Source organism: Cervus canadensis, chromosome X (assembly GCF_019320065.1).
Source record: "Cervus canadensis isolate Bull #8, Minnesota chromosome X, ASM1932006v1, whole genome shotgun sequence".
Classification (NCBI taxonomy): Eukaryota; Metazoa; Chordata; class Mammalia; order Artiodactyla; family Cervidae; genus Cervus; species Cervus canadensis.
The window spans coordinates 2,656,676-2,708,732 of NC_057419.1; the positions used below are offsets into that span (position 1 = coordinate 2,656,676).

At 40.9% G+C, this 52,057-nt stretch overlaps 3 protein-coding genes and 1 long non-coding RNA gene across 6 annotated transcripts; 2 read left to right on the top strand and 2 right to left on the bottom strand.

The window, feature by feature from the left end:
* Nucleotides 1–7,348: 7,348 nt before the first annotated feature.
* Nucleotides 7,349–15,836, bottom strand: LOC122436002. The gene is made up of 3 exons (XR_006267764.1): nt 15,725–15,836; nt 8,097–8,208; nt 7,349–7,360 (listed from the first exon to the last, which is right to left on the bottom strand). It is a non-coding gene; the product is annotated as an uncharacterized LOC122436002 (long non-coding RNA).
* TCEAL9 (transcription elongation factor A like 9) lies at nt 14,951–37,267 on the top strand. 2 transcript variants are annotated; one of them, XR_006267763.1, is made up of 4 exons: nt 14,951–15,093; nt 15,574–15,655; nt 17,791–18,035; nt 36,849–37,267. XR_006267763.1 is itself a non-coding variant. In XM_043460123.1 (3 exons), the coding sequence occupies exon 3, from the start codon at nt 15,962–15,964 to the stop codon at nt 16,256–16,258; it is 297 nt and encodes a 98-aa protein (XP_043316058.1). In that variant the 5' UTR covers nt 14,951–15,093; nt 15,574–15,655; nt 15,893–15,961; the 3' UTR covers nt 16,259–17,784. The 2 variants fall into 2 exon arrangements, 1 of the variants encoding a protein (XP_043316058.1); XM_043460123.1 differs by lacking the exons at nt 17,791–18,035; nt 36,849–37,267 and adding an exon at nt 15,893–17,784.
* A 4,346-nt stretch (nt 37,268–41,613) lies between these two features.
* Nucleotides 41,614–43,466, top strand: BEX3 (brain expressed X-linked 3). 2 transcript variants are annotated; one of them, XM_043460124.1, is made up of 3 exons: nt 41,614–42,027; nt 42,420–42,497; nt 42,850–43,466. In XM_043460124.1, exon 3 carries the CDS (start codon nt 42,878–42,880, stop codon nt 43,214–43,216), a length of 339 nt encoding a protein of 112 aa, XP_043316059.1. In that variant the 5' UTR covers nt 41,614–42,027; nt 42,420–42,497; nt 42,850–42,877; the 3' UTR covers nt 43,217–43,466. The 2 variants fall into 2 exon arrangements, with proteins under 2 accessions (XP_043316059.1, XP_043316060.1); XM_043460125.1 differs by having other exon boundaries at nt 41,685–42,027; nt 42,896–43,466.
* A 5,430-nt stretch (nt 43,467–48,896) lies between these two features.
* On the bottom strand, nt 48,897–49,374 carry LOC122434696 (histone H2B-like). The gene has a single exon (XM_043458330.1). It carries the CDS (start codon nt 49,372–49,374, stop codon nt 48,964–48,966), a length of 411 nt encoding a protein of 136 aa, XP_043314265.1. The 3' UTR covers nt 48,897–48,963.
* Nucleotides 49,375–52,057: the final 2,683 nt, after the last annotated feature.

Here is a 52,057-nt window from a genome sequence, read left to right on the forward strand (position 1 = left end):
ATTTTTATTATCATTATTCTAAATTCTTTTCAGGTAGATTCCCTATCTCCTCCTCTTTTGTTTGACTTGGTGGGCATTTTTCATGTTCCTTTACCTGTTGGGTATTTCTCTGCCTTTTCATCTTGTTTAGATTGCTGTGTCTGGAGTGGGCTTTCTGTATTCTGGAGGTCTGTGGTTCCTTTTTATTGTGGAAGATTTACCCAGTGGGTGGGGTTAGACGATTGGCTTGTCAAGGTTTCCTGGTTAGGGAAGCTTGCGTCAGTGTTCTGGTGCGTGGAACTTGATTTCTTCTCTTTGGAAAGCAATGGAGTGCCCAGTAATGAGTTTTGAGATGGGTCTATGTGTTAGGTGTGACCTTGGGCAGCCTGTATGTTGACGTTCAGGGCTATGTTCCTGCGTTGCTGGAGAATTTGCGTGGTATGTCTTGCTCTCTAACTTATTGGCTCTTGGGTGGTGGTTGGTTTCAGTGTAGGTATGGAGGCTTTTGGACGGTCACTTATTACTTAAAGTTCCATGTAGTCAGGAGTTTTCTGGTGTTCTCAGGATTTGGGCTAAAGTCTCCTGCCTCTGGATTTCAGTTTTATTCTTCCTGTAGTCTCAGGACTTCTCCAGCTATACAGCACTGATAAGAAAACTTCTAGGTTAATGGCGAAAAGATTCTCCCCTGTTAGGCATACCCAGAGAGGTTCACAGAGTTACATGAAGAAGAGGAGAGGGAGGAGGGAGATAGAGATGAGCAGGAGGAGAAAAAGGGGGACTCAAGAGGAGAGAGACAGATCTATGCAGCTGTCTGTTCCCAGAGTGTTCTCCGTAGCCCAGTCACCTACAAAGATTCACAGAATTGGATTGGGAAGAGAAGGGGAAAGGAGGAAATAGAGGTGTTCTGAGGTAGAAAACAGAGAGTCAAGATTGGGAGAGAATAATCTTCGGTTTAAAAATAGGGCTTCTCTTTTTTTTTTGTAAGGTTATAGTGTATTGAAAATGAAAATTAAGGAGTAGTAGAGGAGTACTAGAGGACTTTAAAAGAAATAAGAGGAAAAGAAAAATAGAAAATAGAAGAGAAAAAGGAAAGAAAAAGAAAAAAAAAAGAAGAAAAAAGAAAAAAAAATTTTTTTCCCCTAATTAAAAAAATCGTAAAAATCTATGTAAATGAAAGTTAAGGAGTAATGGGGGAGTAATAGGGATTTTAAAGGAAAATAAAAGAGAAAAAATAAAAAAGAAAAAAAAAAGAGAGAAAAGTAAAATTATATCTAGGAGTTTCTCTAGAGCTGTTGCGGTCAGTGTGAGTTCGGCTCAGTTTCAGATAGCTCCTCGTTCCAGCTTACACTTCTCGGTATCTACAGGCCCCTTACGGTGTAGTCGGTGTTTTCTAGAGGGATTTTAATCTGTTGCACCAGTCCCTTCTGAAGCGGTTCCCTTTGTTTATTTGACTTCTGTTTGCCAGTCTCTTCAGAGCCTCATTTCCGCCCTGACACAGGCGGGTGGAGGTGGACTCTTATTCAGGTAACTAGTTCCGTCGCTCTGCGGGGAGGGGCTGACGCTGCCGGGAGGGGCTGACGCCGCTTTCTCCGTCTGCGCTGCTCAGGCTCCCGGCTGTTCTATATGGAGCGTGCCCCGCTCTGCGCAAGGTTCCAGCCCTCGGGTGTTCCACAAAAGCGCGGAGCGAAAAGCTGCGCCTGCCCTCTGTGCCTTCCCCGTCAGAGCGGTCCAGGCAGCCAGGGGCTTGGTGGGCGCACTCTCCCCAGGTGTGGCGCGCCCACTCCCTTCCGCGGACCCAGTCTCAGTTTCCGCTGGCGCCAGTCGGGTGCGCGCGCCTTCCGCCCTCCGCGTCCCCAGCCCCAGTCCCCGCCCGCGCCGGTCGGGTGCCTGCGCCCTGTGTCTCGCCGCGACCTTCCCCTCCCCCCTGCCTCCTGCCTCCGGCGGGGCTGGGCCGGTCCGCAGCCTGCGAGCTCTTCTCTGGACTTTCTTGGTCTCTTTGTTCTGCGAACGGCCGGCAGTGTGTTCGGGCCGGTTAAATGTACTCTCTCTCTTTTGGTCTCCCACAGTTCAAGTTGGCACCTCACAGAAGCTCCCTCCGATTGTCCTCAGGGCACTCAGGCCCAGACCCTACCCCAAGCAATGCCGCCCAAGACTCCCTTCCCGGGACGAATCTCCGTCCTCAGCTCTTTTGTCTCACTTTTTATCTTTTATATTTTGTCCTACCTCCTTTCGAAGACAATGGGCTGCTTTTCTGGGCACCTGATGACCTCAGCTAGCGATCAGAAGTTGTTCTGTGAAGTTTGCTCTGCGTTCAGTTATTCTTTCGATGAATTTGTAGGAGAGAAAGTGGTCTCCCGGTCCTACTCCTCCGCCATCTTGGCTCCTCCTCCTGTTCTACAACTTTTATCTCTATATGAATAGAAAGTGTTAGACCTTTAAAGGTCAAGCCTGGGAGGCAGAGACTTGAGAAAGAACGGTAATGTATATTTCAGGCTACAGGCAACATTCCTTTACAAAGGTTCAGAGCAAGCATGACTAAGCACAGGCAACAGAGAACAAAAGTTAGAGGTAAAGGAACAGATCCAATATTGAGTCAGGTTTGTTCTTCTCTGTTAAAATAGGAAATTTTAAAGCATGTAGTCTGTGTGAGAAATTATTTGTGTTTTGATTTAGCATGTCATCTGGTCTCTACTGGGCTTCCTGGTGACTCAGTGGGTAAAGAATCTGCCTGCAATGCAGGCAGATGTGGGTTCGATCCCTGGGTTGGGAAGATCCCCTGGAGGAGGGCATGGCAAACCACTACAGTATTGTTACCTGAAGAATCCTATGGACAGAGAAGCCTAATGGGCTATAGCCCCACAGGGTTGCAAAGAGTCAGACACTGAGCATGCATCATGTTGGTCTCTACTAGGCTCCTTAAGAAATGCATGTCTTTGCCTCTAGAGAAATGAAATAACTTACTTGCTGTTCTTTAGTCAAGAACAGCAAGTTCTTTACCTTTAGGTAAAGGACTTGAGGATCCCCACAGAGTCAAAATGGCTATATTAAACATTTATTCAACATTTACAATATGGCAAACATTGTAATAGACATTCAGAATATGAGTGATAAAGAAACTGTATGTGCTAAGAGAATGGCACAGTCCTGCAGAGGAGTTATTGCTAACACTTTTAGGATTTTTTTTTTAATCTTACAAAATATTTTAAACTCTTTTCATGTAGTGATAATATCAGCTTTGGGGAATGTTACATAGTTTTGATCAAAAAGGTGAATATCTCTGTAATTTATATATCTGTTGCCCTAGTGAATGGGTCTGCTCAGACTTTTTTCTGAGAGACTGTAAAGCATCCTGAGAGAGGTCACCTCTGGAAATAATGTGGCAGGCAGAAAAAGTCAATGTTGTCACCATCTGGAGATTATTCTTACAAAATTTCACTAGTAGAAAATAAATACAGTCCTTATTATAATTAAGATAATAAGTGGCTGACTCTAGGTGTTCAATTCATCATTTTATTTCATTCATCATTTATGTTATTAATGAAATCTCATATTCATGTTTTAACCCAGAGCTCTCCACTCAAACAGAATCATGTCTGAGTCCATAGAGAGCAGAGGACCTATAAATAAAATAGGAAAGCCTGTTTTTACTAAAACCTCAGTTAAGATTTTATCTGCTGAGGCACTTTGTGTAGTATCCACCTTCATAAGTGTAACAATGATCTCCTGGAAATCAGGAAGGCTTTGTCATCTTGAGGACTCCAACACCTCAACCACTGTCAGCAGAAGGGAAAAAAAACAAAACAAAGAAGAAATGACAGTAGGGTCTAAAAGACATGGCAGTATCCAGAGGAGGGTGGAACCTACTTCTCAGTTGCCTTAAATTGTTCTTGGGCGTAGGTAAGATATCCCTCAGCCCTCCCTAAATATCACTGGAATCTGGGGTTTGGAAAGAGCAAGGGAGTTGGGTAGGGCCCAAACCAACAAAGATCACACATACAGTACCTCATCTGATCCACTCAGAGGCCTTGGGATGCAAAGAGTATTCCCTTTTCAAAGATGATACCCTTTAAGGGAATGTCAGGGTAATAAATACCTGGGTTTTATTGCTAAAAAAGAAATTCTAAAAAAAATACACCCTTGAAATGTATTTTATTTTGTTCTTTTAACAAGTTTAAGAAGCTAATTGACACATTACTTTAATTACTTTTATTACACTTAAGGGCACAAGTGATAAATACAAATTTGGGGAAAATACAGTTATCACAGAGAAAGAAATTAAATCATTCACAATTATGCCATCTAAAGATAAACACTCACATTTTAGTATATATATTTGCCTCATTGTTAATATATGTAATACATAAATATATAAGCATTAAAATGAAAGTGATAAATTTACTCACTGCTTTCTAACTTTTTTTCACTTTTGGAACACACAATGAACATATTTCTATTCAAATGAGTGAAAACACCTCTGCTGACAAAGAAAAGCTTGTTGATTTGGTTTGAATTCAAATAGAATTCAAATAGATGCTGATAGTATTCAAAGTTTTTTTTACCATCTATTCTTTTTTTTCCATTTATTTTTATTAGTTGGAGGCTAATTACTTTACAATATTGTAGTGGTTTTTGAAGCAACTGAATAAGTAAAATTACACCAAGAAAAGGCAAATAAACAGAAAACAAGATTGAAAAGTATTAACCTCAGAGAAAACCTCAGTATTCAAGGCATAAGGAAAAATTCATCATGATGATGAGGGTGGTCCTGCACCCATGCTAAGTAGCTTCAGTAGCATCCAACTCTTTATGACCCTATGGACCATAGCCCTCCAGGCTCCTCTGCTCATGGGATTCTCCAGGCAAGAATACTGGAGTGGGTTACCACTTTCTTCTCCAGGAGATCTTCCCAACTTAGGGATCGAACCTGCATCTCTTATCTCCCACATTGGCAGGTGGGTTCTTTACTACTAGCACCACCTGAGAAGCCCTCCAGGGTGGTCCTACTAAAGCTAGATGGACTGTACTTAAACATCAGGGCCCTGAGTTAAACTCTCTCATCTCTTCCGTGAACATTTCCGTATCATCTGCATCCCTATCACGTTATTTACAAGCCTAAAATCCTGGGAAAGCAGAGCCCAAGCCCCTCTAATATTGCCTTCAGGCTTCTGGCTTTCATTCCCTCCCAGAGCTTCCTCTCCATTCAGCACAGGGGCAGGATCCCTTCCTTTTGTGTCTTTTTCCCCCTAAGGGATCCTTTTCCGTGTTGAGATCCCACCCCACCCCACCCCCGCCCTTATTCCTCTTTGGACTCCATTACTTGTAGGAGACAAAAGGCAAAAGAAAGAACTGAATGCTTGAGACAAAGATCAGCACCGAGGACAGAGGTCCTACTATAGGCCTTTCAAGGTTTAGATTTCTGTGGTTTCTGAAATTCTGTTTTTCCCACATGAGAGGACTAGTGCGCCCTCCAGGAGGCCTCCAGATGGAGCTCCGTCTTCCCGCTCGTTTCTCTTCCCTACGCCCTTTTAAACTCACCAATTTTTTCCTTTACGTAGATCCTTCCTCAGGCTTCTGAAGGCACAAAAAGGGAAGCTCCGTAGGGGAGCCTCAGATTGGGCTCTGTTCCCGCACCTCCCCGCACTGTCCCCCGCATAGATTGAGCCTATCTTTGCTGTCTCTGCCGCCTCCGCATTCTCGCGGCCAGGCGCGCGAGGTGCTTGGTCCTGACCCGAGGACCCTCACACCTGATGGTTGGGGTCGGGGAAGCGGTAGGTGCCATAGCAAAAACTCAGTGCGGATCTGCCCCTGCCGGGCCCTTCCCGGCCTCTCCCAGCACTGTATTTCCCAACTTTGTCCCTCCTTATCCATAGCCATCCTCAAATTTTGGTACACCTCCTCTTAAATACCCCCAATGGTGGAAGAGGGGTGACTATTTAAAATAAAACTCACTCTCCGTGTGTCTTTGTTTCCTCCTCCTGTGACTCATTTCCGCACTCCAAAATGGGCATGGGACACGGGGAGCAGGGGTTGAGTGGAACCCTTTCCAGCATATTCCCATACTTATGTACTCATAAGAAGAAAAGCTATGACCAACTTAGCATACAAAAAGCAGAGACATTACTTTGCCAACAAAGGTCCATCTAGTCAAAGCTATGGTTTTTCCAGTAGTCATGTATGGATGTGAGAGTTGGACTATAAAGAAACCTGAGCATGGAAGAATTATGCTTTTGAACTGCTGTGTTGGAGAAGATTCTTGAGAGTCCCTTGGACTGCAAGGAGATCCAACCAGTCCAACCGAAAGGAGATCAGTCCTGAGTGTTCACTGGAAGGACTGATGCTGAAGCTGAAACTCCAATACTTTGGCCACCTGATGCAAAGAACTGACTCCTCGGGAAAAAACCCTGATGCTGGGAAAGATTGAAGGCTGGAGGAGAAGGGGATGACAGAGGATGAGTTGGTTGGATGGCATCACCGACTCAATGGGCATGAGTTTGAGGAAGTTCTGGAGTTGGTGATGGACAGGGAGGCCTGGCGTGCTGCAGTCCATGGGGTCGCAAAGAGTCAGACACAACTGAGTTACTGAACTGAACTGAACTGAAACTACTTGCCCCCAGTATCACCCAAAATAGACTTTGGGTAAGGAAGCTGTGACCAGAAAGCAGACTCTGATCCATTTAAGGATTTGTCCCTCAGTCCCCAGCCATCCTGGTGCCAGGGTTACCCCAGGCAGCTTCAGTCGGAACACAAACTTACAGTGTTCCTGGACCATTGCTTCCCCATGCCCTCGTCCCTCCCCTTCCCTGCCCCGCATTCCTTGACCAGAAGCTTTTCCTCCTCTGCCAAGAGGAATCTCGACTCAGAGAATACAAGAGACAGGAAAAAAGAGATTTGGGCCCAGGTAGACTCCCTCTAGTGACACTGTTGCAGGAAAGGGCACTCCTTCCAGGGCCTGAAAGTGGGCTCTGGTCTAACACTTGTAAATGAATTGAGCACTCCTTCCAGGGCCTGAAAGTGGGCTCTGGTTCTAACACTCAGAAATGAGTTGTCCGAGGAGACACACTTGCTGACAAAGCAAGAGGTTTTATTGGAAAGGGCGCTGGGGTGGAGAGCAGTAGGGTAAGGGAACCCAGGAGAACTGCTCTGTCAGTTCTGGCTGGCAGTCTCAGGTTTTACGGTGATGGGATTAGTTTCCGGGTTGTCTTTAACCAATCATTCTGACTGAGAGTCCTTCCTGGTGGTGCAAGCCTTGTTCAGCCAAGATGGATGCCAGAGAGGATTCTGGGAGGTGGTTGGACATGTGGTGTCTCCTTTTGATCTTTCCCAAACTCTTTCAGTTGTTGGTGGCTTATTAGTTCCATGTTCCTTACCAGGACCTCCTGTCCTAAAACAACATGCAAATGGTTACTATGGTGCCTGGCCAGGATGGGCGGTTTCAGTCAGTGTCCTTCCCCTAAAACACCAAAAGAGTTCAGGTTCCTGATCCTCCTTCCCATTCAAACTGGGCAGCAGGAACCCTCATCCCCTGATCCTCCTGTCACCATGGATCTGGAATGTCTGTTTTTCCACCTCAGCATTTCAAGAAGCCAGATGTACTATTTGGCTTTCTCCAATAATGGGCGAGGGGGCACTTCCCAGGTGGCACTAGCAGTAAAGAACCCACCTACCAATGTAAGCTGACATGGGTGGCTTAAGAGAAGAGGGTTCGATCCCTCAGTAGGGAAGATCCCCTGCGTGAAGGCATGGCAACCCACTCCCGTATTCTTGACTAGAGAATCCCAGAGGAGCTTGGCGAACTATAGTCTATAGGGACGCAAAGAATCAGACATGACTGAAGTAACTTAGCATACAATCATAAGGGAGAGGCCACTTAAAATTCCTGTCAGATTAGCCCTTTCCTTGTTCTAACCTCTCCTCAACCTGCTCCTTCTCAGAACCTCCTCTCCTGGTATTCTTTTCCCCTGAAGCCCTTTCCTGCACCTAAATGGCCAGAAAGCTAGGTATCAGGAAAGAGTGCTGGAAGTTGAAAATGGAACATTATCTTTCTTCTGTGTATGTTCACATTACAATTTTTTAATTTTAAATGCTTTGTTTTTACATTTCAGAAATACAGTACTTACATTTGTAGGGGAGGAAGAATATGGGTATTTATCCTCAGATTTCTCTTTTCATTGTAGTGCTTTATTATTTGGCTAAATTAACATGTATCAAATAGAAAATATTTTCCATCAGCTACAAAAGAAAGAGCAGTTTTTAAAAACATGTTAATTATTCACAATCTTTAAGACATACTCTTTGGAGAGTAAAGTAACACAATAAAAATAAGATTTTCTACTAAATAGGAAATTCTTCATAACTTGGTCATGTTTATCATTTAAAGAATGATTCTAGTGATACTTCTCAAATAGTTTTTAAAAATCAGGTGAATTAGTTTGAAATTTTTAAACCTAAATTTTTCTAAAAGAAATCCACATTTTAGAGGTTCAGCAAATTAACCCATGTAGAGCCTAGTAAATGTCTTATTTTTGTTTGTTTTAGAAAAATGATCTCTCTCTTCCACTTTGAGGAGTTTTAATCTTTATAAATGTGAGTTAGTTCAGTTGTGTCCTGTCAGAGGGATGCAGCCTGCTAGGCCTCTCACCTCTGGCCTCTTTACCTCCAGGAAACCCAGAAGAAGTCTAGCCTTGCAGAAGGGTTGCTGCCTGCCAGTCCATCCCCACCTAGGTGGCTCTTCAGCCAGACTTCCAAAGAACTCTCACCCGCTAACCATATTAATTAACTTAGATCAGGTGCTCTCAACAAGGGAAGTCTGTGGACTACCTGAAATTCTATGCAAATTTGTACAAGTTTGGGCTAGTGGGGTACATGCACTTTTGTGGGAAGATGGTTTGTACCTTAGGAACCTGAGAAAGCCTATACATTAGCAGGGCAACATGATGCGGAAACTGAAGCTATGAAGTAGAGACAAGACAAAGGAGGAGAAGGAGATATGAGGGGAAGGGAGAAGAGACTGAGTCCAAAGCTGAGCCAAGTTAATAGTAAAACACTATAGTGCTCAGGTCCTGGCTCCCAGAGTTCCATTCAAAACTGGCTGTCAATTCTCAGATCCCCTTAGGATCCTAGTCTTCTCTCACTTCAGTTCAGTCGCTCAATCATGTCCAATTCTTTGTGACCCCATGGAACTGCAGCACGCCAGGCTTCCCTGTCCATCACCAACTCCCAGAGCTTCCTCAAACTCATGTCCATCAAGTCGGTGATGCCACCCAACCATCTTATCCTCTGTTGTCCCCTTCTCTTCCTGCCTTCAATCTTTCCCAGCATCAGGGTCTTTGCCAATGAGTCAGTTCTTCGCATCAGGTGGCCAAAGTATTGGAGTTTCAGCTTCAGCACCAGTCCTTCCAGTGAACATTCAGGGTTGATTTCCTTTAGGATTGATTGGTTTGATCTTGCAAGTCCAAGGGGCTCCCAAGAGTCTTCTCCAACACCAGAGTTCAAAAGCATCAATTTTTCAGCACTCAGCTTTCTTTACAGTCCAACTCTCACATCCATACATGACTACTGGAAAAAAAAAAAAAAAAACATAGCCTTGACTAGATGGATCTTTGTTGGCAGAGTAATGCCTCTACTTTTTGTAATCTGTCTAGGTTGGTCATAGTTTATCTTCCAAGGAGCATCTTTTAATTTCATGGCTGCAGTCACCATCTGCAGTCATTCTGGAGCCCAAGAAAATAAAGTCTGTCAGTGTTTCCATTGTTTTCCCATATATTTGCCATGAAGTGATGGGACCGGATGCCATGATGTTTATTTTTTGAATGTTGAGTTTTAAGACAACTTTTTCACTCTCGTCTTTCACTTTCATCAAGAGGCTCTTTAGTTCCTCTTTACTTTCTGCCATGAGGGTGGTGTCATCTGCATATTTAAGGTTATTGATATTTCTCCTGGAAATCTTGATTCCAGCTTGTCCTTCATCCAGCCCAGCATTTTGTATGATGTACCCTGCATATAAGTTAAATAATCAGGATGACAATATACAACCTTGATGTACTCCTTTCCCAATTTGGAACCAGTATGTTGTTCCATGCCCAGTTCTAACTGTTGCTTCTTGACCTCCGTACTTCTCAGGAGGCAGATCAGGTGGTCTGGTATTCCCATCTCTTTAAGAATGTTCCACAGTTTGTTGTGATCCACATAGTCAAAGGTTTTGGCAGAGTCAATAAAGCAGAAGTAGATGTTTTTCTGGAACTCTCTTGCTTTTTCAGTAATCCAGTTCAGTTCAGTTCAGTCACTCAGTCATGTCTGACTCTTTGCAACCCCATGAACCACAGCACGCCAGGCCTCCCTGTCCATCACCAACTCCCGGAGTCCACCCAAACCCATGTCCATCAAGTCAGTGATACCATGTCATCTTTTGTCATCCCCTTCTCCTTCTGCCCTCTATCTTTCCCAGCATCAGGGTCTTCTCAAATGAGTCAGCTCTTCACATCAGGTGGCCAAAGTATTGGAGTTTCAGCTTCAACATCAAGTCCTTCCAATGAACACCCAGGACTGATCTTTCAGATGGACTGGTTGGATCTCCTTGCAGTCCAAGGGACTCAAGAATCTTCTCCAACACCACAGTTCAAAAGCATCAATTCTTCAGTGCTCAGCTTTCTTTATAGTCCAACTCTCACATCCATACATGACCACTGGAAAAAACATAGCCTTGACTAGATGGACCTTTGTTGGCAAAGTAATGTCTCTGCTTTTTAATATGTTGCCTAGGTTGGTAATAACTTTCCTTCCAAGCCTTAAGTATCTTTTAATTTCGTGGCTGCAATCACCATCTGGAGTGATTTTGGAGCCCAGAAAAATAAAGTCAGCCACTGTTTCCATGTTTCCCCATCTATTTGCCATGAAGTGATGGGACGAGATGCCATGATCTTAATTTTCTGAATGTTGAGCTTTAAGTTAACTTTTTCCACTCTCTTCTTTCACTTTCATCTGAATATCACATTCACGATAATCCAGTGGATGTTGGCAATTTGATCTCTGGTTCCTCTGCCTTTATAAATCCAGCTTGAACATCTGGAAGTTCATAGTTCACATACTTTTGAAGACTGGCTTGGAGAATTTTGAGCATTACTTTGCTAGCATGTAAGATGAGTGCAATTGTGTGGTATTTTGAGCATTCTTTGGCATTGCCTTTCTTTGGGATTGGAATGAAAACTGACCTTTTCCAGTCCTGTGGCCACTGCTGAGTTTTCCAAATTTGCTGGAATATTGAGTGAAGCACTTTCACAGCATCATCTTTTAGGATTGCAAGCAGCTGTACAAGACTGAAGCAACTGAGCACAACTGAGCACATAAATGACATATAACACTGTATTAGTTTCAGGTGTAAAACATGGTGATTCAATATTTGTATATATGGCAAACTGATCACCATGATAAATCTAGTTCACATTCATACACTATTCTATAGTTTCAAAAACACTTGTGAATAGATGATATGGCTGGAAAAGCAGAATCCCTATCATATGAGACCTTTCAGAGAAAGGGCTTATGGAAAGGGTTGACTGCCGGGTCAATAGGAGCTCAGAGAAGGCAAAGGCCAGTTAGCCCAAAATAGTCAGAGGAAGCCTCACGGAAGTAAAAGACCTTGACCTAGGCCTCACAGGGTTGGCAGGACCTAGACAGAGGGTGGGAAGGAAAGAGATCAGTCTGATTGTATCCTGACCCCATGTCCTTACTGTTACCCTGGCCTGTTTTAAGCTTCCTTGCTGGGTCAGGTTCATTGTTCATAAATACTCTTTCTGGGTATTTATGTCTATTGACAGTCGCTATTGTCTGAAAGCAGGTTCAGTGAAAGCACTTTTTGACAAGCTCTGCACTACCCCGAAGGACTTTTTTCACTTATTTCCAGGTTATAGAATCTGAATTGGTCAACCTTTCTGGATAGTTCTTGAAAGTGAAAGTGTTAGTTGCTCGGTCGTGTCCAACTCTTTGTGATCCCATGAACAGTAGTCTACCAGGCTCTTCTGTCCATGGAATCCTCCAGGCAAGAATACTGAAATGTGTAGTCATTTCATTCTCCAGGGAACCTTCCCAGCCCAGGAATCAACCCAGGTCTCAAGCACTGCAGACAGATTCTTTATGGTCTGAGCCTCCAGGGAAGCCCTTTAGTTCCTAGGCAATTGCTAAGTACTTAAATATGCATTCCCTTTGAGCCTGTAAATCCATTCTTGGGTATTCACCCTAGGGTGAACCCACAGGGGATAGGGCTCACTCTCAAGAAGATAGACCTGAAGAAGAGGCATAAGCAAGTCTTGCGTTTCTGCTCCAGGTCCTTTGGGCAGGATACTCTAGGGTCCTAGGTATCTAGAACATAGTCTAGAAGGATAAAAGTGAAGGTTCCAGGTTGGTATATCTTCTTTCTCATTGGCTCTTCACTACCTGGGGAAGACAGCATCCAGAGGACCAAACTGATTACTTCCTGGCAAATATCACCACCAAGACTCTGGAGTCAAACATGATTTTTTTTTTCATTTTGAATCCTTTTCCCCAAATGAAATCCTAATATTATTATTTTTAAAAATATAAATATAATAATAGTTTGCACTTCTAAAGCACTTATCATATGCCAGGCACTATTCTCAGGACTGTACACATACTAACTCGTTTAATTGAAGTAATTCTGTCTTTGCTTGTTCCAACTATAAAAAGACATGAATTTGTTAAAAAACAAAACAAAACCACAGACCCCAAACTTCATCTCTTGTGCTAAAGCCAATGATACCAAACCTAGACTTAATATCTCACCTAATTGCAGTTTCAGCCTCTTCCCAGAAATGCAATCTTAAATCAACCAGCCTGGAATTTTCTGGTCAAGCAACAGTAAGGTAATGTCACATATGCCCTCTCCATCACCCTAATAAAGAAGTAATCTGCTTCATAAAACCTTCGCTGCTCCCTTCCTCTGCTCATGCCATACTCTATACAAATCCATGGACTGTAGCCCACCAGGGTCCTCTGTCCATGGGATTTTCTAGGCAAGAATACTATAGTGGGTTGTCATTTCCAACTGAGGGATCGAACCCACCTCTCTTGCATCTCCTGCATTGGCAGGAAGATTCTTTTTTATTTTATTTTATTATTGAAGGATAATTGTTGGTCCTTTAATGGACTGGAACCTGATGGTCCGGAGTCGACGATAAGAAAGTAAGAGAGAGAAAGAGGCTGATATCCCCTGATTTATGCAGAAAGCCCTATTCTTAGGGCTCGCGCTGCTGCACGTAGGCACCCGGCGCCCTCTCGAGTGGGTGGAGGCGCAGTGCCCCTTCTCGAGAGGGTCTTAGAAGCCCGGGCAAGAAAGTGAGCTCAGCGGGCCTCTGCGCTCCAAGGAATTAGCCTGAAAGAGAGAGAGAAGGAAAGAAAGAAAGAATAGAAAGACAGACACGGGGACCCAAGCTCTGATGGAGCAAAGGTGTTTTAATCAACATGGTGTGTACATATTTACTGTTTTACAAGGTGATAATTCTCAGCAAAGATAAAGATTAAAATTCCAGACTTAGAAAACGCAAGACATCCCTGTCAAAGAGAGAGTTGCAAACAATCACCTTTTACCGTATGACTCATAAAAAGGAAGAGGGTACTTACCACCGTAATGAGAAATGCCTGGCTTCCTCAGCCCCGGGAAAGGCGTGCCTCTATCTTAATTAGGAATTAATAAGGGCCAGAGGGTTCCTGACAGATCCAAAACAGCACACAGGAAGCCTCTTGTTAAATGCTTCCTGACAGATAATTGCTGTACAGAATTTTGTTATTTTCTGTCAAACCTCAACATGAATCAGCCTAGGGTATGCATATGATCCCTCCTTCTTGAAGCTCCCTCCCATCTCCCTCCCCATCCCATCTCTTTAGGTTGATACAGAGCCCATTTGAGTTTCCTGAACCATACAGCAAATTCACATTGGCTATCTATTTTACGTATGGTAATGTAAGTTTCCATGTTACTCCTTCCATACATCTCACCCTCTCCTCCCCTCTCCCCATGTCCATAAGTCTATTCTCTATGTCTGTTTCTCCATTGTTGCCCTATAAATAAATTCTTCAGTACCATTTTTCTAGATTCCATATATATAGCAGGCAAATTCTTGACCACTGGGCCACCTGGGAAGCTCATCCCTTCCTCTCCCTTCCCAAAAAATTATCCTTATCTAAAAATAATCCTTTTATTTATTTATTTAAAAATTTATCTTTACTTTTTTAACACCAAAACCTTTTAGCAATATTTTAATGTAGTTTTTCACTTTACTTAATACTGTTCTATATTTTTTAAAAAGTAACTGGAAAAACAAAATTCAGCTGAATAAATGTGAGGAACTAATTGGCTTTATACAACAATTCATGAATAGGGCAGCAACCCATCTAGCAGCTACCCGGGCACTGTCAGGGATTGTATAAAATGGAAGGTTTCTATAGGCTGTCAAGTAGGGCAAGGGAGCTATTAGCATAATAAAAGAAAGGATTTGAGGCTATACCCCAACAGAAAAGTACTAAAAGTAAAGTTTAAAACTACATTAAAAATAATACTTCTGTCCCAGGCCTCCCCCACTCAGCTCTTTTTTTTTTTTTTTTTTAAGAAACAACCCACTGCCAAACCAAGCCTATTCCACAACAGCCAAGGACCAGATTGCAGATGAAATGGAGACTGGGGCGGGGGCAATGGATGTAGGTTAGTGTTCTTAATCCTGGGAGCAGAAGGCAAGAAAAAAGAATTCTTGGAAAAGTAGAAAAGTTTAGTAGCTCCAGAAAAAAATGCAGCCCCTCCCTAGTAATCAGAGAAAGGCAAATAACATTTTCCCCCTCTGGGATAGGCAAAAAAGATGGACAGGGCCAAATGTACAAGCGGGAGGGAGCAGAGGAGTGGCCCACATCTGCCCCGCTTTTGGTGGGAGTGGAAATTGAGGGCCAGAGATCACTGGTGACGTAGACCTCATGTGACCACGAGTCGACGTGTGCAGAAGTCCTGCTAGTCTGGTCCTTGTTCCCGTTTGGGTACCAGCTTCCTTCAGCAGCGGTAGCCGGTGGGGCCAACGGTGGGGAAGGAGAAGGAGTCTACTGGCTGAAATTTTTCAGGTTGGTGGCAAAATAGATGCTGCCTGGGGATTTCGAGGGTGGGGATGGCCTAGAAGCAGAGATTTAAGGAAGCCCTGGAAAAGTCCATCTCTCCACCTCCCACCTCCAGGTCTGCAGGAAATGATGACCCTTGGGAAAGGGACTAGGGGTCCCCGGAGAAGGACAAGGAGACCTGTGATAGTTTAAAAATAATCATCCTCTGCCACCTAAGACGGCTTTCCCAACACCTCCCCTCCTCCCACCCCCAACCCCCATTTTTAACGATAGTTTGGAAATCTGCTTTTCCGACTCCCTGTCTGATGGAAAATTCGAGCTAACTGGCACTATGGAGACGGAGAGAAATGAGGGAAACAGAGGATGGAAAAGTTTCCATAACCGAGAACCTTAACAGGAAAAGTGCGCGGTGTTGATCAGTCCGCGGAGCGCTTGCCCCACCCCCACTCTTATCCCCTCCCCCTCCCGTTTCCCGTTGGTCTGCAGGTCTGCTGTTCTGAAAAGGCCGGGAAGAAAAGTGATCGGATGAGAAGATGAGGGAAATATTATGAAGACCCCTGGAGTGGAGGTGGGCAAAGGAGGGACTGAGGTCGCGGGCCCCTATGTTCTTCCCCCACACCCCTTTCTCCCAGCTTACTGTGTTCTAGGAAGGTCTTGCGTTCTGCCTTGTGTGGAAGAAATGGTTGAGAAGAACCTTGGAAAAGGCTGGAGGGAGGGACAAGGGAGGTGAAGAGGTAGAAAATGGAGGTGAGAATGGCAGGCTCAGGGAAACCCTGATGGCTGACGTATCCTTCTTGCTTCCTAGAAGTAGTTGTTTTCAAATAAGAATAAGTAGAAGAAAAGAAAGGAAGAGGGAAAGAAAGGGAGACACAAGATGAAACCCTGTCAAAAAATTGAAGAAAAAACAGAAAATGAGAATGAACCAAAAGTTGAAGAAGTACCAAAGCCTGAGGAAAAGCAAGAGGAGGAGGAAAAAACAGAAGAAACTTTTAGAGAAAGACTGATTCAGTCTCTCCAGGAATTTAAAGAAGATATACACAACAGGCATTTAAGCAAGGAAGATGTGTTTAGAAATGTGAATGAAACTGATGAGATAAGGAGAGTCAGAAACAAACTTACAGTGATGCGTTGGAAGGTTAATCGAAACCATCCTTACCCCTATTTAATGTAGTTTACCTTGATTTCTATTTTTTCTGATGTTGACGTTACTTTCTTTTTTTGTTGTCCTGTATATCTCTGTCCATCTTTCTGCTTTTAACTTGTTGCTGTTAGTGGTTTTAGATGCATCTCATTGTTTATTTCAAACCAATCTACAAGTCTTTGCCTTTTAATAGGAGAGCTTTACTCATTTGTACAAAAAGAGATTCCTAACAGGATATAAAATGTAAAAAAGTTACTAAGTAATATGTGAATATCATATTTTTGAAAGGGAAAGGTACATTTGTATATTCCATATATACACAGAAGAATATGTAAAGGATGAAAGACAAAAAATATAGTCAGTGTAGGATTATGAGTGATTTTTTAAATTCAGCTTATTTGTATTTTTCCTTATTCCTAGAATGTACACACGTTATTGTTAAAAATAATAAAATTTTATAACAAAAAAAGGAGTAACCAACAGTAGTTAGTATATTTCTAAAGGCATTGAGACATAATATTTATTAGCAGAATTTTAGAAGTAAATGTGAACTCCAAATTACCACCAGACCTCTTAGCTAGAAAAATAAATTTTATATCTTTTCTCATTTGCAGTATAGAGATAATAATGATCTTTCTGGGATCTCATAAGGACCAAATAAGGTACTGACTGTGAGCTGTATTTGACAAGCTTTTATTCCCATATGCCCATGTAGGATGCCAAATCCTAAGAGATTTGTTTTAGGTATTTTGGAGGGAGAAGGTTAGTCCTCACCTGTGCTTAAGAAAAAATCCAGACAGCTGTTAGGTGGGTACCACCTTTGTATTTCTCTCCTCCTGTGCCTGCCCAACCTTCTATGCCCCTCCCCTTGATACTACCACGTGTACTGGATATTTCTGCCCCTTCATTCAGATTCTGTACCTCTCAGCCCCCTAACACTGCTAATGTGCTAGAAATCTCAAATAGTGAAGCCCAACATATTTCTTTGGAACCCGCTTGATTCTCCAGTCTGAGCTCTACAGAAGTGGGGAGAATGCCCATCTCTTCAGTTTAGATGTTTATGCAAGGCCACTTGGGCTGTGATATCTTACTGATACCTTGGCAACTTTGGGATTTGAATCAAAGAACCCCTCTTCCCTATAGGACTCAGACACAATGGGTCTGTTTAGGGGTGGGACCAGAAAATAAGTCTGAATAAGAGACATTATGCTTTAGTCAGGGTTGCTTCTGAGTCTAAAGATTGGTTTATCTTCCTGAGTTTCATTTCCTTAGGGTGAGTGATCTCTCCCAAAAACTGGTGGCAGGCCTCCTCACCAACTCAAAAGATACCCTTAGACTTGTGTAAGTTTTAAAGGGAGGCTCAAGTCAGATTTTGCAATATTCCCATTCTTTATTGGAAATGTATGAAAGTGCTGGGTAAGACTTACTGTGTATTTATATCTGCATCCAGATTTTCATAACTATATGTGTATCTGTGGATCACAGTTGTACCAACAGTGTATTATTTTTCCTCTGTGATGCTCATTTTGGGGGCAGTTAATCACTTCAGACCATTCTTCAAGGTTACGGCAGCTTGATGGATGAAGGTGAAGGTCCAGGAACTCACTTGCCAGCATTATAAGACTGGTTGAATCCAGCCCCTTGGCACTGAGGAGTGGCACTGTGGCAGGACATGGAAGGACTCCCCCAAGGCACACCCCTCTCCAAGATGATCTGACATTGGTTTCTCTGCTCCAGCCTGCAGCAGGCACCAACTCTCCAGGCTGTCCTGGACATGCATACCTGGAGGACAACTGTCCCATTGCAGGTCAGAGCACTAGACTTCCTTTATTCCTTTTTTTTTCCCTCACAAAAGGGCTTGATGGGAACTTTTTAAAGGAAAAATGTAAAATTTCAAAAGTCACTAACTACATTGGTTGTGATAGTCTTTGTCCCAGCAATGACTACTCTGGAGGTAATCAGATAACTTGGGATTAAGGTAGAAGGGCCTACTGGAGATGATTTCAGATAATAACACAATTATTTTAAGTTGTAATATCCATGTATTTGGGGCTTCCCAGGTGGCATTAGTGATAAAGAACCTGCTTGCCAATGCAGGAGACATAAGAGATGAGGGTTCAATTCCTGGGTTGGGAAGATCCTGGAGGAGAGAATGGCAACCCAGTCCAGTATTCTTGCCCGGAGAATGCCATGGGCAGAGGAGCCTGGTGGGCTGGAGTCCATGGGGTCACAAAGAGTCAGACACTACTGAAGCAACTTAGCATGCACACACATATTCATGTATTTATTTGAGTGTATATTAATAAATCTTTAAGGCAAATGATGATAGTTTAGATTAAGGCAGTGCTATAAAGTTTCCTTTTCAAAAAAGTACCCAAATTTCCTTTGCAAAAAATATTCAAATTCAATAAGTGAGTCAGTTTGAAGACAAACATGAAGTAGAATACTATGTTAATAGCAAAGATGGTACATAGATATGGCAAAAGTTATCCTAGTGGGTAATGCTGTTGTCACTCTCTTGCAACCCCATGGAATGTAGCCTGCCAGGTTCCTCTGTCCATGGAATTCTCCAGGCAAGAATACTGGAGTGGATAGCCATTCCCTTCTCCAGGAGATCTTCCCAACCCAGGGATTGAACCCAGGTCTCCTGCATTGGCAGGTGGATTCTTTACCACTGAGCCACCTGAGAAGACTGGAAATATTGCCCCAGTATAATTGATTTAGAGAATAATATCTGGAAACACCTGTCAAGAGGGGTGCAATCTGAGATTTTACCTTATCTACAAATTAACAAGTTAATATTAACCTGCTGCTGTTTAACCTGCTTTTGCTATGGCAAATGACACTAGAATCCCAGTCCTAAGGACATTATTACCCATGGTAAAAGCAGTAGCCTTGGCTTCATTTTGGTTTGTATTAGTTCCCCATGATCCTCAAGTCCCACGAGCTGACACAGCCCATCATGGATGATGGCACATGCAATGCACCGTGTTCTAGGAAAGATGCCCACAGTTTGGAGAATTCACTGCTTTCATAGTAAGCAAAAGCAAGCCTGCTGTGTCCACAGAAAGGGAAACACATTACTTCATGCCTCAAATTGCTTGCTGCAACTAAACTCTGAGAAATGGTCTGCCTGCATAAAGGGTGGTCAGGGCCTTAAGAACGTACAAGGATGCTCAGGACTCAAGGCAGATTGCCTCTCCCAGTAACACTTTTCTCTGTGCAACAAATCTTAATGTGAATGGTAAGCCTTTCTTAACATCACAAATTTTGATTTATAATTCCAAGTTAAAGCAGATAATGCATTATAATACTATATACTATAAACAGGAAATTTGTAATTCTAATTTTTACTTAAATACATAGGACTTTGAATGAATCCTAATTAACTGAATGAAAAGAACATCACCTAAGAAACCACAAGTAAATAATCTATGAGGAACTTTAAAGTTACAGTAAGACATAGCTACTGTGACACACAAAATTAAATAAATAGAGGAGCAAAAACCATGGATTTATCAAGATGCTAATGACAGGAAAAATATTCTGCAAAATTTTTCACTGAGAAATTGACAGGAGTGTGTGTGTGTGTTTGTAAGTCAGCCCCAGATCCTTTACATATATAATCGTTACTGTCTCTATAAAAGGAAAAGCCAAAAGCTAGGAGAAAAGCTGGTCTGTTCCCTCTATAGGGAAAGTTTTGAGGGAGAAGGAAACTTTTGCACATAATGGTATCCCAAATCAATCATTTGATATTTTGACACCAGTGTTTTGCAAGAGCTTCAGAAAAAAACAGCTGCATCATTTGCTAGATAATTTACTTGAGTATGGAACATCTTTTCATGTACTATTGGTCATTTAAACATCTTACTTTGAGAAATGTCCATTCAAATATTTTGCTTAAACACCCCCTTAATATTTTCAGTACACTATAGGTAAAGAATCCATTTGCAAGGGTGAGGTAGCTCCATATGTACTACATGTTCACCATGCATCATTAAAAGAAAAATGAAGGACAGGAGGTTAAGTATAATATATACAGGTGGCGCTAGTGGCAAAGAACCTGCCTGCCAGTGCAGGAGACGTAAGAGACGCAGGTTCGATCCCTGGGTCAGGAAGATCCCCTGGAGAAGGAAATGGCAGCCCATTCCAGTATTCTTGCCTGGAGAATCCCTTGGACAGAGGAGCCTGATAGGCTACAGCCGATGGTATCGCAGAGTCAGACACAACTGAAGCAACTTAGCGCAGCACACACATACATACACATACTCACAAATGCCAACATAAAGCCCTTCAGCTCACTAAAGGGAGGGATTGTGTCTTTCAAAGTGATATCTTGATATCTCATCAGGCCTCTTGCTACCTCATTGTTTAAGGAACTTTTTAAAAATTTCTCCTAATAGACCATTCTATTATCCTTGCATTGTAACATGTATCCTTGCATGTATCCTTGCATGTCAAAATAGTTTCTTGTACTTACACAAAGTCCTTCCCTTCCATGAATTCTGAGTCCTTTTCTAGATGTTATGCTATTAACCTACTATTTAACAGAAAAGGAAGCAAGGCTTAGAGAGATTATGTGTCTCGGCCAAGGTCACCCAGCTATTAAATGGAACACCTGCCTAAGGTCAAAGCCCTCACTCCTAATCTCTACTCTGCAACAGTTGGTATTTAATAAATACTAACAACAACAACAGCAACACTGCTAAATGGATTCCCATCATTTCCTTAAAGCTCCTACTCGTTATCCCAGAATAGATGTTACTTCTTTTAAAACAGTTTTTATTGAGATATAATTCACACACCATACAATTAAGTGTACAAGTCAATAGTTTTTAGTGTACGTTTTCATATCAAAGAGAAATACCATACCTTAGCAATGATCCTGCCCCCACGCCTCTATCCCTTCAGCCCTAAGTGAAAGTAAGTGAAAGTGAAAGTCACTCAGTTGTGTCCAACTCTTTGTGACACCATGGACTATACAATCCATGGAATTCTCCAGACCGGAATACTGGAGTGGGTAGTCATTCCCTTCTCCAGGGGATCTTCCCAACCCAGGGATCGAACCCAGGTCTCCCAAATTGCAGGCAAATTCTTTACTAGCTGAGCCACAAGGGAAGTAAACATCAACCTATTCTCTGTCTCTATAGATTTCCTTTTCCTGGACATTTCATAAGAATGGGCTCATAAAATGTGGTCTTTTATTATTGGCTTTTCTCACTTAGCATATGTTTTCAAGGTTAGTCCATTGTGCACCATGTATTAATTTCTTTTTATGGCTGAACAATATTCTGTTGTATGGATATGAACATTTTGTTTATCCATTAGTCCATTGATGGATATTTGGGCTGTTTTCATCTTTTGCTTGTTATGGATAATGTTGCTATATAGATTTATGTACAAGTTTTGTGCGGACATAATGTACTTATTTCTCTAGGGTAGATATCTAGCAATTGAATTGCTGTGTCATACAGTAACTCTATGCTTAATTGTTTCAGGAACTGCCATATTGTTTTCTAAACTGGCTGACCATTTTACCTTTATTGTGTATACCGCTGTATACTTACCAGCAGTGTGTAAGGGTTCCAATTTGCCCATATCCTTGACAACACTTTATTTTCTGACTTTTTGACTGTAGCCATTTTAGCAGAGGTGAGTGATATCTTATTGTGGTTTGGATTTACATTTCTCTGATGGTTGATGATATTGAGCATCTCTCCATGTGCTTATTGGCAACTAGTATATATTACTAGGAGAAATGTCTATTCAAATCCTTTGCCCATTTTTAATTGGGATATTTGCCTTTTTATTATTGAGTTGTAAGAGTTTTATTTGTTTTTTTTTACCAATTGATTTTTTAAATTAATTAATTAATTTATTTTACTTTACAATATTATATTGGTTTTGCCATACACTGACTTGAATCTGCCATGAGTGTACATGTATTCCCCATCCTGAACGCCCCTCCCACCTCCTTCCCCATCCCATCCCTCTGGGTCATCCCATTGCACCAGCCCTGAGCACCCTGTATCATGCATCAAACCTAGAATTGTGATTCGTTTCACATATGATATTTTACATGTTTCAGTGCCATTCTCCCATATCATCCCATCCTCGCCCTCTCCCACAGAGTCCAAAAGACTGTTCAATACATCTGTGTCTCTCTTGCTGTCTCGCATACAGGGTTATCGTTACCATACTTCTAAATTCCATATATATGTGTTAATACACTGTATTGGTGTTTTTCTTTCTGGCTTACTTCACTCTGTATAATGGGCTCCAGTTTCATCCACCTCATTAGAACTGATTCAAATGTATTCTTTTTAATGGTTGAGTAATAGTCCATTGTGTATATGTACCACAACTTTCTTATCCATTCGTCTGCTGATGGGCATCTAGGTTGCTTCCATGTCCTGGCTATTATAAACAGTGCTGCGATGAACATTGGGGTACACGTGTCTCTTTTGATTCTGGTTTCCTCAGTGTGTATGCCCAGCAGCAGGATTGGGTCATATGGCAGTTCTATGTCCAGTTTTTTAAGGAATCTCCACACTGTTCTCCACAGTGGCTGTACTAGTTTGCATTCCCACCAGCAGTGTAAGAGGGTTCCCTTTTCTCCACACCCTCTCCAGCATTTATTGCTTGTAGACTTTTGGATAACAGCCATTCTGACTGGCATGTAATGGTACCTCATTGAGGTTTTGATTTGCATTTCTCTGATAATGAGTGATGTTGAGCATTTTTTCATGTGTTTGTTAGCCATCTGTATGTCTTCTTTAGAGAAATGTCTGTTTAGTTCTTTGGCCCGCTTTTTGAGTGGGTCTTTTATTTTTCTGGAATTGAGCTGCGGGAGTTGCTTGTATATTTTTGAGATTAATTCTTTGTCCATTGCTTCATTTGCTATTATTTTCTCCCATTGTGAAGGCTGTCTTTTCACCTTGCCTATAGTTTCCTTTGTTGTGCAAAAGCTTTTAATTTTATTTATTTATTTATTTATTTTTAAGCTTTTAATTTTAATTAGGTCCCATTTGTTTATTTTTGCTTTTATTTCCAATATTCCAGGAGGTGGGTCATAGAGGATCCTGCTGTGGTTTATGTAGGAGAGTGTTTTGCCTATGTTCTCCTCTAGGAGTTTTATAGTTTCTGGTCTTGCATTTAGATCTTTAATCCATTTTGAGTTTATTTTTGTGTATGGTGTTAGAAAGTGTTCTAGTTTCATTCTTTTACAAGTGGTTGACCAGTTTTCCCAGCACCACTTGTTAAAGAGATTGTCTTTTCTCCATTGTATAGTCTTGCCTCCTTTGTCAAAGACAAGTTGTTCATAGGTGTGTGGATTTATCTCTGGGGTTTCTATTTTGTTCCATTGATCTATATTTCTGTCTTTGTGCCAGTAGCACACTGTCTTGATGACTGTGGCTTTGTAGTAGAGACTGAAGTCAGGCAGGTTGATTCCTCCAGTTCCATTCTTCTTTCTCAAGATTGCTTTGGCTATTCGAGGTTTTTTGTATTTCCATACAAATTGTGAAATTATTTGTTCTAGTTCTGTGAAAAATACAATTGGTAGCTTGATAGGGATTGCATTGAATCTATAGATTGCTTTGGGTCATATACTCATTTTCACTCTATTGATTCTTCTGGTCCATGAACATGGTATATTTCTCCATCTATTTGTGTCCTCTTTGATTTCTTTCATGAGTGTTTTATAGTTTTCTATATGTAGGTCTTTTGTTTCTTTAGGTAGATGTACTCCTAAGTATTTTATTCTTTTTGTTGCAATGGTGAATGGAATTGTTTCCTTAATTTCTCTGTTTTCTCATTGTTAGTGCATAGGAATGCAAGGGTTTTCTGTGTGTTAATTTTATATCCTGCAACTTTACTATATTCATTGATTAGCTCTAATAATTTTCTGGTGGAGTCTTTAGGATTTTCTATGTTGAGGATCATGTCATCTGCAAACAGTGAGAGTTTTACTTCTTCTTTTCCAATCTGGATTCCTTTTATTTCTTTTTCTGCTCTGATTGCTGTGGCCAAAACTTCCAAAACTATTTTGAATAGTAGTGGTGAGAGTGGTCACCCTTGCCTTGTTCCTGACTTTAGGGGAAATGCTTTCAATTTTTCACTATTGAGGATAATGTTTGCTGAGGGTTTGTCATATATAGCTTTTATTATGTTGAGGTATGTTCCTTCTATTCCTGCTTTCTGGAGGGTTTTTATCATAAATGGATGTTGAATTTTGTCAAAGGCTTTCTCTGCATCTATTGAGATAATCATATGGTTTTTATATTTCAACTTGTTAATGTGGTGTATTACATTGATTGATTTGCAGATATTGAAGAATCCTTGCATTCCTGGGATAAAGCCCACTTGGTCATGATGTATGATCTTTTAAATATGTTGTTGGATTCTGTTTGCTAGAAATTTGTTATGGGTATTTGCATCTATGTTCATCAGTGATATTGGCCTGTGGTTTTCTTTTTTTGTGGCATCTTTGTCAGGTTTTGGTATTAGGGTGATGGTGGCCTCATAGAATGAGTTTGGAAGTTTACATTCCTCTGCAATTTTCTGGAAGAGTTTGAGTAGGATAGGTGTTAGTTCTCTAAATTTTTGGTAGAATTCAGCTGTGAAGCCATCTTGTCCTGGGCTTTTGTTTGTTCGAAGGTTTCTGATTACAGTTTCAATTTCCGTGCTTGTGATGGGTCTGTTAAGGTTTTCTATTTCTTCCTGGTTCATTTTTGGAAAGTTGTACTTATCTAAGAATTTATCCATTTCTTCCAATTTGTCCATTTTATTTGCATATAGTGCTGATATATATATATATGATATAGTTTCTTATGATCCTTTGTATTTCTGTGTTGTCTGTTGTGATCTCTCCATTTTCATTTCTAATTTTGTTGATTTGATTTTTCTCCCTTTGTTTCTTGATGAGTCTGGCTGTAAGAGTTTTTATATACTCTGAATATAAATCCCATGGATACATGATTTGTACATATTTTTTCCCATTCTGTGGGTTATCTTTTTACTTCCCTGATGGTATACTTTTAGAAAATTATTTATTTTATGTATTTAGTTTTGGCTGAGCTGGGTCTTTGTTGCTTTGGGTGGACTTTATCTAGTTGTAGTGAGTGGGGGCCACTCTCGGTTGCAGTGCACAGGCTTCTCACTGCAGTGGTTTCTTTTATTGTGGAGCACAGGCTCTATGTGCACAGGCTTAAGTAGTTGCAGGAAGCAGGCTCAGAAGGTGTAGCTTGCAGGCTCTAGAGCATGGGCTCAGTAGTCCTGGCGCCAGGCCTAGTTGCTCTGCGGCATGTAGAATCTTCCCAGAGGAGGGATTGAACCTGTGTCCCCTGATTGGCAGGCAGATTCTTATCCACTGTGCCACCAGGGAAGTCCTGTGGTATACTTTGATGCCCTCCAAATTTTAGTTTAGATGAAGTTTAATATATATTTTTTATTTTTCTGCTCATTCTTTTGGTGTCAAGATTGTGAAGATTTGTACCTATATATTTTTCCCCTAAGAGTTGTATCATTTTAAATCTTACATTTAGGTCTCTAATCTATTTCTAGTTAATTTTTTGTATATGGTATGAGATAAGGGTCTCATTTCATTAGTTTGCAAATGGCTGTCTAGTTGGTCCAGGACTATTTGTGAAAGGACTATTTTTTCCCATTGAATGGTCTTGGCATCCTTGTCAAAAATCAGCTGAAACATAATTTTATTTCTGGACTCTCAATTCAGTCCTATTGACCTATATGTCTATCATGTGACAGGATGACACTGCTTTGATTACCATTGCTTTGAAGCAATTCTGCAACCAGGAAACATGAGTCCTCCTATTTTATTCATTTCCAAGGTTGTTTTGGCTATTTAGGGTCCCTTGCAATGCATATGAATTTTAGAATAAGCTTGTCAATTTCTACAAAGAAATCAGCTGGGATTATGAAAGGGACTGCATTGAATCTATAGATCAATTTGGGAAGCATTACCATTTTAACACTATTAAAATTTTCAATTCATGAACATGGGATTTTTTTCCCATTTAATTGCATCTTCTTTAATTTCTTAATGGCATCATTTAATTTTCTTCTTTAATTTCAATAGTAGTTTGCAGTTTTCAGAGTATCGATTTTGTGCTTCCCTTATTAAATGTATTTCTAAATATCTCAGTCTTTTTGATACTTTTATAAGTAGAATTGTTTTCTTAATTATCTTGTTCTGATTGTTCATTATAAGTGTATAGAAATATGGTTGTATTGAAATATCTTTGTATATTCATCTTACATCTTGCAACCTTGCTGAATTGTTTGTTTTGTTAGTTTATCAGTGGATTCCATAAGACTTTCTATACATCAGATTATGTCCTCTGGAAATATAGTTCTAATTCTTATTTTTCGATCTGGATGCCTTTTATTTCTTTTTCTTGCCTAACTCTCTTGGCTAGAACCTCCAGTTGTAATGTTGGATAGAAATGGTGACAGCACATATCTTTGTTTTTGCTCCTAATAATAGGGAAAAGATATTCATTGTTTTAGCATTAAGTGTAATGTCAGTGGGGGGCTTCCCTGGTAGCTCAGCTGGTAAAGAATCCACCTGCAATGCAGGAGACCCTCGTTCGATACCTGGGTCAGAAAGATCCCCTGGAGAAGGGATAGGCTGCCCACTTCAGTATTCTTGGACTTCCCTGGTGGCTCAGATGGTAAAGAATCTGCCTGCAGTGTGGGAGACCTGAGTTTGATCCCTGGGTTAGGAAGATACCCTGGAGGAAGGCATGGCAACCTACTCCAGTATTCTTGCCTGGAGAATCCCCATGGACAGAGGAGCCTGGCAGGCTACATACACTCCATGCAGTTACAAAGAGTCAGACATGACTGAGAGGCTAAGCACAGCACAGCACATAATGTCCATGGAGGGTTTTTGTAATAACTTTCATTATGCTTAGGGAATTCCTGGTTTGGGGATGCTAAATCATGCTTGCATTTTGGGATAAATCTTTTGGTCATAATGTATAATTGTTTTTATATGTTTCTAGATTTGTTTTCCTAGTATCTTGTAGGGGGATTTTTGCATCCATATTCATAAGCAATACTGGTTTGTAGTTTTTTCTTGTCATATGTTTGTCTGGATTTTGTATCAGGGTAATACTGGTCTCACAAAAAAAGAGGATAAAGGTTTCCTTTTCTGTTTTGTTTGTTTGTTTGTTTTTGTTTGTTTTGAAGAATTTGTGAAGGATTCTTCCTTAAATATTTGATAGAATTCAGCAGTGAAGCCATGTGGCCTAAAATTTTATTAGTGGGTAGTTTTAAAAAATGTATTACTAATTCAATCTCTTCATTTGTTATAGGTGTATTCAGATGGTTTATTTATTCTTGAGATAGTTTTGGTAGTTTGTGTTTTTCTAGGAATTTGTCCATTTCTTCTGTTATCTAATATAAGGGCATGTAATATTTCATATTATTCATTTATAATCTTTTTTCATATCTATAAGGTCAGTAATACCAACCCCTCTTTCATTTCCAATTCTAGTAACTTGACACACATTTCTCTCTTTCCCTCTCACCCTCTGTCTCATCAGTCTAGCTGAAGATTTGTCAACATTGTTGATCTTTTCAAAGAATCTGCTTTGGTTTCATTAGTTTTCTCTATTCTCTATTTTCCATTACATTAATTTCTGCTCTAATTATTATTATTTCCTTCCTTCTGCTTGCTTTATGCTTAGTTTGCTCTTCTTTCCCAGTATCTTAAGGTGGAAAGTTAGGATGTTGATTTGAGATCTTTCTTCTTTTTTAAATACAGGCATTTAAAGCTATATATTTCCCTTTATACAAGTTTAGCTTTATCCCATCATTTTGAGTACATTGTGTTTCTAAATACCAAAGTTCCACACCATAAGTTCTGGTATGCTGTATTCTATGTTTCATTTTTCTTTAATTTCAAAGCATTTTCTGATATCCAAAGAACAAATGTTCTTTGATGCATTGGCTATTTAGGAGTGTTTTGCTTAATTTCCAGATATTTGTGAATTTCCTAAATTTTTTTCTGTTGTTGATATGAAATTTTATTTCAGTGTGGTCAGAGAACATATCTTCTATAACTAACTTCTAATCATTTAAATTTATTGAGGGTTGTTTTATGGCCTATTACATGGTCTACCATGGAGAATGTTCAATGTGCACTTGAGAAAAATATGTATTTTGCTGTTGTTGGGTGGCATATTCTATATGTCTATTAGGTCTAGTTGGTGCATGGTGTTCTAACATCTTCTATTTCCTGGTTGATCTTCTGCCAAATTGATCTATTTATTATGAAAAGTGGGTTATTAAATTCTCCAACTATTACTATTGAATTATCTATTTCTCCCTTTTTTATTGTCAGTTTCTGCTTCATACATTTTGGTCCTCTGTTATTAGGGGCATATATATTTATAATTGTCATATATTACTTATATGTTAACTCTTTTATCATTAAATTCCCTCTTGCTTCCAGTTTTTTGTTTGGCATGGAAAAAACTTAGAAGTAGTTACTCTATTGTAACAATAAGTAAAGAGTTGAATAAACTGAGAATCAAGAACTCCTCTTAGATCCATTAAATGATTGAAGTCACAAAGCAAATCCCTGCTCCAGACAGGTGACAGACAGGCAGATACACAGAATCACAATTTGCTAGAGTAAAATCTATAAACAGAAACTTCCCCAGGAACCAGTACTGATATAAACTATATACTATAGTTATATACTATAGTTTATATACTATAAACTATAGTTTACGAATTGCTAGAAGCTCAATGTGGACAAGTCTGAGATTTAAAACTCCAGAGAGGCCCAATTTAAGGGGTGCACTCACACTTTTAGAGACCTATGAGGTTTTCACAGTGAATATTAGAGAAAACCTCTTTGTCCTTCTGGAAGGGGAAGGGGAAAGTAGGCATTTTTAAGTGTACCCAGAGTGTTCTATTCTTCTTAATAGTCAAGAAGAACTATTTTTTACCAGAGCCTAATTAGAATTTTCTCCTTCGCCTTTCACTTCTTTTCTTTTCACAGCTATTTGTAAGGCCTCCTCAGACAACCATTTTGCCTTTTTGCATTTCTTTTCCATGGGGATGGTCTTGATCCCTGTCTCCTGTACAATGTCACGAACCTCCGTTCATAGTTCATCAGGCACTCTGCCTATCATATCTAGTCCCTTATATCTATTTCTCACTTCCACTGTATAGTCATAAGGGATTTGATTTAGGTCATACCTGAATGGTCTAGTGGTTTTCCCTACTTTCTTCAATTTAAGTCTGAATTTGGCAATAAGGAGTTCATGATCTGAGCCACAGTCAGCTCCCGGTCAAAATTCTCCAAGCCAGGCTTCAGCAATACATGAACTGTGAACTTCCAGATGTTCAAGGTGGTTTTAGAAAAGGCAGAGGAACCAGAGATCAAATTGCCAACATCTGCTGGATCATCGAAAAAGCAAGAGAGTTCCAGAAAAACATCTATTTCTGCTTTATTGACTATATCAAAGTCTTTGTGTGGATCACAATAAGCTGTGGAAAATTCTGAAAGAGATGGGAATACCAGACCACCTGACCTGCCTCTTGAGGAACCTATATGCAGGTCAGGAAGCAACAGTTAGAACGGACATGGAACAACAGACTGGTTCCAAATAGAAAAAGGAGTATGTCAAGGCTGTATATTGTCACCCTGCTTCTTTAACTTCTATGCAGAGTACATCATGAGAAACGCTGGGCTGGAAGAAGCACAAGCTGGAATCAAGATTGTGGGGAGAAATATCAATAACCTCAGATATGCAGATGACACAACCCTTATGGCAGAAAGTGAAGAGGAACTAAAAAGCCTCTTGATGAAAGTGAAAGAGGAGAGTGAAAAAGTTGGCTTAAAGTTCAACATTCAGAAAACTAAGATCATGGCATCTGGTCTCATCACTTCATGGCAAATAGATGGGGAAACAGTGGAAACAGTGTCAGACTTTATTTTTGGGGGCTCCAGAATCACTGCAGATGGTGATTGCAGCCATGAAATTAAAAGACGCTTACTCCTTGGAAGGAAAGTTATGACCAACCTAGATAGCATATTAAAAAGCAGAGACATTACTTTGCCAACAAAGGTCCATCTAGTCAAGGCTATGGTTTTTCCAGTGGTCATGTATGGATGTGAGAGTTGGACTGTGAAGAAAGCTGAGTGCTGAAAAATTGATGTTTTTGAACTGTGGTGTTGGAGAAGACTCTTGAGAGTCCCTTGGACTGCAAGGAGGTCCAACCAGTCCATCCTAGGGGAGATCAGTCCCTGGGTGTTCATTGGAAGGACTGATGCTGAAGCTGAAACTCCAATACTTTGGCCACCTCATGCGAAGAGTTGACTCATTGGAAAAGACCCTGATGCTGGGAGGGATTGGGGGCAGGAGGAGAAGGGGCTGACAGAGGATGAGATGGCTGGATGGCATCACCGACTCGTTGGACATGAGTTTGAATAAACTCCAGGAGGTGGTGATGGACAGGGAGGCCTGGCGTGCTGCAATTCATGGGGTCGCAAAGAGTCAGACACGACTGAGTGACTGAACTGAACTGAATTAGAGTTTTATCAGAGCCTAGCTGACCTGGGGGAAGGACAATATCCAATCCCAACACCTCTCTCATCATCCTGTCCCAACTAAATGAGAACGAGGTGAGGCACTGAAAAGCACTTGTCCTGTCCATATGCAGTTGTTAGGTTCCTATTATTGCCAGTTGATTAATCTACTATTTTTTAACTGTGTTCTTGGGCATCAATTGCTCTGCAACCTAATTAAATCAAATTTGGGCTCCCTTGCAGGAAAAGTTCCAAAGGTCAGTGTTTAATATTTGTTCCAAACAAAGAAGGAGAACTCCCCACAGCCATCTTCTTACCTGACTTTTTAAAACATATATTTATTTATTTATTTATTTGTCTGTGTCAGGTCTTAGTTGCGGCACTTGGGATCTTCATTGTGTCATGTGAGATCTTTCATTGAGATACATGGACTCTCTAGTTGCAGCACACTGGCTTAGTTCCTCCAAGGCATGTGGAATCTTAGTTCCCCAACCAGAAATCAAACCCATGTTCCCCGTATTGCAAGGGGGATTCTTAATCCCTGGACCACCAGGGAAGTCCCCTTACCAGACTTTTTTTTTTTTCAAAAAAAATCTTTTATTAATAATAATAGCACATTTGAATTGAATGTTGATTGGGCATCAATGTCAAAAATACTATATTTTCATTAATCTTCAAACCAATAACAACTCTTAGAAGTAGAGATAAAGAGACTTCATGTATAAAAATACTTCATGGTATTTATTTGCCTAAGCCTGGAAGTGGAAAAGACAGGCTTTGAGCCCTCACTCTCCAAATGCAAACTATTACCCAGTGAAATGAACAACTGCAAACTTTTTAATTTGCCTTCTGCTAGGGAAGATGTTTTTCCTCCTAGTTCTCTGAAGGGTACTGTCTTTCCCTTTAAAAGAACGTTACCTGACTTTTTAAAACAATCTAGCCAGCTTATGGCTACCTGGTATCTTCACCAAACCCCTGAATCACTTCCCAATTGCCTCCACAACAACCATTCTGTTTTTAGAGCAACTTTGGCTTGAATGCCTCCATGCTTTGTTGCAAATAAAGTAAGTTCCATTGGGGAAATTTTAGCACCTATATGATTCATGACTTTCTTCTCTCCCCAGGCAAAATCTCTGAGCCAGGGCTCTGGATCTGGGGGTGGAGACAACAGCACTTTTATCTTTGAATGACACTTGTGCTTTAGTACCTGATGTGTTAAAGTAGGCAGAAAGAAACAACAGCCTGATGTTCTCTCACCTTGCTTCTCATAGTGTGGAACCACACCTTACAGCCAAACCAAGAGTGATAAGGACCCCAGTATTCTCAGTGGTACCATACCCACAGGACAATTTCCATTCTATTAGTGAGGGCTGGTTCCTCTCAATTGCACTCACCTGGAGCCTAACCTTGCAACCTCAGTAGTTGAAACAGGATAAGAAATACTGATATACTCCTCTTCTGAGAAAGAAATCACCATGGCAGTGAGCTGCAGGAAGAGGATATCCTGTGTTCTTGGCTGATAGTTAGGAGTGCAATTTTGCTTCCTTTATTTACATTTACATTACATTACAAATGTAATGTAAAGGAAAAAGGGAGAGGTCTAGGTTCAAATACCACAGACTCATATTTCTTGTGAAGTTTTTATAGATTTTCTTGAATAGATAGTTTTCCACTTAATGGTTTCCCTTAAAACCTTTCTAAAGCCTTTAACTTGTTTTGCTTGTTTTTTTTTTTTTTATGAATTTCACTAGTTTCACAGGAAAGCAGATCCACAGAGATCCTCACATTGTCATAGCAGAAATTGACCTCCTAGACATTCCTTCTTCCTGGAAGACTTCACTGGCAACTGAGTTAGGTCCTCTTACTCAGTGCTGTAATCTCCCCTTCAGTACTTATCGCACTCTCCTTGTTTCCTCTCACTAAACTATGTGCTACATAGCAATATGAAGGTTATATCTGTCTTATTGCTTTTTATATCTCCAGGGCCTGGAGCATAGTAGATGCTTAATAAATTATGATTGAATGAAAAGTATATTTCTGATATTTTAATTAAATGGAAAGAACTGTGTCCTAGAAATCAGAAATGTAAATACAGTACTGAGATTGAGATGTGAAATGGGCAGGCAGTGCCTGCCACAGAAAAGGCCTCAAATAATAGATGGATAAAAGAAAGAATGAGAAATAGATTTGGGACTTTTAAAAATTATTTATTTATTTAATTTATTATGTTTTGGCTGCATTGGGTCTTTGTTGCTGCACGTGGGCTTTCTCTAGCTACAGAGAGCAGGGGCTACTCTTCATTGTGGTGCTTGGGCTTCTCATTACAGTGGCTTCTCTTACTGCAGAGCATAAGCTCTAGGTGCATGAGCCTCAGTAGTTGCAGCATGCAGGTTCAGTAGTTGTGGTACATGGGCTTAACTGCTTCATGGTGTGTGAGATCTTCCTGGATCAGGGATCAAACCTCTGTCCCTGGCACTGGCTGGCAGATTCTCAACTACTAGACCACCAGGGAAGTCTGGGACTTATTAATAAATGAAACTGAGTAGAGGGCAAGAACATGGACTCTAAGAACTAAACTGTATGTGTTTGAATTCCTGTTCTACCACTTCTTATCTGTTGCATAGCCTTGCTGTCCTACAATACTATTATTTGTAAAATAGGGGATGATATTAACACCTACCTCATAGAATTTGGAGGAGAATAAAATGCAATAATGAATATACATATACAACACTTTTTGATATATACCAGCATTTATGTAAGTGCTGTTTTATTTCATTTTCATCACTATGTATTTTTAAGGAAACTAGGATAATTCTGTATATACTATTTCATAGCCTGAATCTAAAAGAAAAATAATTAATGATTTTTCCCTTCTACTTACAAAAAGAATACCTTGTCCTCTGAGATAATTTAGAAGATAGAGGTAATCACCACTTGATGTCCAGCATTAGAAAAACATTTTTAATCTCAAATATGAGGACAAGTACAATAAACGGAAAGGGATGAGGGAGGAGTGGGAGTGCAGGAAGGGGTCATCAAGTCACCAGACGTAAGTCTCTAAGTGTAAAATATGGCTCAAGATACTGTCATGCTACAATGCCTAAGTCTTAGATTCATGGTGGGAAAAGTAGCCCCTGACTCAGGAACTGGGGCAGGGGTGTAACATGGAGAGGAGGAACGGAGGAAGGGAAGAATGTGTGAGTGTGTGTGTGTGTGAGAGAGACAGAGTATGTGTTAGCTTACTGTTTAGTTATAGATAAACTTGGGGTTTCCCTCATGGCTCAGTGGTAAAGAAACCACCTGCCAAGCAGGAGATGTGGGTTTGATCCCTGGATCAGGGAGATGCCCTAGAGAAGGAAACAGCAACCCACTCTAGTATTCTTGCCTGGGAAATCCCATGGATCTCTAATAGATAGTGAGGTCCTGAATATTTGTTGATTTCACACTCAGATGTCTTAGCCTTATGGCTTTGTACTTATATAATACAAGATCTCTTGAATGAAATATTGAATACATTATCTTTCAAATGTTCCAAATTCTTAAAGTAACATCTTTAAAATTTTATCACGTCTGTTCTCAGTTCTTCAAAGTTCTTGGCATCAAAATTATAATGGCCATAGCTTATTGGGAAGCTAAAATAGGCATAATTTCCTAGATTTTTAATATCTGGCTTCAATTTGTTAATATGTGCTTACATTTAGGAAAAAAGAGAGAAGCACAATAAGACTGAAGCACTGAAGCATTGGAATGACCCATAGAGAACCATTCTAGGCAGGAACAGAGATATCCACACCCACAGAGCCCACCATGTGCCAGACTATCTGCTTTCAATCCTTGCACTCACCCATGAGAGTATAATGAGAGGAAAACAGGACAATAACTACAATCCAACTGGGTACCTTTCCAGCCAAATACGTGTGAGCTATATATCATGGCAATATGCAAAAAGATCTCAGCAAAAATGAGTTGCCTCTGATAGAATATTAACCTGATATCACCACAGTTTGATTGAAGTGTAGCTAGTTGAGGCAAAATCACAAAAGAGTCTTATTTTTCCAATAGCTCCTCAACAGTGCTCTATTATCCCCACCCTCCACTTTCTACTGGATAATAAGCTTCTTTAATTGTATCTCAGTCCTGTTCCCCAACTTTTCAGTTACTTTTGCTTATTAAAATATTTCAGTTAAACTGTTAAAGGTTTGGTTCTGTGTCTTTTTAAAGTTTATTTTTTCTTGAAATATAGTTGAATTACAATGTTGTGTTAATTACTGATGTGAAACAAAGTGGCTCAGTTATACATATATATTACATGCATTCTTTTTCATATTCTTTTCCATTTTGGTTTATCACAAGGTATTGAATATAGTTCCCTGTGCTGTACAGCAAGGCCTTATTGCTTATCCATTCTATATATACCAATTTGCATCTTGGTTCTATGTATTTTAAAACACTGATATCACTTTTGATTCAGAATTCTCCTCATCCCTCTAGGAGATCTAATTTTCTATCTAGAGTCTATCTATCTATCAGTTACCAATTATAAGGTCTATAGACTGACTGTAAGTCTATAAGCTTACATGATTATGTAGCCTGGGAAGTTCCATGATGTGCTGTCTACAAGCTGGAGAGCCAAGAAAGCCAGTGGTGTACTTTAAAAGCCTGAGTGTTGGAGAGCTAACATGTAGATGCCAGTCTGAATTATAAGTCCTGAGAACCAGGAACACCAAAGGCAGGAGAAGATCAAAGTACCGGCTCAAGCAATCAGACAGAGAGTGAATTCCACCTTCTGCTTTTCTGTTTTATTTAGGCCCTCAGTGGTATTAGATGATGTCTACCTGCATTGGGGAAGGCCATCTGCTTTACTCAGTTTACCAATTCAAATGCTAAACTTTTCTAGAAACATCCTCACAGACACACTCAGAAATATTATTCAGTCAGATATATGGGCATCCAATGGCCTTTTGGATTCATAAAATTAACAATCACACCCTTTTCCCTGGTTTACGCAAATGACTTGACAGTTTGAAGAAGAGGGATATAAAGACAACTCTTTATGTGAATACTGAGGGTAAGATTGCTATCCCACATGATTAATCATCACTGAAGCTCAAGCTTGATTTCTAGAGAACCTGCTGCTAAGGACTCACATCCAAGCATCTCCCTTTCAAGTGTTTCCTTGGAAGACTGGGCCATATCTTGTATGTGACTCTTACCTCATAACCCTCACATGGAATTCCTATAATTCATAGGTCTCTTTGTCCTAGTCTGTATCAGTTTCTGGTAAATCTGTATCTCAATAACTCCCCTCTTCCCAACTCTAGAACTTGTAAGCATGGTAGGATTTATTTTTCATGCTTATCCAGAATTGGGAAATTTGGTAGGGGATTAATCTTAGCCCTTTCTCTACCTGGCCACACCACAACATCATCTTTCAAAAATGTTCTTTCCAGGCTCCCATAGCATCTAGGTAGCTCAAAATCCCAATGGTAATGCAGATATCCAGCAGAGGAATAAGTGAACCTTAACAAGTGATGGGAAGAATTGACTCATTGGAAAAGACCCTGATGCTAGGAAAGATTGAAGGCAGGAGAAGGGGACAACAGAAGATGAGATGGTTGGATGGCATCATTGACTCCATGGACATGAGTTTGAGCAACCTCTGGGAATTGGTGATGGACAGGGAAGCCTGGTGTGCCACAGTCCATGGAGTTGCAAAGAGTTGGGCATGACTGAGGGACTGAACTGAACTGAACATCTTGTAGATATCCCTAAACTTTATGTACTATTCTTTTGGGGTCCCATCTCTTTGGCTTTGGTGAAGGAAACCGATCAAGTGGCTGGTTCCACTATAATTATAGGAGATAAGGAAAGGAAATAGGTTCTTTTCACAAATACTGCACTTCCCCAAACATGAACACAGGTTCCTCCTTCCCAGTACTACACTACTCTTCACCCTCTCTGTCTTTCAGGGCACATGAGTCCCAAACTAAGACTCTTATATCCTTCCAACTCAGCCTTAGAAATTTAAAAAAATTTTGTTCTCAACAGGTTGTTATCTACTTTCAACTCCTCAGAAAACACCAAGGACAAGAAAAGATCTCAATCAACACCTCAACGCTTTAGTGAAGACAACATCATTACAAGGACAAATTTCACCTATCTTTATTATTTTTAACTAATTTATTTTTAATTGAAGGACAATTGTTTTACAGAATTTTGTTTTCTTTCTGTCAAACATCAACATGAATCAGCCATAGTTCACCTATCTGTAAAACATCACTTCATTACAACCAACGTCCCATGTAGCATAAACTCTAATCTTGGAAAAATACACAAAAGCATGTTTTCATCCAAGAAAATTTGGTGGTTTCAAGCAAAAGACTAATCCAAGATGGATCAAAAAGATAATAGCAAAGAATTGAGCCACTGAGAGAACCAAAAATCTACTTTTCAAATTTTGTATTCAATGGTTGCATGTGTGCTCAGTCTCTCAGTCATGTCTGACTCTTTGTGACCCCATAAACTGCAGCCCACCAGGATCCTCTGTCCATGGGATTCTTCAGGCAAGGATACTGGATTGGGTTGCCATGCCCTCCTCCAGGGATCTTCACAACCCGGGGATTGAACCTGCATCTCTTACATCTCCTGCATTGGCAGGCGGGTTCTTTACCACAAGCATCATCTGGGGAGGCCATTCAATGGTTATGTCATAGCAATTTGCCTACTTTCAGGGGATTCTTTCTAGGTAATTTCTAATTTTCATAAAAGTTTTTCTATATTGCTGTAAATATAGTCCCCTGAATGAAAAGCAACCTATTAGCCTCAGTATGCATGCTGCATGCTAAGTCGTTTCAGTTGTGTTGGACTCCTTGTGACCCTATGGACTGTAACCCGCCAAGCTCCTCTGTCCATGGGATTCCTCTGTCCATGGGAGTGGGTTGCCATTTCCTTCTCCAGGGGATCTTCCTGACCCAGGGATTGTCTCATGTTTCCTGCACTGGCTGGCGGATTCTTTACCACTAGTGCCACCTGGGAAGCCCCATTAACTCAATAGTGGATATATCAGTCAACAAATATTCACCTACCGGGGTCCAGCCCCAGCAGGATCCAGGGGAACCCTCAGGATGAACGGCATCGGTGAGAGAGAGACACGTAGGACTGGCCTTGATAGGGCTAAGTCTGTGAGGGGGAGAGAGAGAGAGAGAAAGAAAGAGACCAAACCAGGAATATGCAGCAGAGTCTGGCAGTTGTTTTATTTTTCACCGTAGCCTTTATACCCTAAGTTGGTACATTTCTAAGGGGCAGATAAGCATACAGACTTAGTTTAACATTACATCAGCTTGTCCTTCATGAAACCAGGTGTTCTCTGTATATTTTTTATTTACAAAAGTCTTTTCCCATAGATTTTTTGTACCTTATCTTCTGGCCTTGAGGTTAGCAGAAAACAGAAAAGTGGCAGTCTCATGGTACAGCAGGTTGCAACATAATAGAAATACAATCTTGTTAATATAAAAGTCAGTCTTTTTGCAGAAATTCTTAGCTAAATTTATCTAAAAAGTTTAGCACACAAAGACTCTGCGGCTCTGGTGAGGCAGCCCCTGTTTAGCACTCCTGGTTAAAATTAACAATTATCTTATTGTTTTTACACTAGGGCTAAACTCTTATTTTACTATATCTTTAACTATATTAACAATAGTTTCCACTGCACAACCTCAGCACATTAACATCAATCAAACGTTGATCTAATAACCACTTTTAAAACAATATTTTTTGTATTTTCTAATAGGGCTTCCTCACCCCCCAAAGGGCTCTGTGCCTATTAGGGCCTTTTTTAAGGTATATGTATATGTATAATATCTTTTGGCTTTCAGGCCTGTTAACAATTTATGGTTTGCACCTGGTGCAACTTTAAGCAACTTCAGTAGCCGACCCTGTCTTTTTTGTGGTTAATCTATTTTCTTTCTATTAGGTGTCATCTCCAAGGGAACTAGATAGGATTACATTTTCATGGAACAGAAATGCAAAGGATTGCAAAAACAGCAGATATGGCACAAAACAGGCTCTTAGTCTAAAAGTTAATTACCTGCAAGAAGTCACCAGCTGATCTCTATCTAAACTATTTTCTATTAGGCGTATATGTGGCTATAATATTTGTGGGGCTTTTTTCACCCCGCAGAGGGACCTATACTTAATAGTTTCTTTTGTTAGCGTACTGTGCTTAGGTTGTTTAGAACAATCATGAACATTTTCTGCAATGAGAGCACACATTTATCAAATAAGCCAGAATGCCAGCAAAAGGGTTTGAATTGAAGCATTTCCTTCATCCCTGGCTCCTTCATAGGGTACCAGCGTCCAGGAGATTTATTAATTAGGGTTTTAAGTTGGTCTTCATTCAGTGAAAGAGGAGCAGGAGAGCTCTCGGCAGGCAACACAAGAATCTGCAGCAGGGCAAACAAGAACAACAGCAGAAAAGGGGGGAGGATATAGGGTAGGGTAGAGGCCAAGGCCAACCTGGAGGGTCCCTTATCCTAGACGGCCTTGCCTGTCAGGTATTTTCCTCGTGACCTCATCATGGATGGGGTCCCGGACGGCCTTGCCTGCCAGGTATTTTCTTCATGACCTCGTCATGGGCGGGACCTCCCATAATGGCTCCCGACATTCACCAATCACCTACTTGGTACAAAGAATTCTGTAAGTCACTGACTTTGCAAAGTAGAAGACAGCAGATGAGTTTGGGACCCTCACAGATTTTAAAGACAAGTGTATCTAGCTAAGAACAGAACTATGCTTTGCCCACTCTTTAAACCTTGTTAGAAACCATCTAATAATAGTAAAAAAAAAAAAAAAAAGTAATGAATCAACTTTCACTGATGATTCTTTAGGCTCTATGGTACTTACTTGAAATATGTGATTTATTTCTAATAATCCCTGTTTCACAGAGGAAGCACAGAGACCCTGATAAGTAACTGACCCAAAGTCATACATCAGTACAAGTAGCAGAAACATGATTTAAACCCAGACATGTCTGATACCACAACTCATGCCTCTAATCGGCATGATTCCAATGGGTATCATTAATAGAGCTACCTATATGAAGAGTTGTTAATTGTGAGAGAGAATTCAGGAATCACTAGCATTCCTTTAAAAGACAATTACTTTTAATTTGAGCTTTTGGAGCAATATATCAATGTTTCTTTATCTCTCTAAAATTAGTATATATGTGAAATATATATGTGTGTATGTATATATATATATATAACACACATATATGTCAGATAGATAGATACATGGGCTTCCCCAGTGGCTCAGCAGTAAAGAATCCACCTGTAATGCAGGAGATATGGGTTCTATCCCTGGGTCAAGAAGATCCCCTGGAGGAAGGAGGGCAAGGCAACCCACTCCAGTATTCTTGCCTGGAAAACCCCATGGACTGAGGAGCCTGGCAGGCTCCATGAGGAGTCCATGAGGTTGTCATTGTTTCGACATGTCCATGAGATCACAAAGAGTCAGACATGACTGAGCATGCATGCATATATACATAATTTTATATATTTCAAACTACATATGCAGTAGGCATATACTCTTCCTTTATTCAGTGTCCCAGCTAGTTTAGCAGGGTGGGAGATTACATAGGCTTTTGGAGCCAAAGGGCTTCCCAGATGGCATAGTGGTAAAGAATCCACTTGCCAATGTAGGTGATACAAGAGAGACAGGTTCAGTCCCTGGGTTGAGAAGATTCCCTGGAGGAGGAAATAGCAACACACTCCAGTATTCTTGCCTGGATAATCCCATGGACAGAGAAGCCTGGCAGGCCACAGTTCAGGAGGTCTCGAAGAGTCAGACACAACTGAAGCCCCTGAGCAAAACTAGAGGCAGTTAGCATTTGCCTGGCCCATCTGGTCTCAGTACATATAACTCTTTTGGTTCCTTGGACACAACCAACACTTACTATTTTTAAATAATAATGCCATTTTCCTAAAGGCATCTCTATTTTGTAACCATGATTTTTAAAAATAGTTTTCAGTTATTTCAAGTCGAAAAAATGAACAGTTATACTCAAAGTGAGTTTCAAGTTTAATTGCTTCACATACCCCATGCCTATTTCTAATATTTTTTGGAAACATTCACATTACAAAAAACATGTCTTTGGAACTTTTACCAGTTGTATACTTAATTTCTGAGATCACTCTAAGGAAGTATGTGTAGGAGTGCCTTCCCAACTTTGGAAAGGAAAGCAGAAAATAAACAGCCTCCTTTTTTTTTAAAGGCTCCTTTCCTCCAAAGACTATGGTATCAAAAACATCACATAAATTTACATAAAATGGTCAAGGTCTGACAACTGGACTTCAACCTCAAGATTTACTTTACAGATCATTTTGAAAACAACTGTATTCAGGAAGATACTTGTATTTTTTCAAAAGAAGATTTCAAAATAAAATGTTTCCAAAATGTTGTTGATGTTGTGTGGTGGAGTCCAAAGAAAATATTTTCTGAGTGGTACCGGTGAACAAACAAAATCAAACAATTAGGCTTTTTCTTTCCGCAGGATGCAGCATTTCTTTAAAAAATGAAACCTTGTAATTTTTAATTTTTTGATGGCATGCTGACTTTTTTAAAAAAAGAAATAAAGAGAAATTATTAGGAAGGATATATACAACCCACTCTACCTTCTCGCCTCTCTGACAAGTTTCTTGCTCCCTCCCCACCCTAACCTTCAACCTAAATGTCCTAGAAGAGTATGAATTCTGGGCACTTGGTGGGCAATGGCGGGGCGGGGTGGGGAAAGACTTTGGTCAGTGAGAAGAAGAAAGAGAGCAAAAAAACCAACGCCAAGGCCTAGGGGCCGAGAGCGGGTAGAAGGTGTTGTAGACCCTCCCTTATAACCAGAGAAATGCAAACTCCAACACCAGGGAAGTGATGCCACTCGTGGGCAGTCAGATTGGAGAAGAACGAGATGATTGATTGACAGGGAGGTGCGCGCTGTGACCCAGCGCACAAACAGGCGGAGGTGGTAGTCCGTGCCGGTGCACGAGGCGGAAGTGGGGCGCTCCTGCTGCACTGGCCGCCGGAGTTGGGGGCGAGCTCGGCGGTGACGTGGGGGTGCTCACGTGATCTAGAGCTGCAGAGCGACGCAGCCTTCGGTGCAGTCGTCACTTCTGTCTGGGTACCAGCTTCCCGCTCCCCCGCGCACGGCGGGTTGGCATCGGGCCCGCGGCAAGCGGAGCAGGTAAGGGCCCCGGGGCCGCGCGCTGACGCCAGGGAGGCAGCTGCCAGCCAACCCCAGAGGCCAGCACAGGGGTTCAGCGGCAAGCCTTCTCCACACCCCGGCTTTCCTGGGAACAGAAATAGTGGCCCCCTGGGGTGGGGGGGTGCAGGGGTGCAGGGTTCCAGGGAAGGCAGGAAAGCAACTCAGAGCGATGGGAAATCATCCCTGAGTTCCTGCAAGGCAATAGAGAACCTGGGAGCGGGGCGGGGATGGGGGCACCTGAGGGTGGGGGCGGGGGGCTCGGGGCGGCCAGGCGCGGAAAGGGGGGTTGGTGGGAGTGGGGGACGCGGGGTCGGGAAGGTGCCAAGAGCCCGGCTGCAGCAGCCTCCTGCCCCCACCCTGGCCCTTTGCAGGTCTGCCGAACTAAGTGTGGCGGCTGCGCACTCGTGGCGAGGATCGGAAGGAGCAGGAGACAGCGAGGATAGGCCCAGGTCAGTGCCGGGAACTGTGCAGGGGAGGAAGGGACTGGTGCATAGCCCAGCCTGAGATCCCTTGCTAATTCCCCCAGACCCCATGCCCCGTCCTCCATTTTGGTGCCTGCTGCGCTCTGGGAAAGAATCCTGGGAAAAGAAAAATGGTGGGCTTTGGGTGTGAGGGAGGGAGGAAAAAGGAGAGAGCTGGGAAAGAGGTCAAATTGAAGGCTCCCCAGAAGGCGCACGAAGCGCCTGTGGTGGGAAAAAAAATTTTTTTTTAAATCTTTGCTATCAGGACTCTGAATCCTGCTGGTCAGTGCACCAAGCATTCAGTCTCTCACCTTGCCTTTGTCTTACTTGTTGTTCAAAGAAAAATAACAGGGGGGAAAAATCTCATCATGGCTAATATCCACCAGGAAAACGAAGAAATGGAGCAACCCGTGCAGAACGGAGAGGAAGACCGCCCTTTGGGAGGGGGCGAAGGCCACCAGCCAGAAAGAAATCATAGACGGGGACAGGCTCGCCGACTTGCCCCTAATTTCCGATGGGTCATACCCAATAGGCAGGTCAATGATGGGATGGGTGGAGAGGGAGACGATATGGAAATATTCATGGAGGAGATGAGAGAAATCAGGAGAAAACTTAGGGAGCTGCAGTTGAGGAATTGTCTGCGTATCCTTATGGGGGAGCTCTCTAATCACCATGACCATCATGACGAATTTTGCCTTATGCCTTGACTCCTGCCATTTCCATGAGATTAATACTGTGATTTCCACTGTTGTTCTGTTTTTCCTTGCATTTTCCTGATAATGCCTTTACTGATCCGTTTGCTGTGAACCTTATGTAATTGCAGTGTGTCAGGTGGGTTCTGTGTTACCAGCTTCTAACTGCAGATTGCCTTGGCACCCAATCTAAGTTTCTGTCAACAGTAAAGTTTCACCCATTTGCATGGAAAAATGTAAAGTTAATAAAGTAATTAAAAAGCAATTTACACATTTATCATTGTCTCATTAAAGAAAAAAAAATACATGAACCCTTCAAAAATCTGAAATCACATATCCCAGGATGGTAATTGGAGCACATTTCTCTGGGTTGGATAATACGTGACTTCTTTTCATTTATTATCTGGGATTTTTAGAAGCATTGAGAAGAGTTTTTCAATGAATCTGTGAATGAACATAATTACTGGTTCAGCAAACTTAAAGAAAAGTGAACTTTAAGTATCTTCCAGTCTTAATTGAAAGTAAACCCTCCCTTTATTACAGATACATTCCTGTAAAGAATCAGTCTTCTCTTCTGTGAAATGGGATAAATAATGTCTGCCTTAGAGGGCTGCCAAATGAAATACATGAGGTGTGGAACTGTTGGCCTGCCTCCTGTGCAATTCCTCAGCATTTAACAGGACTCTGACTCTCATCAGATCCTTGGGCACTACTAAGGGGAGTTTTCACCCAGGCTCACAAGAGGAAAAATAGGTGGGTTCCACTCTGTCATTCCAGTCATATTTGCAGTACACCTACCTCCCTGATTACTGGCATGTCAGTTGGGCATTTTTCCCCTTCTGCTGGCTCCTATTTCAATATCCTGTGATAAACCATAATGGAAAAAGAATATGAAAAAAGAATGTAAAAAAAGGTACTGGTTTAAATACAGACATACATTGTTTGATGCAATTCCAATTTTGGAAAGATTAAAATTTGGAAAGGTACATTCCTTGTGAAATTAAATAAGCAAATCAGATCACAATGTTTGTAAAATTGTGTCATCACTGTCACTGTTCAGTTCATGTTGCCGATGTGCTGGAGTCCACAAGCTAAACAAAAGCCCACTGATCTCTCTGTAGTCCCTGGTGAGATAAATCCCCCCTTTGACTTCTATAAAAGTTGTGGGAGAAGGCTCCCACACTTTGGAGTTACATTTACCAGTGAGTACCATTCCCATAGTTCTTGTTCTTAACGTTGGTTCTGAACAAGACCCTTTTGGTTTTACTCTGTCCATGGGTTTCTCCAGGCAAGAATACTGGAGTGGGTTGCCATGCCCTTCTTCAGGGAATCTTCCTGACCCAGGGATCGAACCCACAACTCTTACGTCTTTTGCATTGGCAAGCAGGTTCTTACCACTAGCGCCACATGGAAAGCTCCAACAGATATTTAATTATTTTAACTGATTCATTAATAGAGTTCAGAAACTGGCTCAACACTGTTCCTAAGTGACTGTCCTTAATTAAGTGGCCTAGTGAAAAGTGAAAGTGGCTCAGTCATGTCCAACTCTCTGTGACCCCATGGACTACACAGTCCATGGAATTCTCCAGGCCAGAATACTGGAGTGGGTAGCCTTTTCCTTCAGTGGATCTTCCAAGCCCAGGGATTGAACCCAGGTCTCCCAATTGCAGGCAGATTCTTTACCAGCTGAGCCACAAGGGAAGCCCAAGAATACTGGAGTGGGTAGCCTATCCCTTCTCCAGTAGATCTTCCCAACCCAGGAATCGAACCAGGTTCTCTTGCATTGCAGGCGGATTCTTTATCAACTGAGCTATCAGGGAAGCTCAATCACCTGAAGGAAATGTTAAAAAATGCTTTCACTTGGGTGCCTTCCCAGTCCCAACCCCTCGTCATTCCTTGAATCACCTGATCATTAACTACTGTTTTGACAGTTCCTCGGGTGATTCTGCTTCCCTGGTGGCTCAATAGTAAAAGAACCCACCTGCTAATGGAGGAGCTGTGGGATTGATCCCTGGGTTGGGCATATTCCCTGGAGAAGGAAATGGCAACCAACCCACTCCAGTATTCTTGCCTGGAGAATCCCATGGACAGAGGAGCCTGGTGGGCTATAGTCCATGGGGTTGCAAAAAGTTGGACACGATTGAGCACACATGCAGGTGATTCTGATGCATCTGAGTTTTGCCAGCATAGGCATGGAGAAACACCGACAGTGATGACACCATTTTACAAACATTGTGATCTGATTTGCTTATTTAATTTCACAAGGAATGTACCTTTTCAAATTTTAATCTTTCCAAAATTGGAATTGCATCAAACAATGTAAACCAGTACATTTTTTTACATTCTTTTTCCATTATGATTTATCACAGGATATTGAATATAGTTCCCTGTGCTGTTCAGAAGGACCTTGTTGCTAAACCAGTACTGTTTTTTTTTACCTTTCCAAATATCCTGTTAAGTTAATGCACTATTATAGTTTATTATTAATAATAATTATATAATTATTAAATAAATTAGGCATTATCTTTTCTGTGCAAGCCTGTGCCCTTTTATAACAATGCTTTTGTCTTAATTACCCTGGAGCTCAATTTCCAGCAGTGTCTGATGTAGATATTTAATAACATAATAATGCACTTTATTATTATTAAAGCTTTTAGCAATTTTTTTATAACAGCAATTAACATTGGGTCTTTGTGAGTTGTTTATTTCTTTACACTCGTTTTAAAAGTTTCTATGAGAAACATTTGAAGATGAAATACTTTCTGTAATTATTTGTGTAATACAAGGTGATTAGACATATTTGGATTATGCAGAAATATAAAGAAAAATATAAACAAAACCATAATCCAACTATCCAAAGAAAGTACAATTTACAAAAATTGTAAAATTTTTTATTATCATCCTATACTAGTCATGATTAAACCAGGTTTAGTCATAATTAAACCACTCATGATTAAACTTAATCACAATTAGATCTCTTAAGAGAAATATTGCCTCTTTCACAGCCCCTGCCAAGGAGACACGTTTAACTTGTTATGTTTATTTTTTATGTCTTCTCACCACTCTTCAAAGCTAATTGGATCATATTTGACCTACTTTCAGTTGTTGTTCAGTCACTCAGTCATGTCTGACTCTGCAAAACCATGGACTGCAGCACTCCAGCATGCTAGGCTTCCCTGTCCTTCACTAATCTCCCAGAGTTTGCTCAAACTCATGTCCATAAATTGATGATGCCATCCAACCACCTCATGTCTGTCACTCCCTTTTCCTCCTGCCTTCAATCTTTCCCAGCATCAGTGTATTTTCCAATAAGTCCGCTCTTTGCATTAGGTGGCCAAAGTATTGGAGCTTCAGCATCAGTCCTTCCAATGAATATTCAGGCTTGATTTCCTTTAGGATTGAGTGGTTTGATCTCCTTGCTGTCCTAGGGACTCTCAAGGGTCTTCTTCAGAACCACAGTTTGAAAGCATCAATTCTTTGGTGCTCAGCCTTCTTTATGGTCCAATTCCGACATCTGTACATGACTACTGGAAAAATTATACCTTTGATTATATGGACCTTTGCCAGCAGAGTGATATCTCCACACTTTTTAATACACTGTCTAGGTTTATCATGCTTTTCTTCCAAGGAGCAAGCATCTTTTAATTTCATGGCTGCAGTCACCATCTGCAGTGATTTTGGAGCCCAAGAAAATAAAAACTTTCAATTAGCTCCTGTTTTTCAAAACTGAAAATAACAGTCATGTTTCAGCAGGTCCACTCTCAGTGGGCAAATTTGGGAACATTACATGAATACATTTAGTTAATAGAACTAATTTATTTCTATATGAAATTTAAAAGTTGTCTTGTGAGTAGAAAAAGGACTGATTACAGGAATGAAATGGACAAAATCCTGTGTCTATTCCCTGTCTCCTTCCCTAATATCACGTATTTCATATAATAAATGTGCTGATTTTGTTTAGAATGATCTCATTTTAAAATTTTCATGCATATAGCATGAAATGTGGTTGCTGTCTTGTGTAACCAGTCAAAATGCTTTCTAAGTAATATAAACATACATAACTAAATAAATAAGGCATCTCTATAAATTTGAAAATCTTGACATTTATTTGTATTTTTAATTTTTGCTCAAACATTGTTTTAAAAGTTATGATTAACCTGTTTAGAAATTTACTCTTTCTCATGTAGCCAATGGAAATATTTTCCATTTAGTTCCCACAAATGGAATGAGCATTATTATGTTTCTGATTGTAAAATATGCCTCCTAAAGTGGTTTTGTTGTTGTTGCTTTGGAACAGAAGATAAACTATATTAAGAAGACAAATTTTAAATCTTGCTTTCAACACCATGTTTCCTTTACTGAAATTACATGTGTAAAGTTTTTATCTAGTTTTCCTAAATTAGCAGATATTACTTAATCTCTGACTAAAGTTTGATTTTTAAAAGAGGAAGCAGGAATTCCTGGGTTGTCTAATGGTTAAGATTCTTCACTTCCACCACAGAGGGCACAGGTTTGATCTCTGGTCGGGAACTAAGATCTCACATGCTGCATGGCCAAAAAAAAAAAAAAAAAAATATGTTTGGCCAATTGCTTTGGCTCATGGGCTACCAGTCCCTCATTGGCTGCTACTGTGGAGACTATGGCTACATTCACTGTCACTGGACTATCCCATCAACCCCGAAAGTTTGCAATTCAGTCAGGATTTTTGTTTTGTTTTGTTTTGTTTTGTTTTTTTTAAAAACAAAATGTTCTAGGTTGCAAACAAAAAACAAGATCAGAGAAATCTGGATAAGGTAATTTCAGAAGATATGGTGCTTGATTCCAGAACTTTAGAATTTAAGAAAATAAGAATTTTACACTGTGTTTGAGTCCTATTTTACACATGGAAGTGAATTGGGATTGAAGGAATAGAATGGGTAAGTGTGATTTTTATATCTGCTACTGCTGGTGCAGTGATAAAGAATCCGACTGCCAATGCAGATGAAAGAGACAGGGCTTCTATCCTTTGGTCAGAAAGAAGCCCTGGAGTAGGAAATGGCAACCCAGTTCAGTATTTTTGCTTGGAACATTTCATGGAGAGAGGAGCCTGGCGGGCTCCTGTCCATCAGGTCAGAAAGAGTCCGCCATGACTGAGTGACTGAGCACACATATACACACACACTGCTCTTTGTGTGCATGCGCGCTACCTTGCTTCGGTGGTGCCCGACTCTTTGCAGACCCTATGGACTGTAGCCCACCAGGCTCCTCTGTCCATGGGATTCTCCAGGAAAGAATACTGGAGAGGGTTGCCATGCCCTCCTCCCAGGGATCTTTTTGAGCCAGGGATAGAACCTGCCTCTCCTGTGACTCCTGCGCTGCAGGTGGATTCTTTACTGCTGGGCCACCTGGGAAGACCACACTGTTTTTTATCGGTTGCTATACCCCATATAAAAATCTCTGAATGACACCTAAATCTAGATGGGAGAATGAAAATGAAAAAGGCCAATGAAACTTTTAGGGAGAGAATTTTGACCATAAAGATCCCTAAAATCGCTGAGAAACCATGAATAGGAATAACCATTTAGGAAAGTGACGAGTTGCAACACGTTAAGAAAAAAGTACATGATTTTCCATCGAACAAATGGCACAACCGACACATATTGAAGCAAAGTTAATGAGGTTTTTATTAATTTCTTTAGGGGTAGAAATGCTTTGAAGAAGCAGTATAGGGCCTAAGGGGAGAACCCTTAAGTCTGGTTTGCGTCAGCTAGTTCTGAGGCAGTTCATTTGTGGGTGATGTATCTGATGACCGACTTGGTGGCCGCGGACATGGCATACTTGCCCATCTCCCCAGGCAACAGAAGACGCACAGCTGTCTGGATGTCCTCACTCATGATGGTACAGCGCTTGCTGGAGCGGGTCAGGCGCCCGGCCTCTTCGGCAATCCGCTCAAACATATCCTTCACGAAGCAGTCCATGATGTTTAACGTTTCGTGGGAAATACTCAGGCCTGTGTGCACTTGCTTCAGCACCCGGGGGAAATAGGTGGCAAAGCTTACAGAGCTGTTCAGACGGTAGGAGTGGCGACGGCGACGGCAACAGCGGCGGCGACGGCGGCCCTTAGCTGTCTTCTTCTTTGCCTTTCTTGGCTCGTCATCACAGGGTTCTGGTTTGGAGAACTCGGAGATCTCCATTTCGGAGGTGCAGGTTTCTTTAGTGACCAGGCTTTCCTCAGAGTTGTCAGAGACACGACTTAGATCATTCTTTGAAAAAGACCATGCCTTTTTTCACCCTTGTGTTCCCTATGTCCTAGATATATTGAAACATGCATATATTGTGTGCAGTTCTTCAAATAAGCCACAATTTCACTGACTCACATACCTTTATTTGGACTCTTGTACCTGGACTATACATTCTGCTTTTTTGCCTGAGTAACTTGTACTTATCTCTGGGAAGCCTTCCTTAACATTCTTTGAGTTAGGGCACATGTGAATTAAAATATTCAAGTGGATATGAATAGTGCATATGAATAATAATTCATGGGGATATGAACTTTCTGTGATGGAAGTAAAGTCTGATGCTATAAAGAACAATACTGCATAGGAACCTGGAATGCTAGGTCCATGAATCAAGGTAAATCTGAAGTGGTCAAACAGGAGATGGCAAGAGTGAACAACGACATTTTAGGAATCAGTGAACTGAAATGGACTGGAATAGGCAAATTTAAATCCAATGACCATTATATCTACTACTGTGGACAAGAATCCCTTAGAAGAAATGGAGGAGCCCTCATAAGTCAACAAAAGAGTCCAAAATGCAGTACTTAGGTGCAATCTCAAAACTGACAGAATGATCTCTGTTCATTTTCAAGGCAAACCATTCAATATCACAGTAATTCAAGTCTATGCCCCAACCAGTAATGCTGAAGAAGCTGAAACTGAATGGATCTATGAAGACATATAGGACCTTCTAAAACTAACACCCAAAAAAGATGTCCCTTTCATTATAGGGGACTGGAATGCAAAAGTAGGAAAGCAAGAGATACCTGAAGAAACAGGCAAAATAGGACTTGGACTACAAAAAGAAGCAGGGCAAACAAAGGCTAACAGAGTTTTGCCAAGAGAACACACTGGTCATAGAAAACATCCTCTTTCAACAACACAAGAGAAGACTCTACACATGGACATCAGCAGATGGTCAATACTGAAATTAGATTGATTATATCCTTGGCAGCCGAAGATGGAGAAGCTCTGTACAGTCAGCAAAAATAAGACCGGGAGCTGACTGTGTCTCAGATCATGATCACGCAAAATTCAGACTTAAATTCAAGAAAGTAGGGAAAACCATCAGACCATTCAGATATGACCTAAATCAAATCCCTATGATTATAGAGTGGAAGTGACAAATAGATTCAAGAGATTAGATCTGATAAACAGAGTGTCTGAGAACTATGGATGAGGTTTGAGACATTGTACAGGAGGCAGTGATCAAGATCAACCCCAAGAAAAAGAAATGTAAAAAGGCAAAATGGTTGTCTTAGGAGGCCTTAAAAATAGCTGAGAAAAGAAGAGAAGCTAAAGGCAAAGGAGAAAAGGGAAGATATACTCATTTGAATGCAGAGTTCCAAAGAATAGCAAGGAGAGATAAGAAAGTCTTCCTCAGCGATCAATGCAAAGAAATAGAGGAAAACAATAGAATGGGAAATACTAGAGAACTCTTCAAGAAAATTAGAGATACCAAGGGAACATTTCATGCAAAGATAGGCACAATAAAGGACAGAAATTGTATGGACCTAACAGAAGCAGAAGATATTAAGAAGACGGGGCAACAATAAACAGAAGAACTATACAAAAAAATCTTTATGACCCAGATAATCACGATGGTGTGATCACTCACCTATAGCCAGACATCCTGGAATGTGAAGTCAAGTGGGCCTTAGGAAGCATCACACAAACAAAGCTAGTGGAGGTAATGGAATTCCAGCTGAGCTATTTCAAATCCTAAAACATGATGCTGTGAAAGTGCTGCACTAAATATGTCAGTATATCTGGAAAACTTAGCAGTGGCCACAGGACTGGAAAAGGTCAGTTTTCACTCCAATCCCAAAGAAAGGCAATGCCAAAGAATGCTCAAACTACTGCACAATTGCACTCATCTCATACCCTAGCATAGTAATACTCAAAATTCTACAAGCCAGGTTTCAACAGTATGTGAACTGTGAACTTCCAGATGTTCAAGGTGGATTTAGAAAAGGCAGAGGAACCAGAGATCAAATTGTCAACATCCGCTGGATCATTGAAAAAGCAAGAGAGTCCCAGAAAAACATCTATTTCTGCTCTATTGACTATGCCAAAGCCTTTGACTATGTGGATTCCAACAAAGTGTGAAAAATTATTCAAGAGATTGGAATACCAGACCAACTTTCCTGCCTCCTGAGAAATCTGTATGCAGATGAAGAAACGACAGTTAGAACTGGACATGGAACAACAGAGTGGTTCAAAATTGGGAAAGGCGTACATCAAGGCTGTATATTGTGACCCTGCATATTTAACTTATATTCAGAGTGCATCATGCAAAATGGTGGGCTGGATGAAGCACAAGCAAGAATCAAGATTGCCAGGAGAACTTTCAATAACCTCAGATATGCAGATGACACCACCCTTATGGCAGAAAGCAAAGAACTAAATAGCCTCCTCATGAAAGTGAAAGAGGAGAGTGAAAATGTTAACTTAAAGTTCAACATTCAGAAAATGAAGATCATGGCATCCGGCCTCACCACTTCATGGCAAATAGATGGGGAAACAGTGGAAACAATGAGAGACTATTTTGGGGGGGCTCCAAAATCACTGCAGATTTTGATTGCAGCCATGAAATTAA

Coding starts and splice junctions, on each gene's coding strand:
- BEX3 (XM_043460124.1), top strand. CDS start 42,878: ATGGCTAATATCCACCAGGAAAACGAAGAAATGGAGCAACCCGTGCAG.
- TCEAL9 (XM_043460123.1), top strand. CDS start 15,962: ATGAAACCCTGTCAAAAAATTGAAGAAAAAACAGAAAATGAGAATGAA.
- LOC122434696 (XM_043458330.1), bottom strand. CDS start 49,374: ATGGAGATCTCCGAGTTCTCCAAACCAGAACCCTGTGATGACGAGCCA.